The 72,089-nt window shown below is 37.6% G+C and overlaps 1 long non-coding RNA gene across 1 annotated transcript; it reads left to right on the forward strand.

The window, feature by feature from the left end:
* Nucleotides 1–9,693: 9,693 nt before the first annotated feature.
* On the forward strand, nt 9,694–39,990 carry LOC101689136. The gene is made up of 4 exons (XR_199645.3): nt 9,694–9,882; nt 10,818–10,915; nt 20,366–20,576; nt 39,665–39,990. It is a non-coding gene; the product is annotated as an uncharacterized LOC101689136 (long non-coding RNA).
* The last annotated feature ends 32,099 nt before the right edge of the window (nt 39,991–72,089 follow it).

A 72,089-nucleotide genomic window follows, 5' to 3' on the forward strand; every position in this document is an offset into this window, starting at 1 on the left:
TGTATACAAGCCTTACATCTCCCTTTAGTGAGGCTCCAATAAAGATAGAAAGAACAAGAAGAATTTGTCAGAGATATAACTTCAGTTTAAGTTCTGACTTTGTATGTCTTCCTGAACTGAAAACTACACCTCTCGGGCTTCCTTGAAACCAGGACTCTGGACACAAATTCTCTCCGATTAAATCACTCAGATGAGATCTGAAAGGAGACAAGCACGGGGTTTTTCTGCTTCATGTCCAGTACCAGTTCCCAGTTTTCCTGGATATTAAGAGGCAGCTGCATCAGTGGTAGGAACAGTCATATTCCGTGCTCCTGTCCCAATTAGCAGCAGCTTTGGTGTTGAGAGACAGGGGTGGTGCTAGCAGCTTTCAGATCCCAGCTCTCTGTTCCCTGGGTATACCATAGCAGTATACACCAGAACTACAGAGTTTTATCTGCAGCTTTCTGATTTCTTCCACTCCCAACTGCAGCAGCATTAAATGGAATCTCGGTTCTATAGCATTCTAAGAGTCAGGCCTCGCATTTGCTCCTGCAGTCTTCCAGCAATTTCTCTTAGCACCAAATTCCCTGTATTATATTCCTTTATGCCAAAATATCTAAAGGAGGTTATGTTTTACAAACTGAACAATGATGATGAAGGTTTTGACTCAAACACCTACTTCAGTTAATTGGTAATGACTGCCTAGGGCAATGTATTTAGAAGAATTTTGAGACTGAGGCCCAAAAAGACTGCTTTATTGGGTGTTATATGCAACTAATGAATCACTAAATTCTACCCCTAAAACGAATAATACCATATATATTAACTAAATTGAATTTTTTAAAAAAGAAAAAGATTGTTTTATACTTAGAATGAGAGCATTACACATTGGCCACATTATACACTTACTTAAATTGCTGTTTGTGTGGGTGTGGGGGGAGGATGTGTCTGTATGAATAAGTACAAAATTTGAGAATACAGGTAAAACTTAATAATTTCATTTGTATTCAAGTAGAGCTATAGTGAAAATGAACCAGGTATACCAAATTAAACAAAGATTACATAGAGAAAAATGTTTAGATTTATTCATAAGAATGCTAATTGTGCCATCTATGAGTTAAAATTTATTAGACTCAAAATAGCAGAAGTTACTTCAATACAATCCCTCTACTCTAAACCCAATCTTCAAGGATATAAAGTCTGGCAGTTTTGTTCTCTCAACTTGCTGAATTGCTCACTGCTGGAAATGATTTTAAAGGATTAATTTTAAAGAAACTTTAAACAGAAAATCAAACTATCAGACAAGAATATAACCACCACCATCACCACCACCACTACCACCACCTCTCCGTTCCTCTGACTTTATAAATGTTTATCTTGAGAAGATAAGTTAGTGAGGGATTTTCTCCCCATTCTGAAAGGCAATCATTTTTGTCCTGAGAGTGTTAATACTTCAGTCATTTAAGCTTCCTAATTTGATGCTTTTTGGTTAAGAAGGAAAGCTTAAGTGAGGAAAGGAAATGCTGAGAGGAAATTACTTGAACAGAACTTAATAGTTTTGTGATAGGAAGCTGTGATCACATTTTTTTCACAGTATGAGCCAGTCATATAAATGTTTGGTTTACTTAGTTTCTTAATTTGATACGAGACTAAACTGGGCAAAACTTGATAGTAAAATGTTATTTTTCATGAGTTAAACTATATTGATTTTATTATTAATATAGTACCTCATATTTACAAGTGAAACTGGTAAAAGTGGGCTTTTGGTCAGCATAAAGCTCACTTTTTAAAGTACGTTTTTAAATGAATTTCTGGCCTGTGCTGTAATTTCAATAACCCTGCCTCACACATAGGTAGTTGAAGATTGTGGTTATAGTTACTATTAGTGTCAATACAATGTAAGTAGGGTTCATTATGAAACTCTCTGGGGGTTCCTAAAGTGATTACATTCTCTTTGTAATCCACAAAAAGAAACTCTTCAAAGGATAACAATTCAATGAGATGAGATGAGAACCATCTGGTTCACTTGTAAACCCTACCCTTATATTTTGCGGTATGTCATTGCTGTTCTGTCCTATTAGCACCAGAGAATGAAACTCAGGAAGGTTGGTTTTTATCATTTTTTTCCTTATAAAAATAGAAAAGGGGTTGAATATCAACTATTAGAGTAGGCTTCTGCCTAATCTCTGACAAAGGCTTCCATCAAACCCAGTTCCCCAAACCACCTTTTGTATGTTCCCTAATGGTTCTATGTCATGAGCAAATATCCAATACTTTTTTTAAAAATTTATACCAATCTTTTTTTCATTTTTCTAATACTCACATATTATTCTCTTCAAGTATACTAATAGGCAATAATCAATTGGTACCTGGAAGATTCTCCTTCCTAAATATCTCTGACTCAGGTCCCATAGTGAGAGAAGGTCTACAATTACCAAAACAAACTAACTAATTTAGCTCATGATAACAAATGCCAACAACCTATATTGCCTTGATCAGCTTGAATTCAAAAAACTAAGAAATTCAGAGGTTCTATGTTTACCTTGGATAAATACCATCCTCTTTTGACATATAAATTTCTTGGGAGAGGTAGTACATTGAGTCCCTATAATTGAGAAGGGAGTGGTTTAGTAAATCTCTTTCCAAGTGGGTATAGGCAACATAGGGTATGGGATTTCTAGTGTACCCTAGGCCCTAGGAAAGAAGACAGTGCTTTATGTAAGGCACACACTTGATTTCCTGCCCCTAAACTAATTTCTCCCTCAGAGAGGTGAATTTATTTTTTTTTCAAATGCAAATCTGTTTCTTCTTTTAAGGGAGCATTTCCAATGGAATTCAATTGCATTTTTGTCCTGCCTCATGTGAGAATTCTCCTTCAAGTTTCTGTTCCAGCTCCAGCCCCACCAGATCATAAGCCCAATCCCATCCAGCAACATGTTCTTTTATGGCTTGAGACAAAAAAGCACAGTAGGAAATGCTTGGGCTTTGGAAACAGATAGACCAAGTTTGGATTCTAAACTCTGTCACATACTGTATGATCTTGAGCAAATTACTTCACTTTTCTGAGACTCAGCTTTCTCATCTCTGTAATGGGGTTAATAACACCTTCTGCAAAGAGGTTGTGGTAGATAGAAGAAGGACACCCAAAACTGTCCACATGCTAAGCCCCGGAATCTGTGAATGTTACTTTACAGGCAAAAGAGACTTCCACAGAGGAATACAGCCCTGCTGACACCTTGATCTATTTTTTTAAAAGATTTTATTTATTTATTTGACAGAGATCACAAGTAGGCAGAGAGGCAAGCAGAAAAAGAGAGCGGGAAGCAGGCTCCCTGCTGAGCAGAGAGTCCATTGCAGGGCTTGTTCCTAGGAGCCTGAGATCATGACCTGAGCCAAAGGCAGAGGCTTGAACCCACCAAGCCACCCACGTGCCCCAACAGTACACATTTTTAATTTTATAGTTTTAAAGGTCAAAAGTCTGACAGAGTTCTCATGGGGCTAAAATGAAGGTGTCAGGGGCGCCTGGGTGACGTTAAGCATCTGCCTTCAGCTCAGGTCATAATATTCAGGTCCTGGATCAAGCACCCCTTGGGCTCCTTGATCAGCAGGGAGTCTATTACTCTCTCTCCCTCTCCCTCTGCCTCTCCCCCTGGTCATGCTCTCTCTCACTCTCTCTCACATAAATAAATAATTTGTTTAAAAATGTGTATTTTTTAAGCTACTAAGTTGGTGGTAATTTGCTTCAGTTACAATAAAAAACTAATACAGAGGTGTCTGTAAGAAAGCATAAGCAGAGAGTTTACCACAGTTCCTGGCACAGAGTAAGCCCTAAATATTTGTTTCCTCCTACAATTTATCCAGGAAATTCTAAATATTTTATTCACGCACACACAAACACAAGACCACATTCTATGTGCCAGACACCATTCCAGAAACTCATAGAATCTACACCCTAATCAAAAGAACAAAATTGTTTTATATAATGGGGTTATTTTTCACTTTCTACACACCACAGCCTCAAGTAGGCATTTGTTTTCCTCAACTATTGTGCCACAGGCCCCCACACATTCATGCTCATATGCTTCAGCAAGACCTGCCCACAATTGTCCATCTCCCAGTCTTTGACCTGCTTGCATAGGGTGAGTTTATTTCTGTAGAATTCTAAATGAAGAATATTATTTAAGCTTTGTTTCACATTAAGGAAGTAGATGAAAAACTGAACATTACCTATAAGTTTGGTCTTAGTGTACCTGACTCTGGTCATATAATAATACAAAATCCCAAGGCCCAGCCCAAAATGCCACTATGATCTCACAATGGCCACAAAGCAGAGAGGTTCAAATCAACCTCGTCATAGGTTCTAATGATAGGAGATAGGGAGAGTAGGGGGGAAAGAATGGCATTGCTGCTATGCCCCTTAAAGGTTTCATGCATGGAAATACCGAATTAAACATGTATTTTGGTGAGTTCAGACTCACAGTATTGAATACAGGTGAGCCAGGGCATAAATTTAAACTGTGCTTCCAAAAGGGGAAGCACCACAGAAGAGTCTATTTAGATCAGCAGAGCTGCCTGGCCTTGCCTTCCACATTCCACCTATCCTAGAGTACGTCCTAATTTATATAATAAACGCAAGGTACCCTGATCCACAGTGGAAGTGACAAAATTCTCTAACCAGTGACTAGAACAAAATGCTTCCAAATGCAAGGGAGTAGGAAGTCATTCATTATCCTGCCCATGCTGGATGCTGTAGGGTCTTCTGTCCCAGACTGACTCCTCCTGGTAAGACTAAGGCAATTCTGCTTCTAGGAGTCCAAATTAAGCATCTGCCTTCCAGAGGTAAGAATTCCACCCCACATGTGAACAGCTGAGAGCTGGTACCCCCTGAAGAGCACTCAGAGAAACACATTCTCACTTTGTGATGACCTTTATAGCTTTACTCTGCTTCCAAGTATCCCTTTCTGCTATATTTGAATCCCAGTGAATGCAGGAAGACCTACTAGAGAGGTGCAGACTTTTATTAGAGCATGGTCCCTGGTTAGATAGGTTAGCGTTTTCAGCAGGGGATTTGCCAGCCTCACAAAGTGATGTTTGCCCTGTAATTGCAGAATCCCACTGTCCAGGAAAATCAAGCCTCACTGTCAGAGAAGGAATCCAATCACTTCCCTCTGGAATGATTCTGGGACTCTGTTAGATTGGTAGAGCTCTCCTTGTTGTTTCCCTTTCTTCTCTGTGTGTAAATGTCTGTGTGATTTTTTTTTTTTAATGTTTTTATTGATGTCAAGTCTTGTTTTGGTACAAAAACAAGACTAACAGTGTATGATTCGGGCTCTTGGTTTCCCACATCTCCCCTTCTCCTTGAGCAGATGGCATAGCTGGAGGACTGTTTACTCTATGGCTTATTTCCCCCTTATCTTGGATGTCCCCAGATGTCAAAGGTTGTAAATTTAATATTGATTTTATAAAGTAGTTTTACTCTAACATGTCAGTTATGATTAGCTTCAACCCGGAAGAAGCTCAGCCACTGATCTGGATTTGCACGCAACGGGGCTCCCCAGCTTTCAGACTCTCTTGAGTGAATGCTTTATTTATTAGAGCGGCAGTGGTTTTTAAAGGCGAGGACAGACCTCAGGCCCTCAGCTTCCTCTCTGCTCTGAGCCTCCAGCACCTGGGCCCTTTCATTAAGCTTAAAAATCTAAGTAGATCAGGGAGACATATCATTTGCTGGCATGTCACCAGACAGAAGAGTTTATAGATCACATTATACCCCAGTGGCTATAACTAGAGAGAAAGGAATGAGAAGTCTTACTTGGGTTTCCATCACTCCCTTTCTTCAGTCCCCCAGTGCCTTCATGCTCCACCAGGGTGGAGCAACCAGGGTGGGGGCAATTGCTATAATAACATTAATAAAAGCTGACATTTATTGAACACCTTTTACATGGTAATCACTTTAGCATCAGGCACTGTACTAAGGGTCTTCCATGCATCATCTCATTTAATCCTTATATCAGTCCTATGAAGTATTATTATTACTATTATTATTTAATACTAATATTACTCCCATTTTACAGATAAAAGAATCAAGGAACACACAGCATCACACACTACTACAACTCTTGAGGCTGGAATTCAACCCCAAGCAGTCTGAGCCGCCAGAGTCCACATTCTCATCCCCAACACTATAAGGTGTGTTTTATTAGGAAACAGGGAAGTGACATATTTGTACCAATTGTGCTAACACCATTGGCTTAACATTTTTTGTTCTTATATTCTGATACAAACTGATCTTAAAGCAAAATAATAGAATTCATCATCAAATTCCATTTTCTTTCTTAAAAAGAGGTAGGCAATTAGTGTGTTTATCCTGCTGCATTGATCCTCTCTCCCTCACACCTTGGCACATGGGAGATGAAGCTCAGGATGCTCACTGCTTTGTGGTGGGAAGTTCTTTCTGAAGCCATGTGTCCATGTTCCCACTCACCAGGTGCTACAGAGGGGCTACATGGCCTTCTAAGTTAAGGCAATGGATCACAGCCTTCTTACCTTGGGGAATCTCAACTCACTGTATTTTAACAGTGCCAGGGCTAATTCACCAGGAGGCTGACAGAGGATACTTAGGCACTGTAGCTCTCAAATTAAATATACGTCTTGAGCTTACCTGTGTGCTGAAGTCCTCCATTCCTCCTTCCAGGCTGAAACAGACCAGGTGAGGAATCTATCTAGAACTGCTTTTCCTGATACTTTCCTTCTTCTCTCTTCCTAGATATTGACAATGGGGAAAAGATAAATCAAGGCAAATTAAAGATAGTGCCAAATTCTTTGAATGCCTTCCATCAAGAGGGGAGATCTCTCTACCATCCCCTTGATTCTGGGTGGGCTCTGTGACTACTCTGACCAACAAAATACAGTGAAGATAATATCAAGCCCATTTCTGGGCCAGTCCTTAATAGACTCCAGCATCCAACCTGTAAAAGAAGTCCAACTACTCTGATGGAGAGACCATGCAGCGAGGCCCTGAGACTACAGGGAGAGGGGTCCAGCTGAGTCATCCAAGAGACCAGATATGTTAATAAATCTGTCTTGAACTCTCCAGATCAGCCCACATATGAGCTGAATGTCACCAAGTGATGCCACTCAAAGCACATGCAATAGAAGTGCCTAAATTCCTGACCCATGAAATTGTGAAATATATTAAAATGCTAGCTGTTTTACAGTTATGGGTTACATAGCAAAAGAGAACAGGTATAGATACATAGGTGCCTGACATGGATCACTTCAACTTTTAAGGCTCCCAGACTTTTGGCATGTACTCACAGATGGAAGGCTGCTCTATCTAGCCCAACTCAGTGCATTCAAGCATAGGGAAGAACACACTGCTTTCCCCAGATAACTCTTGATCTGTGACTTGATACCATTTCTGGAAGAAAAACACTGGTGTGCTATCCTCTGGGGAAAGTCTTCTCAACTGATTACACAATATTAATAAAGTATTAATCTTTTAGTAATTTACATCTCATAATTCACAGGCCACTTGGAACCCAGGCATAAGTTAATCACACTGAGCCTACGCTTTGTTTTTCCTTTTAATTTCCTCAGTTAGCACATTATTTTCAACAGCCAGAAGGTAAATCTTTTCACTTCAGAAGAAGTACATAGAAAGCCCTGCTCCTAGGTAGATAAAGAAATACATTCTTTGTTGTAAGGCCTAAGAATTATGGTGAAAGACATAAAGGTAGGCACTTTTAGTTAATGGCTTCCAAATATAATTTCATTCTTCTATTTAATTATATGTAATTTCAATGCATATTCTAAATGACTGTGAGAAGACAGTGTATTCTGGAAACATAATGCACTTTTTTGAGTATCCACAGTTTATTTGTCAAACCATAACATACTTTCATGGAGATGAAATAAATAAGAAACAACCCAAGAGAGAGAAGTAAAAGAACCTTGACAAGCAGCTTGGTTTTATCCTCAAACTACAATGGCCCAAAGTCTTTTTGAAGTGAAACAATTTACTACAGATGTGCTTATTTTCTGTACTAAAGTTTTTGTTGTTGGCTTGTTTGGTTTACTGTCCAACAGACGGAAACACAAAAGCATAAGAGAAAACTTTCTTCAAGAGAATCCCATCCTAGGATTCTAGAGACAGATGTGCCAACCCTTGACCTTCCAAATGCAGGTTAGCATCTCTAGAAGTTTAAAATAGAGACATTTATGAAACTTTGATTTCGGACTTACCCTGACAATCACAGATCACAGAATTCAGAGATCTTCACTGGCATGGAGAGATCAGTTTCTGCATCTATAAAATGAGATTGATTATATCCAACCCATAGGTTTTGTTTTAGGAATTAAATTATATTTTGGAAGGAAGAAAAGAAGTGAGCCAAAACACAAAGAAAGGAAGGGATGAATCACCAAAAGGCAATGTCCCATCGAAGTTAGGGAGGAGGATAACAATGTTTTATCTGGGTGGTGGGATTTAGGGTGCTTTCTGTATTCTTTGTATTTTGTATGGCTTAATTTTTGGTCGTTAACATGTGTCTTATATTTAAAAAAATAAAAACAAACTAGAAAGTCAGGAGAAGAAAATGTTTCAAGAAAGTCTGGTCAAGAGGATTTATTAAAGAGGCCAAGAAATCTAAGACAATGACTTCTCAAACGACAAATACGCCTCATTCATCCTAAACCTTTTTGTGGTACATTGCTAGATGCAGGAGAACCCTATTAGGAGCCAAACCAAAGAATGACTGCAAATACTGGTTTCTAGGAGTCCCCTTTAAAGATTAGTTGCTGTACCCTATACTCATGGGGCTCCCCAATTTTTTCCATTTTAAACAAATCTCTCTATGGAAGAAGCTTGGCCATTGTTGTAATATTCCAGATTCAAAACAACTGAAGTAGTTTAGGATAGTAATGCTATTTCCTTTTTACACAACTATAAAGTTTTCAAGATTTTCAAGACAGAGTGGATGAAAATCTAAAAATAAAAACTTCATGTAATGTTTTTCATGGTCTATAAATGCTATTCAATAAGTAGTTAAAACTCATATTATCATAACACAAACATAGCCTAAATGTATCAAATTCATCTTATTTTATTTTATAAAATGTTTTGTATTTTCCTCTTCCCATTAAAAAATAAGCTTTAAAAAACTTAGGATGAACAATTTTACATATTCTGCCTTAAAATGTACAAGAAGTTTCACAAAATTCTTTAGGCTTCATGGGTTTAATAAAAGACATACAGGTTTTGGACACAAAAAGTCCTGGGTTTAAAGGCCAATTTGCCACATAGTGGGTATGTAACTGAGCACAAGTTACTTCAGCGGCATTCCCTTAAAAGTGCAGACTGAATATTCTTTAAGCAACAGGCCTATGCTAGCCACTGAGAATACAAAGAGAACAGGGTACAAATGCTCCTCCCTCATAATCTCTTTGGGTCTTCCCTACATAAAACACCCACCTGATAAATGGCTGTTGTAAAGACGCAGATGTACTGTGTAGGGCATTCGATACAAAGTTGGGACGGAAGACAAGCTATATTACTATCATTGTGATTGCCAGGGCAAAGGGTAAAAGTTCGTCCCCTGCATAAAAACCATGGATGTCCAGGATGGGAAAATACAGAGGAAAGGAGGAAAGGCTTGCTGTCCCGGAAGCCTCAGCTCTTCTGAAACCACCTTTCCATTCCAGACACTGAAGCGGCAACCAGCGGGGCAGGAGGAGCAGAACCACGCATGCGGCCCACACGCATTTCCCATCTGCCCCCGGGGCCCGGGGCTTTACACCCGCGCAGGCGCAGCCTGCAAATGCCAAGCTGTTAGCCCCGGAGAAACGATTCCTGATTGTGGGGAATGTGGGCCGAAGCATAACCACCATGTTTTAAAGGCTCTGTCGGTAAGACCACTCAGACAGGGAGAATCCACCGGCCCACTGTGGGCACAAACCCCAGTTTCGTACCTTCTCTGTTTCACTGTCCCCGGTCGCACTCCTGACTCCGGCCTGGATCGCTTCCCTAATGAATAACAGGCATGCAAGTCCTTGTCTCCGGCTTTTCGTTGGAGAGAAAACAGCCAAAATTCTACCTATGGAAGGAATATATTAACAGCAGAATTTTGTTGTTGGAGGAATATATAAAAATGGCCATCCAATGAAATAATATGCAGCCATTAAAAAAGAGTGAGATTTGGGGTGCCTGGGTGACTCAGTCGGTTAAGCCTCCCACTCTTAATTTCGGCCCTGGTCATGATCTCAGGGTCCTGAGTGTGAAGGCTGATTAAGATTATCCCCTCCCTTGCCTTCTCTCCACTTCCCCAAAAAAGTGAGGTAAACTAATCAAGTTGACATTAGAAGCCTTTTTTTTTTCCCCTGAAAAAGAGAGAGAGCAAGTGGGAGGAGGGGCAGAAGGAGAGAGAGAATCTCAAGTGGACTCCACAGAGCTCAGTCTCAGGACCCTGAGATCATGACCTGAGCCAAAATCAACAGTGGACTTACCGACTGAGCCACCCCAGCGCTCCTTAATCAGAAATTTCTAAGACATACTGTTGCGTAAGATAAGGAAGATGCAGAGTAGTGTTACGATATGATGTCATTTTGTAATACAAAACAAAAATAGCCCCTCAGAAAGCTCCATATCTGTACATAAACATCCTTATTTGCAAATGTATACGTAAGCATTTATTTTTAAATTCTGTATGTATATATACTTTAAAAAGGATACATGCTAGCTTTTTAAATGTGTTTGTGTATATGGGAATAGAAGAGAGGAGGTTAGTGAAACAAAAAGAGGTCTTTATTTAAAAGCCATGTCTGTGACATATTATTCCATTCAGGTAAAACCATACAAATATGAGTACGTGCTTACAACAGATGAAAGAGAGAGAGTCACCAATATACTAACAATAATCACCTCTGAACCATGGGATTTCAGGTAGGCTTTTACTTTCTACCTCACACTTTTCCGGTTTTAAGTTTTTCAGTAGTTGTAGATTAAAAACAAAATATGGAGAGGCAGTTTGGGATAGTGGTATAGAGTACAAACTCTGGGACCTGACAACTATATTCAAATCTTGGCTCTGTCACTTATGGTTGTGTGACTTTGGACACGTTAGTTCATTTCTTTGGGCTTCAGTTTCCCCCTCTGTAAAATGGATATAATATATTACCTACTTCATTGGGCTGTTAAGAAAATTAAATAGGAAATATAGGTAAAGCTTTCAGAATGGTACCTGGCACATAGTAAATGATAAATAAAGACTAGCTATTATTATTTCTTTATAGTTGACTGAGAAGGAAAATAACTGGAGGGCTCAAGTACACCGTCAGTTAGGCAGGGAAAAAAGATAAGCTTCACTGTTATTCTGGCCTCGGTAACCACTCACATGCAGCCACTCTGCTCCGGTAAGTAAGCAGTCTCTACTTCCTGGATGGAAGAAAAAGAAAGAAAGAAAAGAAGAGAAGAGAAAAGAAAAGAAAAGAAAGAACAAAGAGAGCAAAGAAAGAAAGGAGTTAGAGAGAGGAAGGGAGGAACAAAAAGAAGGAAAAAGGAGGAGGATGACAAGGAAAGAAAGAAAAGGAAGGAAACGACCCCAAAGGTTCCACTTGGATACTGATGCGACAGGGCAAACACCCCTCCTCCCAGGTGTCTGGTCTGACCTGAAGGATTCTCTTTCCCGTTTCCTGGTAATCTCAGTTCTTCAAGAAGTGTGCAAGTCCACGTTGGTGGTCTATTTTTTCTTAATTGAGATATATAACTGTTAGTATATACGTTTTGCTGACATTCATGTCACTATCCTAGATATCAGATTTAAAAATACTTTTAATCAGTTATAAATGAGAATGTATACACAATAATTCTAAAACTGTGTCTTCATCAAAGTTTGCTTCCAAGTATGATACATGTGGCTTTAGTGCCAATTCTTATTAACTGTGCAGCGCAATGTGCTGACACCCATGACACATTTCCCCTTCTTCAGTCACAAAAATACTTCTAATTAGCCATAAATGAGAATGTATACACAACATTTCCAATAGCTACTCTGTTCCTATCAGAGTTCACATCAGAGAAAACTTAAACTGTTGCCACTGAGCTGCCTTGCTCTAATTCCAACAACTCTTATTTCAGAAATGCTTAGAAAATTGAATCTTTAGATCTTGCTGGGTAAACAGATCTGAGGTAGATTTATTTCAACCCAAGTCCTTTATTTGAGATATGTGTGATCCTGAACCCAACTAAAATGCATACCATAGCCATTTCAAAGGCAGTGATAAAATTACTTGGTTAAATATTTTGGCTAGATTTCCTGTTTCCAGAGGCCTGGGCTTTGTATTCTGTGGCTTCTGCATTTGCATGTGGTGATGGGGGTAGTATTAAATGGCACCACATCTGCCAACCTCCATAAATACCAAGCCACACAGGATAAGCCCCATGCATCCATCGCCACTGTGAGCCACACAGACAAGACAACGCCACATCTCAATTACCACCTTCAAAGTCTCAGATCATTTTGGCTTTCTTCGGGAATCTAGGCTGTAAGTTTATTAGGATATCACAAACCATAACATAATTCCCCAGTTAAGCGTGGAGTCTATAGTATCACCTTAGTTATAATTCAGATAATTCTCCAAACTTGAGGCTGGGAAGCATTCTGATCTGCTCTTAGATTTCTCTATAATCTCTCCTTCATTTTATAACAGGCTTAGTCTTCTGTTGCTGTGTGCAAATGGCAGTCCTTTACAAGTCATCAGGCCATGATTTGTGCATGGCCTGGTAAATTGAGGTGAAAGAGAAGCTTTTTGTGAGGGGAGGAAAAACGGTTCTGTTAAACTTTGCTTACTTTCACTACCTTTAAAAACTCATTAAATAGGTTTCTGCCTTCTACTTGCCGAAGTGTTTAAAACCCTTTTTAATGAAAAATTCTAATCCTATATAATCACACCATAAGTACTTTCTTTCTGTTCAAAGAGGAAACAGTGTTAAATTTTAATGCATACCTCTGGAAAGCTATAATAAAAGTGTTCAGTCAGTTTTAAATCCGATTAGTGTAACTGTTACAGATTAGAGAAAAATCCCAAGTGATTGAAGCAAGTCCCCAGCTCAAGGAACTAATTTAGGGTCCAGGCCTATCACACCAGAATCAAAGGGAACATGAAGGCTTTCGCATCCAGTTTGCCCAAATTTGTTCAGAAAAGAATAAAATAAAATCCTGTGCTAGATATTGCAGCAATATAAAGACAACTTTTCGAACAGGAGGCAGATAAGGCATAAGGCACCACTAGACAATGTGAAATGAGGGGAAGAGCAGAAGTGAGGAGTCCTCTAAGAGAATTCAGAAAGGACGGAATCACATGCCAGGGAGAGAAACCCTGAGACTTCTTAGAGGATGTAACTTCTAAAAGAGGATTTTTAGGACAGACAGACTCCACAGATGAGGAAACACGGTTATCGCTGCTAAGGTGGGAAAAGGTATAAAATTTTCCAAGAATTTGAGAAACTTTGTTTAGAACTTTGAGAAGGGCGGGGAATGCCACTTTGTTGAGCAGAATGTTGAGCAGGCACTATACCAGGAATCAAGATCTATTTTCTCATTTACTCCTCACAGCATCCCAGTGAGCTGGTTATTATTCCCATTTTATAGGTGAGAAAAATGAACCTCAGATTGTCAAACTTGCCTAATGTTGAACAGCTAGCAAGTGGTGGCACTCCGAAGAAAAATATGGTTGAGCTTCTCTCAGTATTTAGCCTCAGGAACTTCCTGAGTCATACATTCCTCTTATTCACCTTTAAGGCCTGATTTGTTCTAAAAGACTTTCCTGACCACCTGAGTTAGAAATTGTATTTCTGGTCTCTGAAATCACAACATTCTTATTGTCATTACCCAAGTGGCATTTACTGTACCCTGCCTTCTATTATTATTTCTTCTCATGCAGTTGTTGGTTGGGCAATTGTGTTGAGCAGGAATATCAAAAACATCTGAAAAGAAATGCATATATATATTTAAATATTTATATTTTTGAGGCTGTTCTTCCACCTCACTTTGCCTTCTTCAGTTGTCTAAGACCATCTAGAGGAGAGGGTAGTTATCTAAACCCAAAGAGTTTATGCCAGAACATGTAAAGGCACCAGCAATAAGCATTTTTAAATATTCCCTCGGTGTTTCAAATTCCCACCCCCTCCCCAGTGAGAACCAGTAAGCTAGGTGGATTGAAAATCAGGTGATTACACTTAAAAAAAAAAATTAAATTGAATTTTTTAAAAAATCAGGTGATTTGATATCAGGTCCCAGCTCTGCCACTTACTAGTTGTGTGATCCTTACCATTTCTGAGACCCACTCTTATCATGTATAAGTTGGAAATCATTTTATCTGCTTTTTAGGATTAATTTAAAAGTCAAATGACTAAGTCTGTAAAGTCTTATATAATGGGATGGTATTAACATGTCTGGATTAGAAACATCTTAAAATCTGGACCCTGCTTGCTCCTTGCTTTTATATATACAAACTAAGTGATTGCACTTAGTAGATACTTAATAGTAGGTGTTGATTCACAAATGTATGTCTCAGAACCTTAGGAAAATAACACATTCAACTAAGATGTCAAGGAAATATACTGAAATGTCCTCCACCTGGGATACCATTTATCTTACAACTTTTCCCCAGCCTGGATACATTTTAAGGACAATGCCTATTTAAAAGTCATGGCTGTCTCTGAAATGAGGAGCTTTGGGCTCCGGATTGTCATTATCTACCATCTTTCCTCTCTCACACTCTCCATTCTATACCTCCAAACCAAGATGCTCACTTACACCTCTTTACAGTCAAGATGGAACTCGGCCTTATTAAATTAATGATTACTGAAGAATAGAGGACACTTTTTACCTTTCAAAACAAATCTTCTAATGAATGATAAGAAAAATTAATTTCCTCATTAAAAGAGGACCAGGAAGGGGAAATGAAAGCCAAATACAAACCCCCTACAGTAAGAGAAAGGATGGCAAAAAAATAAAAACAAGGATTCATGAATGCAGGAAGAAATTAAAACAAACCTGCAGGCCCTCATAAATACAGCAATCAGGCAGCTCCATGCATGCATCCCATATTTGAATTTTTATTTTACATGAAGTATTTTTGTATCTGCTTTGCCTAAATTTGGCCTCTTACCAAAGCCTAATGACTCTACTTTATGTTAAGCTTTTCGAAGGATCTAAACTTAAAACTCGGGGGGAAAAAACCTGTTAATTTATCTTGTAGGAAAAGGTGTTATAATTTGAATGAAAAACAGCAAGCAGACAGATAAAAAGGAGCTGGCACAAAGCTCAGGCAATCAGTAACATTTTTTGTACCTGCAGGCTGAGAAATTGTCTCCAGTGTTGTATGATGTTATTACCATTGCCTATTTTCACTTGTACATTAGGTTCAAGCATAATTGTGTGAAGATTTGATGTTCTCCACAGATTTACTATTTTAATAAGCTCATAATGTTAAAACACTATATGTGTTTACAGAGGTACTTACACTGTATTAAGCAAACAAATCAAATCATTTTCTTTAAAATGCTAAGCAGCCTAACTTGACCTTTCTACAGGCCCTGGTCAGTTCGGAAGTGGATCCAGATAATAGTCTTCTCTGACTCTCTATCTTTATTCCTTTCATCAGCAAACATACTTGTCCTCACAGACCATATGCCATTATCACTCCAGAGACTGCCTTTACTCTATTGAAGTTTATGGGGCAGAATGGAGCCACTATGCTCGATACTCCTAAATATTCATGGTAACCAGAAGTAAGCTCAGGTACCAAAAAGCAAGTGTGTCATCTAGTTCATAAATCTATTTTTTGAAGTAAAATTTAGGACTTGGTAGGATGTGGCTGTATTAAAATAGGAGACATTAAATCCATGCAACAAGCAAAAGGGAGACTCATTGGCATAAGTAAATTCAAGGTCAGAGGCAGCTGGATTTTGACATTGAGTTCAATATTGAAACAAAGAAAAAGTAGCGTCCCCAGTTTTTGCAGATCATTTTGGTCTCTTCTTTATTTGAAGAAATAATTTAATAACTATTTAAAAATACATATCCTTTTCTTTAGATTAAAAAAACACATAAGCATGGAAGAAAGAAATCAGTGATTCTCTCTCTCAGAAATGATCCTTGCTGATTTTAGATCTTATTATTCCAGGCTTCTTCTGTGCATGTTTGAATAGGTTAATCTGACACAAACTGATTTTTAAGTTGGTGTTTTTCTTTCCACTTAATGTTTTGTTAATATCTTTCCATGTGGTTAAATACTCTCCAACTTCAATAACACATTAATAGCTGTGTAGTATTCCATTAAGGAATACTGTGTTGCCTATGGTGGGATATCTGGGTTGCCTCCACAACCCAATTAAGATGGTAATGAACTTATAGCAAGTTCTTTTTTAATATCAAAGCCTCCATCTGCACTCCTCATAAGACATTTTATAGCTCTAAAAGGCTTTAACTCTTGTGAATTTAGTGACTTAGACTTTTCTATTGACTTCCATTTAATCTTAAGGATATATTACACAAAACAACTCTTTTATCTGAAAACTTGTAAAAAATAATTACATCTGCATCAATTAACATTTTACTTCTATAATTCCATAATGTGTACTTCATATATATTTGTTTCTGCAACATCATCCTTAGAATAAATATATGAAATAATATACACACTTAAGAAACATTGCACAATTACTTCCACCTAATCCAAAGAGAATTCTCTTTTATCTACTGATTCATTCAACAAGTACTTATTAGGTACCTACTGTATAACATGTACTATGCTGCATGCCACTGGAGAAATATTTAAGCATCTACATTGGGTATGTCTTTACTTCAAAGTCAAAGCCACTAGGAAATGTTTATGTTTTTCTTATATTTTCCACAAATATCAGAGGCAATACTTAATTTATGTTATATAAAGATGTTGTTCTACTTTTGAGTGGCATGTGGACCTTTATCACTTGTTGACCAATTAACTAATAACAAGAAGGTCTAACAAATCTCTCTCTCTTTTTTTTTTAAAGATTTTATTTATTTGACAGAGAGAGTGAGCACAACCAGGCAGAGTGATAAGCAGAGGGGAGAAGCAGACATCTTGAGCAGGGAGCCTGATGTGGGACTCAATCTCAGGACCCTGGAATCATGATCTGAGCTGAAGGCAGATGCTTAACCAAGGGAGACCCCCCAGGCCTCCTATAACAAATCTCTCTTGACAGAAATATAATCTATACCAATCTGGGCCAAATTAACAGGGATTTTCAGCAGGTCTGTACTTTCTGTGGCCCTTAGATAACAGCCAATAGATAATCAATTATGTAAGAGGCTCATCTTGATAGGTGAGATGGGCAAATGAGCATTAACAAACTTTTAAGGGTCCCATCACCTCCACAGTAAGTTTTAGGGCCTGCCCATCAAGATCATCCAATATCTCTCTTGCATATCCTCAGGCTAAACAATGTTCCTTTATCCTATCATTTCACTTTTTAATATGTCTACCTTTACCTTCTCATTTTTTCAGTGATTCAGCTATAACCTAAAAATTCACCCATTCTATCTGCCATCCTTCTAACACCTTCCCAAACTTCCATCAGACTAAATAATGACCCTCTTCTAGTGAACACTTCAAAGAACACTCAAAGCTGGCCTCTTTCTCAAAATCTTTCCTGACTGATTGGAAGATAAAGCAGCTTTCCAAAGAGTTCCATCTCAACAGCATGCCATTCCCCATGGAATGTGTATTTGGATATAGATAGTGTTGTTACATATGTATGAGAATATGTTTTACTTATTCACCTGCCTTTTTTCAGCCTGATTGTGAGCCCCTAAAGACTAAGAACATGTTTTCTCTTTATTCTGTAATGATCCCACCCCCACAGAGTTACACTGCTAAATGTTGGTGCCACCTTTCTTGAAAGCAGCTATCAATAATTACAACATTTTAACTAGCTAGGTCTTAGAATACAGATTTTTAGAGGTAGAAGGCAATGTTAGAGGTTACCAAGTCCATCACCTTTCTCTTTTTAAAGCTCACATTTATTTAGTATTTATTACATTCCAGATACTATGCTAAGCTCTTTATGTGAATTATCTCATGTAGTCCACACAAAAATTGATGGAGTAGGAATTCTAAATATCCCCATTTTTGTGTGCCTACCAAAACTCTCCTTGCACCTTTCCATGAGAAAGTATACACAAATGAACGAACAATAATAGCTTAACCTAGGATGAGGACTAGAATAAGATGGAGGGGTGCAGGGCAAAATTTGAGGAGGCTTGCTCTTTCAGGGTTGTGCAAGCACTTCCTTAAATTTTGCCCTTTAGGTACCTCTCTTGCCTCACCCTAGTCTCAGTCCTTACTAGACCTTATTGTATGTCAGGTACTGCTATAAGTATATTATGTAGTTAATACAACAAACCTATGAGGTAGGTAGTGTTATCCTCATTTACAAATAAGGAAATGGAGATTAAATAATAATCTGCCTGAGATCCCACAGTAGTAAATGACAGGGATGGTATTCAAATTCAAACATCCTGGTTGTAGATAGATAATTAAATGAATACATGAAATAAGGAATGAATGACTATTAAGGCCACACTGAAAGTTAGGCAGAGCTGAGGGAGCCCCAAATCCTGATTTCTGGCTCTCAATCTAGTACAATTCCCCCATACCTTTCAATATCAAAGTTTCTTTGGTGACTTATCAAATTAAATGTAAGCAATTGTTGACTTTTCTCTAACTGAACAATTTTTTTAAAGCAGGTAATAAAGACGTTTGAATCAAGCGCATGTAAAAGGTAGCAGTCCATAATTTCTAACAATACTAGACTTCTTTTTCTCTGAATTATTTAATCTCATAGTTGGGTAAAGGTCAAATTTCTAAACTATTTAAACAATTACTGACTATAAGTATAACTGCATGCTACCAAGCTGCTCATTTTCTACTAAAAGTTGTAGATCCAAGTATTAAGATCAAGTTCTTTCCTGCCCCACTTTCTAGGTAATTTTTCTGGTTCTGGTAATATTTTCATGGATTCCATGATTCAGAGCAATAGAGATTATCTTCACTAAGGGATCTAATACTTCACAGAACATTGAGTTGTTGCTTTATCTTCCATGGAGTATTTTTGCTCTGCCTTAAAGCTTCCTTCTCTTAATAAGAACATCCCTACCCTGATTTTATGTTACTTTGGTAATTCTCACATTGCAGGAAGTTCCCAGATGATAAAGTTTATAATACTTGCTTGTCAAAAAAAATCAGGGAGTCAGAAAAATACTGCCACTTTTGTTACCATTGATACTAGGTTAGTTTTATCGCTTCTCAGCCTTTTGGCTAAGATCAAGTGTGATACTAGGTTAGTTTTTTAATTTCCTAATCTTCAGTTCTAGGAAATGAATCTGATTGACCAAGATCATCTTTCTAGGCATGCAAAATCACCTATGACTAGCTGCCTATGCACTAACTCCCCTTAAATTAAAGATCTTCCAGTAATCTAATCATTTGAGGCCAGGGACAGGGACCCATAGAGAACTTGGCAGTTTAGGGAAGCTTCATATAAAATGGTACAGATTGGAAATAAGTAAGCAGTGAAATAAATAAGCAGAGCAAGATTTTTTTTATACTTTGATGTGTATTTCAGAAACAAATTGGAATAGGGAAGTTTATGTGAATTAGTAAGAAACAAATTGGTTTTTAAAAACTCCTCAATGAGTGTTATACTCTAAAAACTGGAACAATGGGAAAATTTAGAAAATATCAGAAAATGTTGTCTTTAGGAAAATATTGAAGAGGCTTCAGTAGCAACAACTGTCATGAATGGGTTAGAACATGCGATATGCTATGTACTGTAATACCTAGATATAAACACATGAAACTGACAATCCTAAGAGTACATCCAAGAACTTCATGGACATACCTGATAAAATTTCACAGTTGTATTGAGTGTCTAAAACATCAGCCACTTTTTTTTTAGACTCCATTTATTTATTTTAGAGAAAGAGACAGAGACAGAGAGAGCATGAGCAGAGGGAAGACAAGCAGACTCCATGTTGGGCACAGAGCCCAACACAGGGCTCAATCCCAGAACCCTGACATTATGACCTAAGCTGAAATCACAAGTCAGATGCTTAACCAACTGAGCCACCCAAGTGCCCCAACAACAGGCATTTTATTTGAATGAATTTATATCTGTTTCATGTCCTTTTAGAATAATAGTTTCTGAAGATAGTGCTTTGCTATTTAAGATTTGCCTTATGGAGCACCTAACCCCATACATCAATACAGGCAATAAATAAAGAGAACACTGTAAGATGTTGGAAAATATAAATATCTTTATTTTTCTTTTTTTTTTTAATTTCAGGGAAAAAAATAACATGAGACCCTATAGTGAAATGGAACATCTATAGATTTTGAAGCTAGAGAGGACAGAATGAACAGTGCTTCTGTGAGGACTTGGGAAATCAATTATCTGCTTTAACCTGACTGATCTCATCTTGTAAATTTTTATGAGGATTACATAAGAGTATGTAAAGAACATGCCATGTCAGAACTTGTCAAGTCCTCAGGATAAGGTAACTTTTATTACTTTATCATATATATTTTTGGAACAGTAGAATCATAGTATAAAAACTATGACAGATGGATATAATATATCTAATGTAAAATGTGGCCAACATAGACAAATCAAATATTGAAGAATCATGTATCAGTCAGGGTAAGCTAAATAAACTAATTAATTTAGCAGAGGCTCAACTTCAGTTACTCAGGGAGTAAGGCTGACAAAGACACTACCTTCTAACAGCCACTTGTTCTGGAACATATAGACTCTTCAGTCACCAGCACGGTAAGAGGGCACTGGAGTGTCTCACACATTGCCAAGCACATATCAATATTAGAAATGACATGTATCACTTCCACCCACAACCAATTGCAAAAGCTAGTCAACATGGCCCCATCTAATTGCACAATGGTAGAGAAATGTAACCCTCTCATATACTTGGAAGGAAAGGAGAATGAGATACGGTGAACATTAGAAGGCCTTACCAAAAGATTTGTCCTTAGCTCAAAAGGCTTTCAGAAAAGAACCATATAATTGAGTTTTTAATAAGGTGGGTTGTTTTTTTTTTAAGAAATGAATTTTATCTTCTTGGTGATGTGGCATATTTGGTTGATTTGGGTGTGGGGCAAAACATTACAATTAATCATTGTTGGAGTTGTCCTGGGTATGGCAAAATAAAAGAAGTTGCCATCCAGAAAGGAACTTTGCACAACAAAGTGTTAAATGAAATACTACCAGGCAAAATAAGGCAATACTCTTTTGCTGTCTAGCACCACACAAGATGCTAACTAAAAGAGTAAATAAAAACATTCAACATGCATTTAGCTTTCATAATTTACCTTCTGCAAGGTTGATTTAGAGTATGCAGAATATGCCACATTATTTAAGCTGTAAAAAGGAGCTGCTTTACACTACCTGCCATGTACAATTATAATAATCTGTCAGACAAATATAATTACAGAGTGTGATGTCTGTTTGAGTGTGAAGGCTTTGATTGTGTGGTATTGTCTGCTCCACACTGTGGCACAGCATAAACAATTGTACTCTGTGGCAACTCTCAGCCAGAACTGATGCTCACATCAGGAACGCCCTATTAAATAGCACAAATGGGTGGGTTTGGGTTGAAGATTGTTGACTTTGTTTGATTTTTTTCCCCCGACACTTTTCCAAGGGCAAACTTGACCACAGTAAGTTTTCTGCAGTACAGTATGATAGGTCTCCAAGATATTGTTAATAAAAGTGAGTGGGAATGGGAGGCTAAGGCAAGGTATGGCCAATTAACAAGTTCCAACCATTTTAATGATGAAAAGTAGGTTGAGAAAGGAATGCATGGGTCACTTTAATGATTAAAAAAATAATTAGGTGACACTTCATGGATCTAAAAGATTAAGTTGTTATTTTATAGAGTAAGTTATTATTGTAATTTGTTACTGGACCTCACACCAGCTGACAAAATAGAAAAGGTAACCATCATTATAGCCTCATAATCGTATTAAAGAAATTAAAGATGTGTTTGCTTTAAATTAATCAATTGTTTCCTCGTTGTACCTTCTATACTAAGTTGGATCAAGCTATTTTTAATTTATTTTTCAACTGATGATCTCATCACTGTGACTGTGATCTTCATACCCAGATATTTTGCTGTGGGACTTCTCTGCAGGGTACACCTTTTGTTTTTTAAGATGAAACTTGCCTAGAAGGGATTTAAGAGTATTGGCTTACCAAATTCTGCTCTTTTATAGTTCATGTGGTAGAGAAGTTTTATATTATAATCCAAACTCTACGCCTGATCACATGGTCAGTCCAAAGTAAAAACCTGGATTTGGCTTCTGGTTTTCTTTTAACTTACAAATATATAATGTCATGATGATATCTGAAACAGCTTAGAAAGATTAAGCAACTTTTCACTAACAGCACAATTTGCTTTCATTGATAAATGAGCACTAATATCCTTTCCCTTCTGGCCATATGAGAAAAGAATTCCAGAGATTAGTTAATATAAACCTGATAACTTTGTGCTAGAGATGTGAGTTTTCTGGATGAATCCACCATTGAGAAGAAATAGCATTTTTATGATGTTTCAGTGTTTGAGTCTTCCAGTATAGGCTCCATGGACAATAACAAATCTATCATAAAATAACCACAGAATCTTGAAATCTTTGCACTGGAAAGACCTCGACCAAATAGAAATGATACTTCATTCCTTGGACCCTAATGTACCCTCTGTATCTTTCTCTCATAGTTATTGGAAGGATAAGATGCCTACTTATATTGGTCTACAAATCCCTTAAGACCAAGAATTATAATTTACTCCTCTTTGTCTCCTGAATGCTTACAATAGGACCTATGGTAGCATGAATAGCTGAAATGATAGATGAATAGAAAAAAGAAAAAAATACTATATTGCAATAATGGATATTTGTGGGACCTTCTCCAGTATCTACTCCCTCCCTTCCTTTCCAACAGTCCCAATTTCTGTTTGAAGATTCAAGTGGTTTCAGAGAAGCTCTTATTATCTCCAACTCCAGGAGTAGAATATGTAATCTAGGTTAAACCAATTAGCACATTCCATCTATCTAACAAGTTTTTGGCTCTGCCTTGAGCACATGACCTAACTAAAAATTTTCATTCAGAGAGAATCTCAGAATTATTTCTGGGAAGGAAGAAACAAAGATGCTTTTTGCTGGGTGTAAATGTGGAAGCATGCAATCCTAGAGTGGATGACAGCCACTCAGGACCATGAGGAGAGCAAGTCTTAGAATAGAACCAACGTTAAGAAAGGTATATAGCAGAGACAGAAAGAAACTGGAAGCCTCATTCGAACCTAATCTTATCTCTGGATTTTTCAGCTATAAAAAAAGAAACAAAGAAAATAAAATTCCTTTATTTTTCATGTTAGCTTGGGTCAGATTTTCCGTTTCTTACAACACAAAGCGTCCTGATTCAATTGTAAATAATGCCATTGAACAGATGTGAGCTGAACAAGCACCATGTACTTCAGAAATATTGGCAAGCCCTAATGCAAACCATTCCACAAACAAACTACAAACCAAAAGTGATGAACACTCCTAATTTCCATTTCCCACTAAAAGGAACCAAGGCTTCCTAAAGAAATGGTTGATTTTCCAGGTCTTGTGTAGGAAATGTACAAGTTGAGACAGGGACATCTAGTTATGTCAAAAGGCAAGATAGTTCTCACAAGCGACTATGCTAAAGAATGAAACCAATTTGAAACAACTCCAACCAGCTAAAAGTGGGACAGCTTGAGCATCTAATAATAATAATAATAATAGTAATAATAATAATTGCTAAGGATCAAAACTGATCAAATATGTTAAATATGATGCTTTCATAGTGGTACTAGAGTAAATAAATTTCATTGATCATAGAGAGTATTAGGAGACCACCTAAATAAAGAAAAACAAATATTTAATTTGCCTTTCTTGTATGAACTCTGCTCCAGGGAGTTGTTAAGTTGTTAATAGTTGTTAAGGAAAAGTTTCTCACTAAACTACATTTCCTAGCAAAGAAATGAAGAAAAGTCCTTGTTGCAAATACTTAATGCAATAATAGATCTGGGCAATAAACGTGAGTGGCTGCTTACATCCCCAAAAATAAAACCCACACATTATGTGCCTCTTGATGGAAGTGTACCATACCACCCATGAAGTATTCTTGTCAAATAATCAAACATGAATCAGATCAAGCCTCTTAGTCTAACTACTATTCCATAGGAAATAAAAGAGAGATGCAATCAACAAAATCCAAAGTGTGGGAAGCTCTACAGAGAAAATGACCCAATTTTTATGAATAAACTGCAAAGAAAAAATAGAGATATAACTTATAGATTAAAAGGTTCTTAAGAGATATAGCAATCATTTGGTAACATGAAGACCTTGTTGACATTCTGGTTTAAACAAACCAACTATAAAAAATATGAGACAATCAGAGAGATTGGAATCCTGATTGAATATTTGATGATAGAGGGAATTACTATTTTTATAGGTGTGATAATGTTACCATTGTGATTTTTTTAATTTCTTACCTTCTATAGATTCATACAGAAGGAATTATGGGTACAAAGATGTCTAGTACAACATTATTTGGGAGAGGGGAAATAAAGGTGAAATAAGATTGCCATGAATTCATTATTGAAGTTGAGTGGTAGGTATATGAGGGTTCATTAAACTATTCCTTCTGCTCTTGGATAATATTTAAGATTTTCCAAAATAAAAATTTTAAGTATATCATCCCATTATCATTCAAAATCATATATACATGCCAGCCTTTCTTGCTTTCACATGAACAGGCTGTCATCCTTCAATCATGTTTTAATTTCTCCACATGGTAGTTCACCCAGTCACTGATATCTGTATGCCTTCTTCCCAGAGAGTGGGCATTATCCCACACATGCACACTCATCCCCATGGAGGTGTTATAGGAAATCCATCACTCTCCCAGCTTAAAAGACTTCACTTTTTTTTTTGTCTTATTGTTATGTCCAGCTAGCTGACATATAATACATCATTAGTTTTTGATGTAGTGTTCAGAAGTTCATTAGTTGCGTATAATACCCAGTGATCATCACAACACATGCCCTCCTTAATAGCCATCAACCAGTTACCCCATCCACCCAGCCTCCCCTTCTGCAATCCTCACTTTGTTTCCCAGAGTCCAGAGTCTCATAGTTTGTCTCCTTCTCTGATTTCTTTCCATTCAGTTTTCCTTCCCATCCTCTATGGTCCTCCACTCTATTCCTAACTGGAGGGGATTGTGCTAAGTGAAATAAGTCAAGCAGAGGAAGACTTCATTTTCATAGACATGGTTTTCTTCCATTTATTTCCTTATACCTCTATTCTACTTTAATGGCATTATTTATTCCAATTCCTACATCCCTCTTTAGGAATGAACCATACTGACTAACTCATGCAGACAGACCTATAGCTAGCCAGTGCTATGTTGAAAAGTTTCAACATCTACATTTCTGTGGGCCTATATACATAATCTGGCTCAGTGTAAACCTCTTAAGTGAAATGCTCTCCTGGAAATAAAACCTGCTCTCTATGTTCTTCTATTTTATTTCAAACTCAATACAAAGCAATGGTCCCCAAAGAAAAGTTATGCTGGAGTTAGGTTCACACTATTTCCCTGAAATGTAATAGGAGATTTAAACACAGATGATATGACTGGTTAATAAATGTCACCATTGAGTAGCTTTGTTCACCTAATAATATCATTCCAATCATTATAAACAAATTGAAGGGGTTCTTATGTGAAACAAACACGGCAGGACTTATTCCTGCGTAACACAAGACCAAGCCAGGGCAGCCAATCCTAACGGCCTTCAAGAAGGGGCAAGACTGGCGTGCAGCTTTGTGGTATCCCGGGAGGATTTTATTTCCAAATATAAAATTCATGCCATGCTCACAGGCAGAACCTTAGAATAGTCATAATGATCTAATGGCAGCATTACTATGGAAGGCTGCTACTAATACTTTGAACTACTGCCGTTCTATACAGATCCAAGGATATGATTTCAAAGCTCATGTGGAATGAAGACTGCCCCAACTGAAAGCAATCCACCTGAGTAAAAAAGAGAGGAAAGAAAAGAACAGGGTAGAATGCAACCGAAGCCCACAATTTGGGATTTCTAGGATAGGGAGGTCGGAGCTGGTTCTCTGATTATGGGGTTTCTTTTATTATTGTTGTAGTTTGAAGGAGTGGCAAAGAAAGAGAAATTGTCTCTAAATTGCATGACTGACTTTTTGAATTACCTCTAACTTAAAGATTATAATGTGTTTATTTTCCTCTTCCAAGAAGAGAAGGATAGGAATTGCTCCATCACCCTCATGCTCTTTTCCTTCTGCTATCAAAGGAACAAGAATTCATTGATGACAACTCCCTTGTGCTCAATCTTGCTTCAATACTGACAGCAAAATGAAAAGAAATAGCATATTAACTGCAAAAGAGGTCCGAACCCCTGTAAGTCCAACCTTAAAAACATCCAAGGCCTGTTGGGCCTGTCACTTGACATTTAGACAAAAATGGCTGTTAGGCAGAAAACTGCCTAACAGTTAAATGCCTGTATTTATAGGTAATACTCACTGTTTCAAACCTAATCATGCAATTCTTGTGGGAAGAAGTTCTGACAGAGCTAACAAGCCTGTAAAAGATAGATAGATAGATAGATAGATAGATAGATGATAGATAGATATAGATATAGATATACACACACATATACATGTATGTGTGTATATATATCTATATATATATATATAATTTTTAAATGCTTTGGGAATTTCCTTTCATTCGTTCAATAATTTGCAGTTGGAATTCATAATTTTAGCAGAGTTTCTCACATACAATCCCAAATTTGGAAACACCTATTTTAGAGTATATTGTAACATGTGTTTAAGATACATTGAATCTTTGGAGAAAAGTGCTATAGAAATTTAATAAATGAAAGCTCATTTTTGAAACCTTGTAAAAATACACGCATTTGAATTAATTTTTAGCTAGACAATCTCCTTGGCAGGTAATGTGTAGTGATCCCATATGCCCCAGATTTTAAGGTTCTGGAGTATGGGAAGAAAAAGGTTATGGCCTAAAGAAGCTCATTCTGAGAGTGGAATAGTTCTCGACAAAAATCGGAGTGGGAATGCCAATTTTGGCCTTGAAAATGCATTCACTTATGCTATTTGGAATGTGAAAGAGATTTGAAATATATAAAAAGTAGAGTTATAAAGGGCAGCTGGATTCAACCACATGGTCAAATTTGAATCAGCAAACTGACATTCTCTGAGATAACACACATTATGTCCTTTAAAATTAAAAAGGAAAACAAGAGCCAAGTATCATTACTCATTTGTTATTTTGTGAGCTGGTTCAACTCAAGAATACATAATTTTCTGGTTATAATGCAAACTAAGGAAGGATGAGAGCCAGATATAAACAATCTCTTCCTTCTGGAGTAAAATATATAGCTATCTAGGGAATCAGTGTGATTATGAAGAGACCAGATGCTTTGATTCTTGGCTGCTATAGGACCTGGCCTAGCAACCTACAGCTTTATCATCAGAGAGGTAAAGATGAGTCCAAGAGATTAAAAAAAAGATAGAAATAAAATTCTTTGTAAGTAAGCAAAAGTGAGGACAACCTTTTCATAAGCAAAGTAAGCTGATGAAGGTGCAGAAAAAAGTTTCACCAGAAAAGCCACTGTGTTATTATCTTGCTTAAAGCATGACATTTGAACCTTCACATGGAAGCATCAGTTTCTAATGCATTAAACTTTAGGGTTATATATTGGACAAGTTCTGGTTCTTGTTTTTATTTCTCTTTAGTGATTTGTTGACTATTATGTATTACCAACATATTCACAGCATATATAGCATTTGATTAATATGTGTATTTTGTAGAGATGTTTTATTTAAGCCAACTAAATAATGTCCTTCATACATACTTCCAAATTTAGGACAAATATAGAAAAGTTATTTATGTTAATATCATGTATTATATTGAAGTTGCCAGATCATTTAATTTCCCTGTTTGCTAGAGTTAGAAATGTTTTACATACACCACAAATGACTTGATCTTCCAAGAAATCTTATTTTGTTATTCTAAAAGTATAATAAGGGATTGAGGGCAAGTCTGGGAATATGACAGAGTAACCAGAGCTTAAGCTCACCTTGTCCATGGCTACAACTAGATAACACATTAGTCTAAATAACCCAGAAAATGACCTGAAGACTAGCAGAACAAACTCCACAAGCAAAGATACAGAAGTCTCATTGAAGAAGGTAGGAAGGGCAGAGATGTGAGAGGTAGTGTAGAGCAAGGAGCATGGAAAGGGGAGAGAAACAGATTATCACACCAGGGGGTCCACATAGGGACTCTGAGTCCCTATAACATTTGGCTTTGAAAGTGGAAGGACTGAATTGTGTGAGTTCTTACAACCAGCAGAACTTAAAACCTGGAATTTTAAAAATCATTAACTCAGATATGGAAGAACCCAGAGGGTGATAGGAAGCCAGGTCCCTACTCCTAGAGAGATAACACAACAAACAGTCCAAAGAGATACAGTCTAGAAGCAGTAGTTTGAAAAACACCTAGTACATATAGGAGGAAGAGTAGTTTACTCATTTCAGAGCACATCATGGAGGGGCAGGGATTGTTAAGGGACTTCTCCAGGAACAAATTTACTGGCAGGCACAATCTCCCTTCTCTACCCCTCAGGATAAACACATGGCCACCTGCAGGAACCAGTGCTGAACTGGCATTCACTAACTTTCTTACACCAGGCCCCACCCCCTCACACTTTGGCAGATCCACCCTTTCTGGTCACTTTTGCCTCAATCCCAGTGTTGTGGGCCCAGAAGACCTGTGCAAAGCTTGCCAACACCTTGTCTCCTGACCTGCATGCTTTGTGAAGCCTCAGTCCCACTGGTGGTGGAGACAGCTGGCCCTATAGAAGCCTGAGGCACACCTTGTTAAAATTGCATGTCCTACCCCATCCAAGGACCAAACACTGCCCACAATTATCAAAGAGAACCTCTGCAAACAATTGGACCGAAGGAGAATGTGGCCAGGGCACAACAGCAGTGTGCACACAACACATGCAGGAGACATCCCCTGAAATGCCAGGTTCTCCTGAACAAGGGACACTACACTACAGGGCACAAAGGACCTCATCTTCATAAGGCCATTACTTTCAAGAGCAGGAGATACAGCTGACCTTTTTTTTTTATTATTAAGGTTTTATTTATTTATTTGACAGACAGAGATCACAAGTAGGCACAGAGGCAGGCAGAGAGAGAGGAAGGGAAGCAGGCTCCCCACTGAGCAGAGAGCCTGATGTGGAGCTCGATCCCAGGACCCTGAGATCATGACCTGAGCCAAAGGCAGAGGCTTTAACCCACTGAGAGACCCAGGCCCCCCTATAGCTGACCTTCTTAACAGATAGCAACAGATAGAGAGTTAAGCAAAATTAAGAGACAGAGGAACATGTCCCAAATGAAAGAACAAGACAAAACTACAGCAGGAGACCTATGCAAAAAAATGTATAAATAATATGCCTGATAGAGAATTTAAAGTAATGATCATAAAGATACTCACTGGACTTGAGAAAAGAGTAGTGGATATCAGTGAGATCCTTAACAGAGTGATTAAAAAAAAAAAAAAGAACCAGTCAGAGATGAAAAACACAATACATGAAATTAAAAATATACTAGAAGAAATAAGTAGAAGACTATAGGAAGCAAAGGAGCAAATGAGTGACCTGAAAGACAGGATAATGGAAAGTAATCAAGCCGAGCTAGTGAAGGGGAAAAAAAATTATGCAAAATGAGAATAGACTTCAGGAGCTCAGTGACTCCATTAAGCATATTATTTGCCTTAGAGGGATCCCAGAAGAAAAAGAGGGAGAAAAGAAGGCAGAAATTTTATCTGAAGAAATAATAGGTGAAAATTTCCCTAATCTGGGAAAGGAAACAGATATCCAGATCCAGGAGGTACCGAGATCCTCTGACAAAATCAACCCAGTGAGATCTGCACCAATACAAATAGTAATTAAAATGGCAAAAAGTGGTGGTAAAGAAAGAACTTTAAAAGCAGCATTAGAAAAGAAGATAGTTACATACAAGGGAAATCTCATAAGTCTATCTATGGATTCTTTCAGCAGAAATTTTGCAGGCCAGAGGGACTGGAGTGATATATTCAAAGTGCTGAAAGGAAAAAAATCTGCAGCCAAGAATACTCTATCCAGCAAGCCTATCATTCAGAATAGAAGGAGACATAAAGATTTTCTCAGACAAATAAAAGCTAAAGGGCTTTATGGCCACAAAACCAGACCTACAGAAATGTTAAAGGGGATTCTTTTAGTGGAAAGGGAAGACCATAAGTAAGAGTAAGAAAAGTAGGAAACCTGGCGAGGATGTGGAGAAAGAGGAACCCTCCTACACTGTTGGTGGGAATGCAAGCTGGTGCAGCCACTCTGGAAAACAGCATGGAGGTTCCTCAAAATGTTGAAAATAGAACTGCCCTATGACCCAGCAATTGCACTACTGGGTATTTACTCTAAAGATACAAACGTAGTGATCCAAAGGGGCACGTGCACCCGAATGTTTATAGCAACAATGTCCACAATAGCCAAACTATGGAAAGAACCTAGATGTCCATCAACAAATGAATGGATCAAGAAGATGTGGTATATATACACAATGGAATACTATGCAGCCATCAAAAGAAATGAAATCTTGCCATTTGTGACAACATGGATGGAACTAGAGCGTATCATGCTTAGCAAAATAAGTCAAGCAGAGAAAGATAACTATCATATGATCTCTCTGATATGAGGAAGTGGTGATGCAACATGGGGGCTTAAGTGGGTAGAAGAAGAATAAATGAAACAAGATGGAATTGGGAGGGAGACAAACCATAAGTGACTTAATCTCACAAAACAAACTGAGGGTTGCTGGGGGGAGGGTGTTTGGGAGAAGGGGGTGGGATTATGGACATTGGGGAGGGTATGTGCTTTGGTGAGTGCTTTGAAGTGTGTAAACCTGGTGATTCACAGACCTGTACCCCTGGGGATAAAAATATATGTTTATAAAAAATAAAATAAAATAAAATAAAGTAGGAAACATAAAAGCAGTAAAAATAAGTGTATCAGTCAAGGGATTCACAAAATAAAAGGATGTAAAATATAACACCATATATCTAAAATGTGGAGTGGGGAGAGAATAGTAAAGAACAGTTTCAAACTTAAGAGACCATAAACTTAATATAGACTGCTATATGCAGAAGATATTGTATATAAACCTAATAATGGTAACCATAAATCAAAAACCAAGGATAGATATGCAAAAAATAAAAAGGGATCAAAATATATCACTAAAGAATATCAGCAAACCACGAAAGAGCATAAAAGAATAAAGGAGCAGAGAAGAACTACAAAATCAACCACAAAACAAGAAACATAATATCGATGAATCCATATCTGTCAATAATTACTTTTGAATTTAAGCGGATTAAACACTCCATCCAAAAGACACAGGGTGACAGAATGGATTAAAAACAAGACCCACCTATATACTGTCTATAAGAGACTCATTTCAGACCTAGAGACACATGTAAATTGAAAGTAAGGGGATGGAGAAACATTTATCATGCAAATGGATATTAAAAAAAAAAAAAAGCTGGGTAGCAATACTCATTTTGGACAAAATAGACTTTAAAACAAAACTGTAACAAGACACAAAGGACACTATATAATAATAAAGGGGACAATCCAACAAGAATATATAACAATTCTCAGTATTTATACACCCAACATGGGAGCACCAAAATACATAAAAACAGTTAATAACAAACATCAAGAAACTAATCAGTAGTAATATAATAATAGTAGAGGACTCTAACACTCCACTTACACTAGTGCACAGATCATCCAAACAGAAAATCAGTAAGAAAATAGTGGCTTTGAACAACACACTGGAACAGATGGATATAGCACATATATTCAGAACATTCCATCCCAAAATAGAATACACATTTTTTTTCCAAGTACACACGGTACATTCTCCAGAATAGGTCACATATTAGGCTGCAAAAAAGGGCTCAACACATGCAAAAAGATCAAAATTATACCATGCATCTTTGTTGGCCACAATGTTATGAACCTAGAAATCACAAGAAAAAAATCTGGAAAGAGCACAAATATATGGAGATTAAATAATATGCGACTAAATAATGAATGGGTCAACAAGAAATGAAAGAAGAAATTAAAAATTACATGGAAATGAAAATATAATGGTCCAAAATCTTTGAGATGCATCAAAAGTGGTTCTACAAGAGATTTTATAGCAATACAGGTCTACCTCAAGAAGCAAGAAAAATCCCAAATAAAAAACTGAATCTTATACCTAAAAAGGCTAGAAAAATAAGAATGAACAAAACCCAAAACCAGCAGAAGGAAGGAAATAATAAATATTAGAGCAATAATAAATAATATGGAAACCAAAAAAGCAAAAATAATAGATCCATGAAACAAGGAGCTAGTTCTTTGAAAAGATCAACAAAATTGATAAACCTTTAGCCAGACTCATCCAAAAGAGAGGGAGAGGGAGGACTCAAAATCATAAATGAAAGAGGAGAAATAAAAAATGTCACCACAAAAATACAATGACTGTAAGAGAATATCATGAAAAATTATATGACAATAAATTGTACAACCTAAGAGAAATAGTTAAATTCCTAGAAACATATAACCTATCAACACTGAAGCAGGAAGAAATAGAAAATTTGAATAGACCAGTTACCAACACTGAAATTGAATCAATAATCAAAAAACTCCCAATAAGCAAAGGTCCAGACCAGACAACTTCACAGGGGAATTCTACCAAACATTTAAGGAAGAGTTAATACTGATTCTAAGAGCTTTTTCCCTGAAGATCAGGAATACTCTCACCACTTTCATTCACCATGGTGCTGGAAGTCCTAGCTACAATAATCAGACAACAAAAAGAAAAGACATCCATACTGGTAAGGAAGAAGTAAAACCTTCACTATTTGCAGAAGGCATGATATACTATATGGAAAATACAAAAGACTCCACCGGAAAACTACTAGAGCTGATAAATGAATTCAGTAAAGTCAAAGGATGCAAAATCAATGTAAAGAAGTCTGTTGAATTTCTATGCATTAATAATGAAGCAGCAGAAAGAGAAACAAAGAAAACAATCCCACTTATAATTGCACCAAAAATAAAATACTCCAGAAAATAAATCTCCCAGAAAATAAAATGACAAAGAAATGTATAGTGGGAAATAAATGAAAGAAAATTAAAGACTTGATCCAAGAGATCTGCATCTAAATTCAAAAAGAACAGAGAAAATGGTGTGCTAGAAATTACAAAAAAAAAAAAAAATTCCAAACTGAAGTAAGTCTAAAGATGGGAAATTGCCTCTGAGTGTCCAGCAAAATGAGTAACAACAAAAAGACTCAGATAAAAGCACATCATCCTGAAATTTCAGAACAATGTGAATATTAACACTATTATAAACAATAACAAACTTCATTAGAAAATAAATGTGGAGGCACATGGGTGGGCCAGTCAGTTAAGTATCTGCCTTTGGCTTAAGTCATGATCTCAAGATCATGGGATCAAGCCTGGGATCGAACTCCCAGGCTCCCTGCTCAGCAGGGAATTCTGCCTCTCCCTCTCCCTTTGCCCCACCCCCCTGCTCATTTTCTCTCTCTTCAAATAATAAAATCTTTTAAAAAACGTAATCGTGACTTTCTAGGTGAATATTTATGGTATCTGACTAGAAAAAACAATGAAAATCTGCCAGAAAGTTTGCTTTGCATCAGCTCAAGGATTAATACTACCACAGGTCCCCGTACATGCAACCTCCTGTTCTATCTTACTAGCTGGTAGTCAAGTGTCCCGATTAACTGGACAACATCGTTAGTCAGCTGACATTTGAAATTCAGTATTTTAGGAGTATCAATGTAGGATGTGTGAAAGCATGGGTCATATGTGAGATAATTATTTTACGGAAGTTAAGGATGGTCTGTAATAATAACACTAACAGTTACTGAATTACTGCATTCCAAGTGCTTTCCTTGATTTATTCCTAAAGATGAACCTTGTCTATCATCAGCTCCATTTTACAGATGAAGAAATTGAGGTTTAAAGAAGCCAGGCAACTTTCTCAGAGTGCTATGGCTCAGATTAGAATGCAGACAGTGTAGTTTTAGAGCCTGCGCTCTGGACTACTGTTCTCTTCTGCCTTAATACCTACTTAGAGAAATGTTGAAGGGGATAGAAATTTGGAAAATCAAGGAGGAAAGAAGTCTTCTCTGGTGGAGGTTGTGGTAGAATAAAGTGGAGTAATGCCAGACAGCAGGAGTCAGGAGGGAGAGGAGGCAATGCGTCAGAATTGAGAACTCAAAAGAATTGAGAACTGATGTGATTTCGTTAATGATCCATTTAACTTATGGAGATATGCTGATAAACTCCTTTACTGAATAGGGCAAGAATATTGGCATCAAAATGGATCTTTCTTCTGAGACTCTCCCTTCATCCCTTTCTTGTCTTTTTACTGCCATTTCTTTGACTTCTCATTCCCTTTAATCACCAGGCTTCACATTGCAAGCAGAGAAACCCAGGCTTGGCTTCTTCTGTTTTAACTTTCCTTCGTTTATATTTGCCCCCGGGAGTCTTGGCAACTAGGCACGGTGACAGTGACAGCAACCTGAAGGCAAAGAGGACCTGGTTCTCCCTCCCACCCCCGGCCTCATTAAATATGGTGCAGTTCCTACCAAGAGGGCTGGGGGTGGAGGCTGTGTGGGCAAAAGACACAGCTTCCAAATGTTCCTGTAAATATTCATAAAAACATGTCAGTGTTGCTAAACCCACAGCAAACGATAATCATCCATCCCCCTCCACCCTGCATCTTTTTGCTGTTAATCCTTTTGTCCATGTTGAAATCCTTCCCACAATTGCTTCTTCATCTAGCCCTGTGTTTTTGAATTGCTGCTAGCAACCCCAGCCTTTGCAGCCCTTCATGCAAGTCTGTGGCACCATTTTAAAAGCAGTGGTCCTCTGCTGCCAACAAGGGATGTAAATGACATAAGCCATCCTAGGGATGTTGCTTCTTCTCATCTTGATTCCTTACTCTTGGGGAACACAGCAAATATTCTGCCCAGGAACTGATGGGAATTTCTGAGCAACCTGGCACATCTGAAACATTTTTCTGACTCATTGAGCTGGCATATACTGCTAGATCAGCACTGGCCCTGCTCCACACAGCCTGTCACCAACAGTGGGTGTTGTTGTAAGCACTAGTTTTGATTGTGGCAAGATGGGCTCTCTGACTCTCCTCTTGTTCTGTTGAGTTCAGAAAAGGCATCTGGACTCCATTCACATTACATTTGACAGGAGTCCAAAACCTAAATGAATGTTGCTAATAAAGAACTGTAAGGAAAAAACATGTTGAGAACTACTGAGTGTATTCAACACATCAAGCTTGGAGCAGGGGGAAGGGGAGGAGAATGAATGCACTGGGTTAGGATCACCAACTGGAGGGCGAGAGCTCCGGGCTCTGTTCCTGGCTCTATCCAAGAATTGTGCCTCAGATTGCCTTCTTTAAATTGAGAATGCTTTATGGTACCATAGAGATTCCACATAACCTTGCATATGTTTAACTCTGCTGTTGGTCAACTAAGTCTCAAATGAACTAGTATTAATTGAACAACCACTCTGTGTCTAAGTCAATGGCTGCCAAGGGGTAGCTTTAGCTCCTGCATAATCTTTACTGGCTCCTTCTCTCCAAATTCTTTGATCTGGATAACTGGTATGTCCTCTTTCTTTTATATAGTACATTCAAACTTGGCCTATACCCAGGTCCCTTTTATCTTTCACAGGCATATCTTTTGTATTTCAAACTCTATCTTGGTCCCAGAAGACAAATGCACAGAAGAGGGTGGGGTTTTTGTTGTTGTTGTTGTTTTTAAGATTTTTTACTTATTTATTTGAGAAAGAGAGAGAGAGAACATGAGCAGGGGGAGGGGCAGTGGGAAAGAGAGAAGCAGACTCCCCACTGACCAGGGGGGCCCCATACAGGTATCAATCCCAGGACCCTGTGATCATGACCTGAGGTGAAGGCAGACATTTAACCACCTGAGCCACACAGGTGACACAAGAAGTCACCCAAATGTTGACTAAATGTCTAAATGGAGTTGGTCAGAGTTGGCTGAAAAATGTAAATACATGTAAACTTTAAGTATCAACAAAGACCCCCTGGACAGTGATTATTTTCTGTACTATCTTCTAAATATGATTTATCTGCAAAATATACATATACCACAGTAACTAAATGAGGAAGTTTTTAAAAGACTATCTTAAGTTTTAGGATAATTATATTATTATAGTTAAAATTCTCCATTCAAGTAACGTTTAGCTAAAATAGAATAAAATAAAATGATGGAATCTAGATCACCTTAAATTGATAAAAATCATATTATCTGTATGTGAAACATTGCCTGCCTTTATGTTATCTAATATAGAGGAAGTATGCCTTGGTCATTAAGAAGTGGTGTCACATGGGGTGCCTGGGTGGCTCAGCGGGTTAAGCCTCTGCCTTTGACTCAGGTCATGATCTCAGGGTCCTGGGATCGAGTCCCACATCGGGCTCTCTGCTCGGCAGGGGGCCTGCTTCCTCCTCTCTCTCTCTGCCTGCCTCTCTGCCTACTTGTGATCTCTCTCTGTCAAATAAATAAATAAAATCTTAAAAAAAAAAAAAAAGTGGTGTCACATGAATAAGAAACAAATATTCCTACTGAATATTTTTAACTGCTTTGTCCGGAGAAAATTTCAACCATCTAAGTTTTTGCAGAAATGTTATGATTAAAAAGTATGTTTTTAAATAGATTACCAGCTTGTGCTATAATGTTATGATTATACTTGTGTTAAGACTCTTTAGTTTTAGCCCATACCTCTGAGACCTTAAGCAATCTACTCTGAAGACCAGGAAAAGTAGAAAAACCAAAACCAAAACAAAAAAACTACAAATAATCTAATGCTGCTCTTGGTGGATTATTTTATGGTAGATAACCATGTCAACAGCTTTTCTGCCCAACAGGTGAAACACTGGGCCAGGAATTCAGAGTTGTGATGTGTCAAGCAAACATGTAATACACAGTGTTGATGGAACATATAATAAAGTATTAGCATATTATTTTGGGATAATAGAAGGTTGCCCTTTTTGAGGATGGAATTTCTATGCTTACATGTAACCATGTATAATTTACCCTATCTGAACAAGCAAGGACTGGAGCACAACATTCAACCTGCAAATATCTCTATAGGTAAAAAGTTTCAGTAAAGTTGGAAAAATATATTGGCTGACTTAAAGGGGAGAATAGTAATGAGTGCAATTGCACATGTGTTAAGTTCCAGATGTTGGTGAAGCAGTCAAACATCAAAGACCCTGCAGTCAGCTAGAAAGGTAAAATTACAGGTTGAGGGATAGATTTGGGATTCAGCTGCTGAAACTGTGTGAGCTGAGCTCTTAGAGAAGGAGCATATGCAGGACAGAGCAAGAGTCAAATGACCTGAAGCTTGTGAGATTCTTACGGCTATAAGTCAAGAAGGAAGTTGACAGAAATGTGGAGACAAGTCAAGGAAGAGGAGAATTGAAGAATGAATTTCATATTTGGATTAGAGCAGATCACTCATTTAATCATTCAGACATTAAACCAGTATGTAGAGTACTTATTTGTACCTGAACCTGTGTCAGAAGCTGGAGATATAAAGATGGAAGCTGTGTGTCTTGCCTTTTAGTACTGGCATAGAAAACCAAACAATATTACATGAGGTGACAATTGTTTTATTATAGAGATACTCATGGAGAAATTGCATGGAACTTTTGGGGGTAGTCTCCTTCAACCCTTGATTCCCTCCTAATTAACCAAATCCCCTCTCTCCATCCAGACAAATTTTGACATTTTCTATTTCCATTTCTTTTTTTTTTTTTTAAGATTTTATTCATTTATTTGAGAGAGAGAGAGAATGAGAGGGGAAAAGGTCAGAGGGAGAAGCAGACTCCCCATGGAACTGGGAGCCCAATGTGGGACTCTATCCCAGGAGTCCAGGATCATGACCTGAGCCAAAGGCAGTTGCTTAACCAACTGAGCCACCCAGATGGCTCCTACTACTTACATTTCTTTACCTCTTACTCCTCAGCTCACTCTATGGTAACTTTATGCAGCCACCACTCCACCAAAGTTGCTCTCAAGTTTCTCTGCTAAATTCCAGGATAATCTTCAGTCCTTATATGCTTGACCTCTTGGCAGGATTTGATACCTTTAATCATTCCTTCTTTTCAAAATCCTTGCTTTCTTTAGCTTTCCAAGATGACACAATTTCTCCCACTTTATTTATTGAAGACCCTTCTTCCTCTACCCACACCATAAATATCAGGGATCTCTGGAGCTCTCTCTCTTCTTATTATATGTACGCAAATTAGTTCTTCACCATATTCATTGTTATTGCTATCATTGTTATTTCATTGTCCTTCCTGCCACTCACTGTAAATTTGCAAGGCCAGGATTATATCACTCCTCTATTTCCAGTGCTAGCCCTAAGCATGACATGAAATTTGTGCTTAATAAATATTGAGTGTAGCTCCTGGGTGGCTCAGCCAACTCTTGATTTCGGCTCAGGTTACAATCTCAGGGTTGTGGGATCAAGCCCCAGGTCAGTTTCTGCACTCAGCACACAGTCTGCTTGAGATTCTCTCCTTCTGCCACTCCCCTCACTTGCTCTCCCTCTCTTTCTCTTTCAAAAATAAATAAATAAATCCTAAAAATAAATAAATATTAATTGAGTAAATGAATAGTTAATTGAGTCTAAGAATCCTTTACCGTAAGGTTGTACTTGAATTGGAGTTTAAAAGAAAAGTGGAAGTATCGAGAAAGAAATAAATGATAGATGATTGTAGAAATTTGTGGATTTTGAGCAGATGGGTGATATACCAAGATTTGAAAGTTGGGTAACTCCAGTGGCAGTGTTGGGGAAAGATAGGAGAAGGGGGTTCAGGGCAACTAATACTGCAATATTTTTAGCAAGAAGGCCGATGGTTATAGATAAAGTAAAAGGTAATGAATGGTTCGAGGCACAATTAAGAGGTTGAACCAATAAACATTAAAGATGGATTGGCTACAGGGAGTGACAGAGAGGAATTTTGGATGCCTCGGATTCCTTCACTAGCATAGGAAGCACAGGAGAAAAAGAAATTCGGGAGAAAAGATTAGGACCAAATGAGCCTTGAGTTTTTAAGTGTTCCATTATGGGTGCAGGAGTTAGAATTCATTATAAATTCTAGGAGTTCAGGAACCATGTCAGTTTAATCACATAGTTCATCCTAATGTTGGTGCTTGATAAATTCCTTTGATGGTATTGATGGAATACCACATTGCCAATACTGCATTACAGCTCCATCTAGGGGATCCCCTTTATACAAAGATGTGTGTTTATTTACTCATCCTTGTGGGGCTTTATGACTAGGTTGCCCTTTAGATGAACATTATCTATTTTTGCAGATGCTGTTTCAAAATTGATTAGTTCTCCGACCCGCCCACTGGAATCATCCAACCTATTGAAGAAGCAGAATGGGATGTGGATTATAGGGTTTCAGATAACACCAAGTCCCTTGTGAAAGGTATGTTATTTCATTGCTTTGTTCTGCTTTTGGAAGAGTGTAGCTGTGTTTTCTTTTCTCCAACTGTATAGGTCACAGCAATTTTTTTTTCCACCGGGAATTACAAGCTATACGGAAGATTTCCAGAGTAGAATCACAGTCTCACACAAATGCTAAATACAACTAATCAGGGCCTGGAAGGTACACAGAGGGTAATTAGTAGGTTATATTTGGGTCAGCACTAAGGTCATTTATGAGATACTACAAGAAAAAGACTGTTTGTCTTTCTGTAGGGAAAAATAGAAATATATTCATCTTGTACATTGTAATAGATGCATAAAAATGGGTTAAAGGCATTTTTGGTAATTTCACATGTATATGTATCTCTGTATGTAAGGTGGTTTTAAAGTACAAACTGAAACGTTTTACCATATTCTTAATGAGTATTAAAATTGGTAACAAGAAATTCTTATAATAATTTAGCTTATAAATATCTATGGAAACCATTCCTTTTATTCCTTCTGCCACTGTCTTAATTCAGGTCTTCATGATTTTTTTCCCCCTGAATGACTCCAATGATCTCTTAATGGGTATCTTAGCTTCAGTCTTTTCTGATCTCTCTTTAATTCATTCTTTGAATTTCTACCAGAGAGAGTATTTTAAAATACAAATCTGGCCATGTAACTCCCCTCCTTAAAATCCTGGTCTGTCTCTCTTACCCTTAAAAGATGAACCTGAACTTCTACTTCTCACATAAAGTAGAAGGCATCAAGCATGAGTGCTCTTAACTTTATTGAACTCTTCCCGTGTGTATACGTATTTTCAACTATTCCTATCTTTGCCTTCTCATCTTCCTTCTTTCTGGCCAAGGCAACGTTCTGGGCCCTTGATCTGTGTGCTTTTGCTCTCTGCTTCCTCAGCTCTCAGACCATCATTTGTAGCCATTCTCCTCATTCTCTACTTCTCTGCCACCTCATTCCTCTTAATATACAGACATGTCCAAGTTTCCTTGATTTTAAACAAACAAAAATCATTCCTCAGATGCAACAAGGCCAAAACAGAACTCATCATTTCCCCATACCATACCATCTATGGTTAACTGATTTTTGTCCTTCAAAACAGAGCTTATGTTGTACTCTCCATGCTCACTCTGTGTTATTATATCATTTTGAATATTTACCTATAAAACACTTCACATATTATAATTAACTATTTGTTTGCTTGTCTTTATTAAACTGTGAGCTTCTTGAGTGTGGAAACTGGTATAATTATTATCAGCAATTAATTAATTAATAGTACATATGTCAAAACATAATCTCGGGTCTGAACACTATTATTTTTCTAAAATTTCTATTTTTAGCTCTCATTTTGTCAGAAACTAAATTTAATCAGTCCGGTCTTTACCCACTTCCCTACTCCAGAGAAAACTGTGTGTAGATTCTAGGTAGGTATAAAGTACTGATGCTGGTGAAGGTGGGGCATGGGGTATGTCTGGGCCCAAGTTGGCCAGGCTGCATCCTCAAAACTTCCCATTCCTGGTTGGTCTTCATTTAATGTACATTCAAATGCCTATACCCTCCTGATCCAGACAACAAGCTGACTTGGCTTTCTCTCAGTTCTCTTCTCTTAAGAGACATGTAACTGGAATTTCTCCGGTTCTTCTCCCCTCCCCCAAACCCCCACTCCCAGAAATAAAGACGGTGGTTGAGCACTGAGTGGGACCTCATCTCAGGAAATAGCAGTGTCTTAGCTTTCTTAATTTCTGTCTCTCTCTCTCTCTCTCTTTCTCTGCCCTCTGGAATCAGCTTTTAAATCAAACTGGCTTTGAACTTTGCTTCCAAATCTGTTGGCATAAACTAATTGCCCTGAGTATTTCAGGGATTTGGGTTTTGAAATTCCAAATCCTAGTATATGACTTTGATCCTATCTACTGAAAAAAAAAAAGAATATCTAACTAAAACATAGCCTCACTAATGAAAAACTTTAACGATCAAATGTAAGAGGAGATTCAGCAGTAAGGGACAATTCTTGGGTTGGTTCACAGAGCAGCAATGTCAATGATTTTTCATATTCTTGCCTTCTCTCTTCTTCTCTATCTTCTGTAGTATTGGCTTTTTTCTCAAATTTGTTTCCTCATGATTTCAAGATGGTTGCCTTTCTCTCTTATTATTAGGGAACAATACTTACCATATATTTGGGGTTTTTTTTATTGTATTTATTTATTTAAATTAATTTTTTAAAATTTTAATTCCAGTATAGTTAATATACAGTGTTATACTAGTTTTGGTTGTACAATATAGTGATTCAACAGTCCCATGTATTACTCAGAGTTCATCAAGATAAGTATACTCTTAATCCCTTTCACCAGTTTCACCCATCCTTCCATCCACCTCAGTCACCATCACCTATCCAATGCATTCCCCCCACCCACCCACCTCCCCTCTGGCAGCCAGTTTGTTCTCTAAATTTAAGGTTTTCTGTTTTTTGGTTTCTCTCTTTTTTTGTCACTCATTTGTTTTGTTTCTTAAATTCCACATATGAGTGGAATCATATGGAATTTGTCTTTCTCTGACTGGCTTATTTCATGTATCATTACTCTCCAGGCCCATCCATGTCATTGCAAATGGCAAGATTTCATTCTTTTTTATGCCCAAATAATATTCCATTGTATATATTTATATTATCTCTTTTTTACCCATTCATCAATCAATGGACACTTGGGCTGCTTCCATATCTTGGCTATTTTAAATAATGGTTCTATAAACATAGGGGTACATGAATCCCTTTGAATTACTGTTTTTGTGTTCTTTAGGTAAATACCTAGTATTGCAATTACTGGATCATAAGAAAATTCTTTTTTTAACTTTTTGAGAAACTTCCATACTCTTTCCAGAGTGGCTGCACTAATTTGCATTCCCACCAACAGTGTGTGTTACTTTTTCTCCACATCCTCACCAATACCTGTTTTTTCTTGTGTTGTTAATTTTAGCCATTCTGACAGGTGTGAGGTGATACTTCGTTGTAGTTTTGATTTGTACTTCCTTGATGGTAAGTGATGACGAACATCTTTTCATATGTCTGTTGTCCATTTGTATGTCTTTTTTGGAGAAATGTCTTCATGTACAGAAATCTCTTGTATTTCTATACACCAATAATGAAGCAGCTCAAAGAGAAATCGAGGAATCAATCCCATTTACAGTTGTAATGAAAACGTAAGATACCTAGGATAAACCTGGCCAAAGAGGTAAAAGATGTCTGAAAACTGTAAAACTCTGATGAAAGTCGGGCGCCTGGGTGGCTCCGTGGGTTAAGCCACTGCCTTCGGCTCAGGTCATGATCTCAGGGTCCTGGGATCGAGTCCCGCATCGGGCTCTCTGCTCGGCAGGGAGCCTGCTTCCCTCTCTCTCTCTCTCTGCCTGCCTCTCCATCTACTTGTGATTTCTCTCTGTCAAATAAATAAATAAAATCTTTAAAAAAAAAAAAAAAACTCTGATGAAAGAAATTGAAGATGACACAAAGAAATGGATTAGAAGAAATGCTCATGGATTAGAAGGACAAATATTATTAAAATGTCTGTATTACCCAGGGCACTGAGTGGCTTATTCACTTGCGTATTCAAATAGTGGTTTCAGCTCAGGTCATGATCTCAGGGTTGTGAGACTGAACCCCACATCAGGCTCATTGCTCTCTACTTAAGATCCTCTCTCTCCCTCTGCCTCTCTCTCTCTCGCTCTCTCTCTCCCTATCTTAAAAAAAAAGTCTGTATTACCGAAAGCAATCTACACATTTTTTTTAAAGATTTTATTTATTCATTTGACAGAGAGAGAGAGAGAGCACCAGCAAGGGGAGCAGCAGGCAGAGGGAGAGGAAGAAGCAGCCTCCCCACTGAGCTGGAAGCCAATGCATGGCTTAGTCCCAGAACCCTGTGATCATGACCTGAGCTGAAGGCCAGCACTTATCCAACGAAGACAATCAGGTGCACTGCAATCTACACATTTAAAGAAATCCCTATCAAAATATGGACAGTATTTTGCACAAAACCAGAACAAACAATCCTAAAATTTGTATGGAACCGCAAAAGACCCCAAATAGCAAAAGCAACCTTGAAAAAGGAAAACAAAGCTGGAGACATCACAATTCCAGACTTCAACTTTATATTACAAAGGGGTAATGATCATGGGTGCTGGGGTGGCTCAGTTGTTAAGGGGCTGCCTTTGGCTCAGGTCATGATCCCAGGGTCGAGGCCCACATCAGGCTCCTTGCTCGGCAGGAAGCCTGCTTCTCTCTCTCCCACTCCCCCTGCTTGTGTTCCCTCTCTCTCTGTGTCTCTCTCTGTCAAATAAATAAATAAAATCTTTATTAAAAAAAAAAAGTCTTTTGGTACTGGCACAAAAATAGATTCCTAGATTGATAGAACAGAAAAGCCAGAAATAAACCAACAATTATATGGTCAACTAATCTTCGACGAAGCAGAAAAGAATATCCAATGGGGAAAGGACAGTCTTTTCAACAAATGGTGTGGGGAAAATTGGACAACAACATGTCTACAGATATTTTAGAATAAAATAATTAAAAAGCTGACTATAAGCCTTTATTGACCAATACAATTTTCTCCAGAGTTATTAATCAGAAAACCAGACTTTTCTTTAGGAGACCACCCAGATTTCAGTATTCATAGATCCTTTCTCAGGAACTGGTCTCTAATCTTCTGCCTGGCATATATACACTTGGCAGCCAGCATTACTACAGCTTAATAGCAGAGGAGGTTGAGAAGGTCTTCTCCCTTTCTACTATAAAAACTTTTTTTCAGTCTTCCTGTTTTTAGTGAGTATTTCACCCCAGCATTCCACCGTACCTAGTGTGCCAAAGTCCCAACCTTATCTGGTTCAATTTCTCTAATGAGTAAATAATGTAATATCTCCTTATATATACACAAGTATTATACTTTTCACATTACTCTTAATGTTGCTCCCTTCCTTTAAAAACTTGTCACAGATACTTTACTATGTCAGTACATGTAACTCTCTACCTGTTACCTAGAGGCATCATCCTTAAAATGAAAATTTTATCTGAAAATCATGTTACCTCTTTAAACAAAAATTCCCAATCAAATGGAAACTCATTTGCCTAAAAATTGGTGTGTGATATTCAACAGACCAATCATATCCAACATTATCTTAAACAAGCAGTAATAAATAAAAAATTTTCACAATTTATGTTGTGTTTTCATTGATAGAAGTTATATTTATGTTCCTCCAACCCTACCACCTTTCCACTACTCCCCATATTACTACACTCTGAGAACCCAAAATCTTTTCATGAAAAATCCAGTGGGTACCCCCATGCCCCATACCTCTATTTTAATCCAAATGAAAATTTCCACATAAAGCAATGAAAAAAAATTTTTAAGTAGGAGAGGGTACAGACTATATAAATGTCTTTTAGTCTTTCAATTAAATGTTTGGTTGAGTTGGTTAAGAATTCCTCTCTCCCCAAAACAAAAGAGAAAAAAACAAATTCCAATTTTTCTTTAAAAAACGTCTAATTTTTGCATTGTTTTTTCCTGAGGGGTTTTATTGGTCAAGATGATTGGAGGCAGTCAACAGAATCCACTCTCACTATGTTAAGCAAGTAATTAATATATTCAAGTACATTAGGTAACTTATAGGGAAGACTAAAGAAACATACTTGAAGGTAATAGTCTAAAATTAAATCATGCCAGAGAAGTGGCCTGAAGAAAAACATGCCATTGTAGGGGCACCTGGATGACTCATTCGGTTAAGCATCTGCCTTCAGTTCAGGTCATGATCCCAGGGTCCTAGGATGAAGCCTTGCATCATTGGACCCTCTGTTGGACTTCCTGCTCAGCAGGTAGTCTGCTTCTACCTCTGCCCCTCCTAATACCCCCCCACCACAGCTCATGCTTGCTTGCTCTGTCTCTCTCAAAATAAATAAATAATATCCACCACCAGGTGGTGGGTATTAAGGAGGGCACATATTGCATGGAGCACTGGGTATGGTGCAAAAACAATGAATCTTTGAACACTGAAAAAATAAAATTAAAAAATTTTTAAATTTTAAAAAATTAAAAAGGAAGGAAGGAAGGAAATCTTAAAAACAAACAACCAAAACAAAACAAAACAACACTGCCATTGTACCATTACCCTCCTTGATGCCACTTCTCTGTCAGGAGTTCATCCTTACAGCCACTGATATCCCCAAAGCAGGATACCTCTGACATAGGCCAACAAAATGGAAACTATTCTATTTTGTTGCTCATCTCTAAATTCAAGTCTCACTCAGATGATCTGTGACCTAGATCTAGAGTGGCTGAAGATTTTTTTTTAATAATAAGTATGTATATCAAATGTTTTCTAAGTTAGGCTGTTCTAAGTGCTTTACAAGTATGAAATCATGAATGCAAACATCACCTCTGCTCTCATCTTTAACAAAAAATTGAAATACTCTTCTTGTCCCTTTAAAATTTCTTTTTTTATTTTTTCTTTTGGTTTTGTAATTTTTTTCAGCTTTAGTAAGTTATAATTGATAATGCAGTAAACTGCACATGGTTGAGGTATATAATTTGTTTTTTTGACATATTTATGTACTTATGAAACCATTACCATAAAACATCATGATTCTATCCCTAGTCCCTAAAAGTTTCTCCTTACCATGTGTAAGCCATTCCACCTCCCTCATATTTCCCTGTCCCAGACAATTACAAAATTGTTTTCTCTTGCTTTAGTTTTCATTTTCCAGAACTTTATATAAATGGAATCATTATGTATTCTTTTTGTCTGGATTCTTTCACTCAGTATAATAATTTTGAGATTAATCCATGTGATTTTACGTATCAACAGTACATTCCTTTTCTTTTCTCAATAGTAGTATTCCATTGTATGGGTATAGCATATTACATTTATCCATTTATTATTGATGGATATTTGGGTTTGTTTCCAGTTTGGGACTATTACAAATAAAGCTTCTATGGATATTCATGTGCAAGTCATTGTAGAGATATATGGTTTCATTTCTCATGGGTAAGTACAAAGAAGTGGAATGGATGGGTAAATAGTAGCTGTATAGTCTACTTTTTAATAAGTTGCCAAATTGTTTGCCATAATTGCTATGTCGTTTTACATTAGCACAAGCAGTCCATGACACAGTTCCAGCAACTTCAGCTTCTCCTCAACAGCTAACATGGTCAGTCTTATTAATTTTAACCATTTACTGGGTGCCTATTATAGTTTTAATTTGCATTACCAAATTGATTAGTGATGTTGAGCAGATTTTGTGTTTAATTGCCTCCTCTATGTTCTTTGATGAAGTGTCTGTTCAAATCCTTTGCCATTTTTAATTGAGCTGTTTGTCCTAATATAATTGTGATAAGTTCTTTGTTATATAAATGTTTTGCTAATATTTTTTCCTATTCTGTGGCTTGGGTGTTCATTTTCCTAGCATTGTCTTTCAAAGAATAAAAGTTTTTAACTTTTTTGTTTGTAGTCCTATGTTTTTTGTGCAATATCTATAAAATCTTTGTCAAATTAACATATTTTCTATTGTTTTCATCTAGGAATTTTAGTTTTACCTAAAATAGTTTCACCTCTTATATTTAGATTTATGATCCATTTTGAATTAATTTTTACTTACAGTGTGAGATCAGGGTAGAGATTCATTCTTTTGCATGGATAATCCATTTATACTAGCGCTGTTTATTGAGAAAATAATCCTTTTCCCCACTGAAATTTCTTAGCATATTTGTCAAAAATTATTTGACCAAACCTAATTAGGTCTATCTGCAGAATCTCTGTTCTATTCCATTGAATTACATGTCTGTCTTCATACCAATACCACACTGTCTTGATTATTATAGCTTTATAATAATGCTCCTGGAATCAGATGGTGTTATACTCCAACATTCTTCTTTCTCAAGGTGTGTATGCATGTGTGTGTCTGTGTGTGTGTGTGACTATTCTAGGTTCTTTCCATTTCCATAAAATTTCAGAATCAGCTAGTCAATGTGCTGGGTTTTTAATTCTGATTCCACTGACTATATGTATCAACTTGGGTCAAATGTCAAATGACATTTCAAGATGTCATAAATACAGCACAGCTCTCTATTGATTAAGGCTTTCTTTAATTTCTCCCAACAATGTTTTGTAGTTTTCAGTGTACGTATCTTACACACATTTTGACAAATTTATCCCTAAGCATTCCATATCTTTAATGCTATGATAAATGGTATCATTCTTTTTTTCATTTCAATTTCTGATTATTTGCTGCTAGTATATAAAAATACAATTGGTTTTTGTATATTGGCATTGTATTCTGCAATGTTTCTAAATTTCCATATTAGTTCTAGTGGCTTTTTAGTCAATTCCATAGTATTTTCAGTATAAATAATCATGTTATCTGTGAATACAGATAGCTTTACTTTCCCCTTTCCAGCTTACATACCTATTTTTTTCCTTGCCTGGCTAGAATATCTGCTTTATTGTTGAAGAGAATTGGCAAGGGATCTAGGAATTCTAATTTAGGTAGGCAACAGGGTAAGAATTTCCCAAATATGAAAAAAACTAGATAAAAAGGGATGGAGAATCATAAATATGACAACCACTGGGAGAAAGGAGAGATGGGCAGGAAACAGAGAAGGGTGGCAGTTTCCCACGATGTGTTTGTTCCTTAATAAATGTATTTTGTGGGTGCCTGGGTGGCTCAGTGGGTTAAGCCGCTGCCTTCGGCTCGGGTCATGATCTCGGGGTCCTGGGATCGAGTCCCCCATCGGGCTCTCTGCTCAGCAGGGAGCCTGCTTCCTCCTCTCTCTCTCTCTCTCTGCCTGCCTCTCTGCCTGCCTGTGATCTCTCTCTGTCAAATGAATAAATAAAATCTTTAAAAAAATAATAATAAATAAATGTATTTTGTACCTGTTTGTGATATATGGGCATTCTCAGGTATAGGCTCCAGCATTGGTCTCTTTTGCAAATGTCAAAATCTGGTGCTCTTAAGTATTTAGTAAAGGTAAAAAGGCAGTAATTTATATCATATCATATCATATCACATCATAACATATTATATTAGGTATATAACTGGGCTCATTCTTCATCTGGTTTATCCTTAACTCAAGCCATTGTCCTAAGTCAGCAGCTTCATTGTTGTTACACATCTCTATTCTTACTTATTTACAAAAATTCAATGCTCAACTTTTACCTTTTAAATATGTTGATAACTGAGCAATTTCACACAGTTTTTTTGTGGAAGCCAGATGAGTCATTTGATTTATTCTAATTTTGTTTGCATGTTTATCAGCTAACACATAATGTATGGCTATTAATTACATATTTTGTCTAAAAAAAGTATTTTATCAATTGATTGAGTTGATCAATAAACACACTATGTCATCATATTTACTGAAGTTATTGATTAGAGTTAGCTAAATGAATGAAAAAGCCAGAACTGAGATATGTGTTGCATGAAAAAACAAAAAGGGAGGAAATCAGCATCTCTTTTATCTAATTTACGCAAAGCCAATATTTTCAAAGCCATACCTGATTACACAGAACTAAAACCTAGAAAGATGAATTCAAAGTGAGTTTAGAATCCAGGTTCCTGACACTCAAACAGGCCAAAGTATTTGAGAAAATTAGTGCTTCTCCAGAGATAAGCCATGACAGGTTGATCGTGACTGAACTTCTCAATGCACCAAATGTACATACAATGTCTCAATGAATTTTCACATTCTGAATTGAAATCTGGTTGTTAATGGCTTTGCTGCATAATATCCACAGAGAAGCCTTGATAGTGAGCAAATGATCAAAATCAACGTCAATGTGCAAAATAATTTAAGTCAAAATACACATGACCCAAACCTTTTAGCAGGTAATGAGTTGTTTTAATCATTTCAAATTATACTTCAGAAAGTTATTCAAAATTCTGAGTTAGTAAAATACCTTTTTTCTTTTAAAATCTTTCTTTTTTCATGTTAGCTTGTCAAGGCCAAAATGATATATCGTTATACACCTCAAATATGACTGCTTTTCAAACACAAAATGTCTACAATAAAAATCAGATTTACTTGATTAAATTAATACTAGGGCTTGTGAGGAAAAATTTTTCGATAAAAGACATATTTTAAAATATAGTCGATGCTTCACACCAGTCACTTTCTATAAAAATCAACACATTTCAAACAAAAGTATTCAAGTATTATGTTCTTAAACCTAACGGCAATGAATTTGGATGTTTTCTCTTATAGTTGTGCTCCCAAATTATGAATGCATGAACATTTGGCCAGTATGAATGGCAGTTCTAGACAAAACAAGCATTATAGTCATAACGGTTCTAAAAATAGGTAAGCAGTATTCCCACCAATGTGGACACTTTCTCTACTTATACAGTAGCCACAGCCACTCTGAGAACTGTATTTCCCCAGGTGTGGGGGTGACAGGAAGTGACCTGCCTGCCCTTCTCTTGACTATTTTTGACCAAAGCTGTTAGCTCTGCTGCTGCTCTGACAGTGTAGTACTTTATGCAGTCACAGATATTCATAAAGCAGAGAGTCCGATGAGGGTTTTTGTCATAAGTTTACTTAATAAATACACAAATAATGTAGGAAAAAGCAGAACAATACAGAAAATCAGAAGAGAGGAGTAATGGGGAGGGAGAGATTAATTGCTGAAGAACATTATAACAAATTAACTTAGAAAAATATAAGCATATGCTTCTTAATAACAAATTTTACATTTTAAATTGTTTTAACTATGATAGCTTGAGTAAGAAAACATAATATGTAAACTGCGTGGGTTTTGTTTCCAAACTCCTTCTGTGGGTAGGGGGTGTTCACACCAGGGTGAGGAAGTTTTATAAACTAGCAGATAAAATGAAAATAGTAAACACTCGCAGTCCTCCAACCAGAGACAATACTTGTGCTGGTTAATTTCTGCTTGCACCTCTAGATCCACTCTCCATAGTTTTTTGCCCTGCTCTATGTGCCGGAAGGCTGATCTCCAAGGAAACTTACTAGGTTTCACATATGCTGTGCCCAGTGGGATATCAGATCACAGAATAGGAATAAAACTAGTTTCGTATTTTCCCCAGCTTCAGCTCTGGTTACTGTTCTCTGCTTTTGCCCACCTGGGGACTAAGGCTGGCCACCCTACCCTATGTTGCTAAGTCCCTGGCTGGCTCCTAAATCCTGCCCACACTTCTATAAATCATCCCTTCTTTAGACTTTGTTCAGTTAAACCCTTTTGGGTGTACCATCAGTGTCCTACTAGGACCCTGATTAGTGGATTACTGTTAATATGTTTATTTTTTGCCATTTAGTCTTTTAGGTATGTGTTTTCATTTTGCTTTATGTATTATAAGAATTTCCGTTTATTATGGAAAACTCTTTGCAAACATCATGTGCAACCTAATTTACTTAACTTTTTGTTGAACTACTCAGATTTTCAATAACATAAACAATGCTACAACGAACATCTTTGAATACAAATAATTGTTTTGATTGTTTCCATAGGATGAATTCATAGGATTTAACTACTGGATCAAGAGTAAGAATACATTTTTTTAAAAAATTTTTTTAAAATATTTTTTCTATTTATTTGACAGGCAGAGATTACAAGTAGGCAGAGAGGCAGGCAGAAAGAGGTGGGGGAAGCGGGCCCTCTGCTGCGGGGCTCGATCCCAGGACCCTGGTATCATAACCTAAGCCAAAGGCAGAGGCTTTAACCCACTGAGCCACCCAGGTGCCCCACATTTACAGTTTTTGATATGTGCTTTCACATTGTACAAATTGTCACAGTTAGCAGCATAGCATTCATCATGCTACATCCCTGACAGCATTGAATATTATCATTTTACATCTTTACTAATTTCATAAGTGAAAAGACATCTTTTTTCCATTTGCATTTTTATATTACTTATAAGAGTAAATCTTTTTAATATTAGTTGTATTTTTCCTTTATTCTTTTGAGCAGTCGTGTTTGTATTTCTATGTTTTAATTGCTTAAAAAATGCTTTATTCTGGAAAATTTTAAATATAATTTTTTTAAAAAGAGAAGATGTTCTAATGACCTTTTTAAAAAGATTTTATTTATTTATTTATTTATTTATTTATTTGACAGATCATAAGTAGGCAGAGAGGCAGGTAGAGAGAAAGGGGAAGCAGGCTCCCTGCTGAGCAGAGAGCCCAATGTGGGGCTCAATCCCAGGACCCTGAGATCAAGACCTGAAGGCAGAGGCTTAATTCACTGAGCTATCCAGGTGATGAGGGAGCACGGGGCTGGCTGAAGACAAAGCAAAAGCTGGTGCCTTGCACCCCCCTCTCCATCCACTCCCCCTCTGTCAAATGTGTAGCATCCCTCAGGCAGCCCTGACTACCATGAACAATAAGCAAATAGTTAACTTGCAGAGCTCACTCACAATCCTGCTAGACAGGAGTCTCCCGGGGCTTACAAATGTCCTAAATCTCACTAACAAAGACGATTGATAGCAGGATTGTGACATCCCACCAAAAAGTCTCCCAACTATCTTAATGTTAATGGCTGGTCTAAAGACAACATTGATCCAGCCCCAGGGGCAAGGCCTCAGGTAGGCCTCTGACATCTTGGCACCTTGTAGGCCCTCTTTAGCATATGAAAACTCCGCTAAAACCTCCCTTCCCCTCACCTTCCCCCAACTGCAGGGTACATAACCTGCCATCCCTCACAACCCGGGGCAGCAGCTCTTCCTGCCCACGGGTCCTGTCCCTGTGTTTTAATAAACCACCATTTTGCACCAAAGATGTCTCAAGAATTCTTTCTTGGTCATCGGCTCCGGACCTCAGCCCACCGAACCTCATCTAGGTTCTAGAGCTTCATCACAGGCACCTCCTGTTCTAATGAACATTTATCTAGCACTAACATCATCAATATTTACACTGCCTTGGAAAAATTCTTAAACATTCCTAAAGATAAAGAGCACAAAGCAGGATTCTGTAAAAAGCTAGTGTTACACCATGGGCATTCTAAGGCCCAGGTGCTAGTGCCAGTCCCTCTCTACTAGATTAGCTGCTTTACATCCTGTTCCCACTTAAGCCTCTCATAGTTCTTCATGCCCAGCAGGATGTTCATTTACAGATTCATTCAGGGTTACCTGCTACCCATTCAAGAGCTAAACCTAGGCTCTGAGATGAGGCCAAAGTTTCCTGACTAAGGAGAACCAGCTTTAAAGGAACAGTTGGCTACTCTTCCATAAAGAAATGCAATGGCTTTAAAAACAGGCAAAGCCACTCATCCCCAAGAATGGCCACTCTCCTATTTTGGTCTTTTTTCTCCTCTTTTCATCTTAGAATGAAAAAAATTTGAGCCAAAATGAGACCCTGTGGCTACTCCAAACCCCTCGAGCCATCCCCTGCACTACCTTTATGGTGCTGATGATAAAGAAAGGAGGGGAGAGGAAGGTCAAAGGGATGAAAGCCACCCCAGTGGCTTCCTGGCCTTGCCTTGCCTCAGGGGGGGCCTGACATCTTCCCAACTGACTGTGGAAAATGCTAGCCATTTGAGATGGCAGGAGCCAAGAGGAAAGAGAAAACTCTGGTTGAAAAGCCTTTTTCCCAGTACCCTGGAGAGGTGAGGAAGGCCAGAGTACTAGGTGGGAAATCACAGGGCCCATTGTTTCCAGACAAGGGCCAGGCTGAATGGAGACTTTTTTTTTTTTTAGATTTTATTTATTCATCAGAGAGTGCGAGCACAGGCAGACAGAATGGCAGGCAGAGGCAGAGGGAGAAGCAGGCTCCCTGCTGAGCAAGGAGCCCGATGTGGGACTCGATCCCAGGATGCTGGGATCATGGCCCGAGCCGAAGGCAGCTGCTTAACCAACTGAGCCACCCAGGCGTCCCTGAATGGAGACCTTTCTGAGGCTAATTATTTTTTGCTCAGATTCTTCCTTCCTTGGAGGGGAGAATCCTGGCTACCAGGAGAGACAGAACCCTCCAGCTTTATTGGTCAGCTTTATTTACTGTTTGTCCTAAGGATATTTAATGAGGGTTTCAGATCTCTTGACCTGGAAGAGCCAGGATTCTGAGCAAATCCCAGCTGGAAACAGGCAAGAATGCCCAGTTTCTCATCTTAACTCTTTTAACTTGTGTGATCTTCAGCAGTCACACATCAAAGACTGATGGAGAGGGCTCAAGAAGGTAAGATAACACAGGTGAAGTGAATGGCACAGAATCTAGCACATCGGAAGCATTCCATAAATATTAGCAGCTGCTGCAAGACATTCTCTTCCATTTTCTGAAAAAGGAGTGGAAATAATTCCAACAAAAGCCTCCCTAGTCACCTCCTAACCCATTGCCTTACCTGACTGCACAGGCCACACTGCCCTGGCCACCTTCTTCCCCTAGACGGTGACCTTGAATTATAACCCTCTTGCTGGTGATTTCAAGGTTCACAGAGAGGCAAAGGGGACTGTGGAGTCCAAGGCCTTTCCCAGATGGGAACCAGAGTAGATGGATATTGACAATTTGATGGAGAAGCCAGAAAACTACTAGGAGGAGAGTAGCACCCCTCTGAAAGGCTGCTTTACTTCATGATGCAGCATGGTGAACGCACACCCTGAAGATGACCATCCTGGGTTCTGCAGGGGCTCTGCCACTTACCAGCTGTGTGCTCTGGGGCATATCTCTACTTCTCAGGCCTGTGCTTTCTCATCAGCTATTGCCCTGGACCAGGCCTCATGGGGCTGTCAGTTGCAGGAAGAGCAGAGTGAGTCTTTATGGCCTCTAGTACTAAAGGTGTGGACATCAGCAATCCTGGATCCTTTGCTGCAACCTTTGTGAGCAGGAGCAAGAGTGTGTGCTCCTTGGCGTGTATGCTGCTTGGAGGTAGTGATGCTATAGCGATCTAGGAATGGCCCAGCAGGTAGATAACCAGGTAGACTGCCAGGTGTCAGCACAGTCAAGATGCCTACAGAGAACTTATAGCTCTTTAGGAGTGGGAGTGGGCTTGAAGGGTGGGTAGTTTTAGCTCTGGTTGCAGTGGACATCTGAGGCAATGCAACCTTCTCCCCATAGCTCCTCTATCATCACATATAGAGTGCCACAATCCAAGGCTACCAGGTTGCAGGGCGTATTGCATCCCTCTCCCTGCACGCACCTGTATTCTTTATTTACCTAGTGCATTTTATATGAACTCCTTATATTTACAAATCCAATTGTATTTATGGTGGGGTGCCTGGCTGGCTCAGTTAGGTAAGCGTCGGACTCTTGACTTTGACTAGGGTCATTATCTCATGGTTGTGAGATCCAGCCTGGCACTGGGCTCAGCACTGGGCATGGAGCCTGCTTAAGATACTCTTCCTCTCCGTCTGTCCCACCCCCTCCCACCACACTCTCTCTCTCCCTCTCTCTCTTCCCCCAATATAAAAATATATAGAGAGAGAATTATTTTTATGTCCTTTCTCAAAGGACCTATGACATATGACAAATGACAAATATTTCCCTAGCCTATATTTTGTCATTTAATTTTGCTGATTTTATAGCTTTTTTAAAAAAATGTGGTCAAATCTATCAAGAATTTACTTTCTGATTTCTGCCTTTTATAAGGCTCAGAAAGTTCATCTTCACTTGGAAATGAAAAATATATTTACCTAAAATATATCTATGTATATTCACTTATATAACTTTTTTATAACTTTTGTTTTGAAATAACTTCAAATGCACAGGAAAGTTGCAAGAATAGCTTAAAGAATTCTCATATGCACTTTATCAAGATTCACACATTTTTAATATTTTGCCAGATTTTTTTTGGTTTATCATCTCTCTCTTGCATGCTCACTCCACTTGCTTATTGTCTGCCTGATGTATGTGTACGTGTGTAATTTATTTTTTCTAAACTATTTGAAAGTAGATTGCATTAATCATAACCATTAACTCTTTAATATTTTAATGTTCATTTCCTACAGCCAGAAATATTTCTACAGCCACAGTACAATAATGGAGTTCAGGGAATTTAACGTCAACAACACAAGACTTTCATCTAATCTGCAGTATATATTTCTAATTTTTTAAATGTCCCAATAATGTCCTGTATAGCATCTTCCCCTCAAGCACAGAATCCAGCCAAGAATCACGTATTGCATTTAGCTGTCTGGTTATGATGAAGTTCTAGAACCTAGGTGAGGTTTGGTGGGCTGAGGTCCGGAGCCGATGACCAAGAAAGAATTCTTGAGACATCTTTGGTGCAAAATGGTGGTTTATTAGAGCACGGGAACAGGACCCGTGGGCAGGAAGAGCTGCTGCCCCGGGTTGTGAGGGGTGGTTGGTTATATACGCAGGAGTTGGGTAGGTGAGGACAAAGGGGTATTCAGAAGGGCTATTGGGGCAAAGAATACTATCAGGATATTGAAGGCTTAGTTACTATCAAGTAAAGACAATTGAGAGTCTCCTGGTGGAATGTTACATTCCTGCCATCAAGCATCCTTGTTAATGAGATTTAGGTTTAGAAGAAATTTAACTTTATTTACTTTTCCTTCTACCTCCACCTCCTTCGGTTTTTATGGAGGGAAGGGTGACATTAGGCTTGAGAAACTGAGTTCTGTGTCTTTGGAATTTGGGCTATTGATAAGGTAACTTCTTTGTTTGTAAATCTCGAGGACATTTGCAAACCAAGGGAGACTCCAGTCTTGTAGGATTGTGATCTCAGCAAGTTAACTATTTATCATTTTATGGCAGTCAGGGGTGCCTGAGGAATGCTACACCTATGGAGGGGAGCGGATGGAAGGGGGGGGGGGTGCAAGGCGCCAGCTCTTGCTTTGTCCTCAGCCAGCCTCCTGCTCCCTCATCAGTATCAGTAGTCTCCTTTAATCTGGAACAATTTCTCAGTCTTTATGTCTTTCATGGTATTTTAATTTTTCAAGAACATAACCTTATTATTTTATAAATTATATCTCGATTTGAGTTTCTCTAATGTTTCCTCATGAGTAGAGATGTGTCCTTCTCATGGTACACAGTATCTATCTACTTTCAACTTTCTTTGGCAATTTTAATTTTAATTTTGATTACCAGTCATGGTTGTATGATTTTCCTAGTGTGTGATTAAGAATTTTTTCTTTTACAATGAATAACAATCTGCGAAGACATATTGAGACCAAGCTTCATCTTCATCAAACTTCCCCTCCAAGATTAGCATCCACTAATGACTCTTGCTCTAATCAGTCTCCACCATGTAGTTGGAAAATGCTGATTTTTTTTTTCCAACTTCACTACTCCCTCTACATTTATTGGTGGACAGAAAAAAATCCTCTTCTCTCCTACTCATTTGCCCATGTATCTATTTTTATTAGTATGTCTTCATTTTTATTCAGTGTTTATTCTCATTGCTTGATTTTAAATCTTTATCTGCTTTGTTAATTTTTAGTACAACTCATTTTATTATTTATTATGGAAAAGCTTTATTCTTAGAGAATTTGCAGAGGTATTACTGTAATTTCAAAATATTTTCCTAATCATTATCTATTTTATCCCCATTTGAGTTGTCTATTGCTGCATAACAAAGCACCTCAAACACAGCAACTTATCATTTCTTATAATCCTGTAGGTGGTTGGGGCAGTTCTTCTGCTAATCTCTCATGGGCTCACTTATGTGGCTTCATTTAGCTGACAGGACGATCCTGGATAGGGTCACTGAGATCTGGGTTATCACCAGGGTCCCGGTCACCACCAGTTTTAGACTGGGTGGCTTCAGGATTCCATGAAGGCAAGAGTAGAACTTGTAAGGCCACCTATGGTCATCTTTCTTGAAAGTCACATGTCACTTTTTTGTCTGAGTAAGTCGTCAAGCCAGCCCAGATGCAAGAGACAAGGAAATAGATTGTTTCTCTTTATGGGAGGACCCGCAAATGTTTGTAGCCAATTTTAATTCACCACAATCCTAGTAGTGATTCTGAGAAATAAAGAAAGCCAGTTATTGTCTTCCTTCTTTTGTAGATTAGGAAACTGAGGTACAAAGAGGTTCATTAGTATAGTATAAAGCAGTGCTACTTTTAAAAAGGCCCATAATCCAGCTCCATGAATATCATCTGGGGGTTGTTAGAATTGCAGATTCTCAGATCTCACTCCAGGCCTACCAAATTAGCACAGAGATACTATCTAAATAACAGAGATATTATAGTAATAGATACCATTAGTATTATCCTACAGTAATACACATGTCGTGCTTTGGAGTAGGTCCCAGGAATCTGTGTTCTGGTAGTGTCCAGGTGATATTTACGCACCCTAGAGTTGGAGAAGTAATGACATCAGAAAAAATGGATTGTAGTGAGTGGAACAAAACCACACTCATGTCCCAGTTTTGTCACCTGCTAGCTAGTTGATCCTAAGTAGACCACTTAACATTTTGGAACTTCAGTTTTTCTTGTCAGAAAAAAAAAAAGGTAATATTATCTGTTTTGCCTACTCCAGCAGCCTATTATGAATATCAAAAGAAAGAAGATGCTGCATGGAAAAACAGCCAGTAAAATAATGATGAATATGGTAATGTTGTCCAAGATCACAGAATTTATTAGTAATAGAATCAAGCCTATAACAGCTGGGTTCCTGGTCTTAAACCTCTTCAGGGATAAACACTAATTGGGCCAGCAGCTTTTCAGTCTTTTCCAGATCATCAGAGCTATGGCAAACTGCAATACTGATTACAAAGAGCAGGCAAACAGTGAGTGTGACACACTCTCAATGAAACAAAGAGCCCCTTCTCTCTCCTGTCTCCTTCCTTAGTAGCACAGACCCCTCCATGCCCTAAACAAGCTCACACAAGGCCATCACAGCAGGGCATGGCCATCTTTTTTTTCATCTTCATGGGTAAAGATTATTGAGTGGGAAGTGTTCGGGATGAGTGAGTGTTACTGGGGAGTGGGAGGTGGAGTGACAATCCTGGCCTAGATCCTGTTTTTCAAGTTTGATGCATGTCAGTGGAATGGCATCTACAGCCTGCTGGAGTTTTTGGAGAGTCAAAATTTGAGAGCTAGTGGGTGAGAAATTGCGATCTCTTGCTGATTATTCACCTCCTCCAACCTATATTTTTAATGCACCCACTCTTAATTCTGATCTTCCCTACAAGCAGTTTTCTAAAACTCAAGAAGCCAAGTGCTGTCTTATCAGCTTTCTCAGTCTTCCTCAAGCTCAAGGAAATAATGAACTTGGGAACCCCCTTACCCTACTTAACTGAAAACCCAATTTTGCAAATAAGTTGACAGGAAAAAAAGACGTGTCTAGGCATTAAAAAAAAAAAGTGCAACATATAAAAGAAGATAACACAGACTCCCTGGTTCAAAGCCCAGCTCCATTCCTTACTGGCCTTGGGTACTTACTCTGTTCTCCATTTCCTCTTCTGTGAAATGAGAATAATGATTATAACACATAGATGTTATGAGGGCTCCATGAGTTACTACATGTAAAGCCCTTAAGAACTGTCTGTCACATGCAACTACATGGAGCATGACAGATTTTGCCACACCATACTAGATTACCACAACTGCCTATCTAGTCTTCTGCCTTTAATCCCTCCTTGCACCTAACTTTTCCTCCCATGTTTAATATTTCTCAATCACCAGTAACACCCTTTTCTCCCACCTTAAAGAATGTATTGCCTATTGCACAAACTCTAAGCTTCTTGGCTTACATTTAAGACACTTCTCATCAGTTCCTTCCAACTCTATCCAACCACATTACCCAATAGCTTTAGAACAGGGATTTTTCCCTGGCACTACAGACATTCTGAACTGAATAATTCCTTGTTGTGGGAAATGTCCTGTACATGGCAGGATGTTTAGCACCATCCTTCCCTGTCCTCTTTCCACTAGATGGTAGTAGCAACATTTCCATTCTGACAACCAAATATGTCTCCAGATATTGCCAAATGTCCACTGGGGATAAAAGTCTCTCCCAGTTGAAAACCACTGCTCTACGAAGACACCTTCTCTTACTGTGCTTTCCTTGCCATTTCTCAAATATGCCTGGACTAATCTCACTTTGCTTCTTTTACTCAAAGTACATTAATTTTTTTCTTATGGTAAGATATATGTTAAACTTACCATTTTAAGTGTATAGTTCAGTGGCATTAAGTATATTCACATTGCTGTGAAACCATCACCATCAGCCATCTTCATAACTTTTTTTCGTCTTCCCAAACTGAAACTCTGTATTCATTAAACAGTAACTCCCCATTCTCTCCTCCTCCAACCCCTGACAACAACCATTCTACTTCCGACTCTGAATTTGACTACTCTACCTCATAGAATTAGAATCATGGAATCTTTGTCTTTTTATGTCTGGCTTATTTCCATTAGCATAATGTCCTCAGGTTCAATCATGTTGTATAGCACGTGTCAGAATTTCCTTCCTTTTTGAGGCTGAATATCATTCCACTGTTTGTATATACCACATGTTGTTTATTCACTCATCCATAGATGGACATTGGATTGTTTCTACCTTTTGGCTATTGTGAATAATTCTGCTATGAACATGGTTGTACAGATGTCTGTTCAAGTTATTGTTTTGATTTATTTGGGATATATACTCCAAAATGGAATTTCTGGAACATATGGTAATTCTGTGTTTAATGTTTTGAAGCATGATACTATTTTCCATAATTCCAAATGCCTACACCATTTAAATTTCCACCAGCTATATATGTGGGTTCAATTTCTCCATATCTATTCCTTACCAACATTTGCTGTTTTCTGGGTTTTTTATGATAGACATCCTGATGGTATCTCATTTTGATTTTTTTCTTGCATTTTCTTAATGATAAATAATGTTGGGCATCTTCCTCTGTGCTCACTGATCATGTATATATTCTCTTTGGAGAAATGTCTGTTCAAGTCCCTTTCCCATTTTTTTAATGGGGCCTTTTGTTTTTGTTGTTTTTGTCGAGTTGTAGGAATCCTTTATATAATCTGGATATTATTCCTTATCATATACATGATTTATAAATATTTTGTCCCATTCCATGAGCTGCTTTTTCACTCTGTTGGTAGTGCTCTTTGATGTACTGAAATTCAAAGAATCTTGAATTTTAGTGCCATAAAATCTTTGAAAGAGGTGTCTCAAAATAAACATAAATCTTCAACATGTAATTTAGTACTATGCACATAAAATGCATATTCATTTTCTATTGTTGCTGTAACACATTCCCATAAATTTAGGGGCTTAAAACAATGTACCTCTATCATCTTATACTTCTATAGATCAGAGTTCTGAAGCGGATCTTACAGGGCTAAAATCAAGATGTCAGCAAGACTGCGTCCCTTCTGAAGGACCTAGAGGAGAGTATGTTTCCTTGCTTTTTCTAACCGCTAGAGTCCAGCCATATTCCTTATCTCATTGTCCCTTCTTCTTCCATTTTCAAAGCTAGAAACATTGTTATTGCCCTCTGACCTTTCTTTCATAGCTATGTTTCCCTCTGAACCTCATTTCAGACAGGAAAGTTCTTTTAAGGATTCATTTAATTAGGTTGGGCCCACTCAGATAATCCAGGATAATCTCCCCCCCCAAACAAGGTCCTTAATCCCAATCACATCTGCAAAATTCCTTTTGCCATGAAAGTTAACACATTCACAGCTTCCAAAGATTAGAGATCTTTGGAGTCCTATCATTCTGCCCTTTACAAAGAGAAAAAAAAGAAAGTGAAACATAAGTAAACCTGAAATTGGTATTATTATATGACTTCTGAGCACATTTTCTCCCTCTTATCTTAGCCAAGCAGAATAATAAGTCTTCATCCTCTGGACTTTTGGATGCTAACTGAATTTCTATAGATTCTTACGACCATCTGCTTTACTGACCAAGATATTTCATGAATTCACACTCTCTTTTCTGGTTTAGAATAATCAATATTAGAAACAGATGGGGTGAAATTTTTCAAAGTTTTATCATAACTTTAGCAAAGTAAGAAAAATCAAGCAAATTGAAATGCTACCTCCATGTTAAGTATTAGTATGTGTATGTATGTATATTAAGTATACATATTAGTAAGTGTGCTAATTATTTATATACTTCTTTAAGTAATTGGTATTCAGCCAAAAGTGGGCAATGGGATTCTATCCTAAGTATTAGTGTCCTGGAGATACCTATCACTAGATAATGGAGGCAGGGTCATCATATTTAATCACGTGGTTAGTTTTCAGCACAAGGGACCTCAAATCCATCTTGTATTCCATCCCCAATCCATGCCCCCAAACTATGGTCATCTAGAAGAAGGAGCATTTTTTTCAAATATTACAAAGATGCCATATGAACTAATGGTAGCCTTACCTGGAGGGTAATCAGAAGGAGGGAGGTGCACATTTGACAGCTCCTTACTGGGTCAAAGTTATGCTAGGACACTGAAAGAAGTTACACTTACACTATCCAAAGTATTCTAGTTCATAGGATGCCTGGGTGGCTCAATTGGTTAAGCATCTGCCTTCAGCTAGGATCCTGGGATCCTGGGATGGAACCCCACATTGAACTCTGCTCAATGGGGAACCTGCTTCTCCCTCTCCCTCTGCCTCTTCCCTTTGCTCATGCACTCTCTCTTTCTCAAATAAATAAATCTTTTTAAAAAAGAAAGTATTCTAGTTCACTGCTGGAAGAGCATAAAGCAAACAATAGATACATACAGCACATACCCTTGCCAGGGTACCCTTACACATATAGCACATACAGCTTAGTATGACATACGGCTGAAATATTCTGTACAGAGAGAATGTGGCCAGGGCAAAGTCAAGCTCTGACACACTCTCCATACTTAGACATCAATTTATCATGGCCTCCACCCTAGCTTCTATCCACATCCACCTATTCTATATCCATTTTCATCCAGCTCTACCACTCTAACTCAGCGGTCCCCTTTCTAATTATTATACACAGAGCATTAGATACAACTGCTTTCAGACAGAGATATAAAAATATCAACTTATATCTAAAATACCTCCCCAGAGTGACAAGAAGCTCTACCATAGTAAACTCTACTTAAATTGAATCAATTATTTTTCTTATTTTATTTAATATCAAAATATTTTTTACTAATCTCAACATTAGCTAGTTTGGAACTGCACACTAGCATCAAGTCTGGAGACATGGATTAATAAAAGATCTTATTGATATTGTAATACATAATAAAATAATGTTATTATATTTTCAGACATTATGGCCACACTATAGACAAACAGAGAAGTGAGAGGAGGGTGCACAGAAACAAGTCAGAGAGAGAAAGATGCATTAGAAATCACCCAGTATAACCTCTTTGCAAAGATAAAATTCATCATCAAAAGAATGCTGCAAGATGCTCTTTGTTAAGAGCCCACAATTTGCTTGTTCCCATGCAAGAATGCACTATTCAAACACTGACAAACAATATCTAAGAATCCCTAGTACAGATAATAATACAGCATTGGCTTGTCATTCATTTTAAGGATTTTTTATTGTAAAATAGGAAAGATCTGATAGAAATGATTATGGTTCTGTAGAAATGTATATTATAGTAAAATCACACACATTTCTATAGATCCATACACTGAATGTTTCTTTTAGAAATCAAATACAAATAAATATTGGTGGAAAGAAATGTATTAAAATTCATTTTCAAAATCTTTCTCTCTCTTCTTTTTTTGTATACATCTTAAAAAAAAGGAAATAAAATCCTTTACAGAGGCAATGAAATGAGAGCTTATCCTACAACTCCAGGATTTTGACTAAGAGTACGCTCTACTCGATATTAAGTGGGCAAATAAACATGTAGATCAAAGCCTGCCCACAGCCTTGGGATTTCTAGACTCCTGCCCAGCCTCTCTCCATTCATGTCATTGTGTCTCTAAGCACACTAAATTTCTCACTGTTCCCTGAATTTTCTGACTTCCATCCCTTTGGACAGACTCCTCCCATTATCTGGAACCTCTTTGCCTCCTTATCTATGTGACAAACTCCTATTCATCAACAAGGCCCAGCTGAAAATGCCATCTCTTATTAGTTTCCCTGGCCTCTCTTATTCCATTCCCCCTATTGTGACTGCAGAATTACTAACATTTGTGTTTCCAAAGCATTAAATTACATGTGTGTCTATGATAACACTGCATAATGCATTATTACTTGTGTATGTGTATGCATATATGTGTATGTATGTATGTATCCAGCACAATCACTGGATTTGTTCATCATTTTTCCAGTACTCAGAGACTAGCATATTACATGGCATAGCCTGATGAGTAGAATTGAATAGAGGAAATACATAAGAGATGAACTTTCTTTTCCCTGAGATGATATCCGTTCCAGAGAATATAGAAATATCTTTACAAGACCAATAATGAGCTTAATGGCACTTAATATCAATTATGTTCAATCTTCAATTTTAGAAAGAGCTTTCAATGTAGGGTTTTTTTTACCAATGGCAGTTAAACAAAGATATTAAAGGAAATTTTATTGCAGCAATTGCTCAAGTTGAAACAGGTTTGAGAACAAATCCAATTTAAATACATACCATTTACTTCTATTTACCTATAAGATGTTTAAAATTGAACACGTTGGGGCAGAATTATAAAAGTCTTCATCTTCAGTTGTGAATTGTGAGGATGCTTTTCAAACATTGTACTGTGGTTGGTTACTCAGAAATTCAAATTATGTCAGATTATTCCACCACCATACATCACTAACTATAATGTTCATTCAAATGAACCTACCCTCTATGGAAAGCTCTTGTTCCAAAGGATTGGCTGTAGACTTCCCCAAGATGGCACAAATTAGGATAATTTCTCTAGATCATGTTCTGTATAATCCCATGCTCCCATGGTGATGGGCAGCAACAGAGGACATTCATTGGTTGATGAGAAAGGCTGTACCTCCTTCATCTGAGTTTTTGTTTAAAGGTCTGAGGCTGCCAGAGATCTTTAAACTGATAATTCCCAATTAGTGAAGTTTGGGGAAAACTAGCATTCCCATAATATTTTGATGAGCTTGGGTAGTATAAAGTAATAAAACTGGTCTGGTCTAGAGGAGCAGTCCTAGAATATGTATCAAGAACTTTTTCAATCTTTGTGCTCTTTCTATTTTGCCCCTAAAACTCTCCCATAAAGATCTGAATGATGATGTTTCTAGTTGATTTCTGAGTCTTTGCTGTGGTAATGCTTAAACTTCTTTGTGCTAGTCTCTCTCCAAAGAATAAGTTCATCCTCTATTTACCCAAAGGATCTTGAAGCAAGGCCTGTTATTTATGCTGGCACTGCAGCTTTTCCTCTGGAGTTAGCTTTTCTCTCACTTGAATGGTTATGTGAGAATATTCAGTCATTATTTGAATATCTTGATCATATTTTTTTCTTTCACTTTTAGAATAATGTATTTTGCATTGTATCATGTGTAACTTTAAACTTAAAACCAGGTTTGATTTCAGAGTAAACCAAATTAAGTTGTTCAGCTGATAGCATTGGGAGAAAAAGGGAAAAAGCAAAAGCACAGCATATCTGGGATGGGAGAAGAAGTGAAGAGTTCCTGAATATCTTATAGGTCCCACCTTATCCCTTCTTATACTCCTGGAACTTCCCTGAACACACTATGGAAAAACACTATCTGTAAGTTCTTTTATTTTTTTTTAATTTAAATTCAATTAGCCAACATATGTCTGTATTATGTATTATGTCTTACATTATGTCTGTAAGTTCTTAATGGAGAATTAAAATGACTTTTTTGGAGTTCTGTATATTTAAGTACCAAGAACTTCCATTCCAAAGCACTTCTTATATAGAGACCAAGAAAAATGCGTTAAGTACATAAGTGGACATATAGCATACAAGTACATACTGCTTGTATTTTTTCCATTATTTGAGTTCTTAAACAAAATACTGTTTTTCTTTATGTAGAGCTTCACTCTCCAGCAGTCTGGATCTTCTGGGATGTCCATTTCCCTTGTCAGGTCATGAGAGAAAGAGAATAGCAGAACAAAGACATATATGGTCAGAAGACTAGCATGGCTTCACCTTTATCACCATGTGACCATTACTAAGCATCCACCTCCTCTTGTGTTAATGAAACTAACAATATCCGTGTTACAGGGTTCATATTTGCATTTGATTGAATTAAATCACATAGAAAGTAAATAGAAGTGCATTTTTGCTGTCCACAGTGATCATGTAAAATCCACAGGATTTTACAGCAGTAAAAAGGATGCAAGACCATCTTTAACAACCATTGTTTTAACCGCCACAAACTGATTCTGTATCTTTTAAGAGACAATAGGCCTAGCATTATCCCTCTTCTTATTTCCTGGGGAGAATGTCATTCCTGAGAATCCAAGGCTACTTCAGGACCCCTAACTCTGTGAACCAAATATACCTCCCAAGATTCCAGAAGTCAAATTATGAATTCACATTAGTCACCCAAATACCCCATCATCATTAGGACAGTTGTCCACTTTCAAATCTCTCCTTCTTCTCCCACACATATAAACTCAGGTGAGCTTACCTATCTTTTATCTCATCTCTTCAGAGTACCCTATGTTGCTTAAATTAATACAGAATCCATCTATTTTTTTTAAGCTAAACAAGTCTTTTTTTTAATTTAATTTAATTTTTTCAGTATTCCAGGATTCAGTGTTTATGCACAACACCCATTACTCCATGCAATACGTGCCCTCCTTAATACCTACCACCAGGCTCACCTATTCCCCCACCCCTCCCCTCTAAAACCCTGTTTGTTTCTCAAAGTCCACAGTCTCTAATGCTCCATTTCCCCCTCCAATTTATCCCAATTCACTTTTCCTTTCCTCTCTTAATGTCTTTTTTTAAAAATGGTTCACTTCACATTTAACTGTTGTCCTTTTGCTATTTTCACCTTCAAATCAATCTTTCTCATCATCACTTCACTTACCTCCTCAAACCTTTAATTTCCTCTTACTTTAATTCTAATTCTAATGCCCTGAATCTCTTGACATTACTCCAACTATCCAAAAGTATTTTCCACTGTTCTTGTGGGTTCCTGCCATTCAGGTCACTACCCCCCAATATGGAAGACTCCTTGGATGACCTCTCTGCTTCTGTCCACTTCCTAAAATCATACCCTCTCTCAAGGACTACACCTCAGGCCCTGAAATCTTCCTGCTACTCTAGTCCTGCTAGACCTTTCCTCCTCAAACTTTCTATAGCTCCTGGAAATGATAACACATAGTTTAGTTCTTAATTAACCACTGTCTTGTCTTTAACTTTTGTTTTACTGTCTCATTTCTGCCTTATCTCTCTAGCTACACTATAAACTCTGAGATAAGAGTAATACATATCTGTGTCTCTTACCTACCTAACATGTGATAGGAAATGTTGACAGCCTGTGTGACTTGCTGTGCCTCAGCACTTTATGGTAAAAGTCATCATAACTATATAATAGAGGAAATTTCAGGCCAATAGGGAACGCTTAAGAGAAGGACAACTTGGCCCTCAGCAACCTCCATGCAGGCTATATCCTCTTCTTTCCAAATAGAGGTCAGTCATTACACAAAGTGACATTGCTATGGCTATCACTAGTAATTAACTAACTCATCCTTACACAAAGTGACATTGCTATGGCTATCACTATTAATTAATTAACTCAGTGCTATAGCTATATCTCACTGGAAGTTTCCTGGAAGAGGTGAGATTTGTTTGACTGCTTTATAATAATGTCTCAGCTATCTAGAAAACATGAGTAACAAATGAGACTCCATAGTTTCATTTCCAAGTGAACAAAAATTTACTCTTAAATTTGAAGCATTACATCTTTTACGTTTTAACCTTTTTTTTTTACTTTTTTTTACGTTTTAACCTTTAATGGAAATTTGTGATACAACCTAAAATGCTTTCTTAAAAAGGCTAACATGGACTTGATTTAACACTAACAGAGCAGTATCTCTCAAATTTTTCTATAAAATGTCTACCAGTAGAAGAGAGTAAACATCTGTCACCAAGAGAATAGACATGTAATGTCCTATTTTTATCTTAAGTTACTATCTAAATTTTGCTTTTCATAATATATCCTTGTTTAAGAATGAAGTTAATTATTTAAATTAATGGTTCCTGTCACTAGTACATAGATTTGACAGTGTTTGTTTTATTAATGACCTCTTTTTGAAAGGATTGTTAAATGTTTGTTAAATTTGGTTAATGTTAAAACACTCTTCCTTTATGAAATAATATTGATAAATAGCCTTAACAGATCAAAAAAAAAAAAAAATAACGACAACAAAAACCTTGAGCCCCTCTCCTTTTATTATATTCAAAAGTCTGGACTTACTATTTTAATTTACCATAAAGTTAGAAAAAAAATGTTTCAGGGGCTCTTGGGTAACACAGTTGGGTGACCAACTCTCGGTTTTGGCTCAATTCACGATTTCAGGGTCTTGAGATTGAGCCCCATGTCAGGCTCCCCATTCAACATGAAGTCTACTTGGAATTTCTCTCTCCCTTTCTTTCTGCCCTTCCCTACTACACTCTGTCTCTCTCTCTCTAAGATAAATAAATCAATCTTAAAAAAAAAAAAGTTCCCGAAAGATGTTGCACATGAGTCCCATGTTTCCTTTACCACTCAGCATACTACTCTATCCCCCCAAAGTACTCATTTTATGAACCTGAGTTTGGGAGCCAGCCTTGAAAGCAGTGAGGCTCTCAGGGCCTATGGAAGTAGGTGGGGTTTCTGATCCCTCACTGAAAATCCCAGACTGCTATACTTGTCGTCTTTCCCCACTTGCTATCAAGTCATAAGCTGTCTTTGTGTTTCCTTTCCTGTGCCTGATGTAACAGCCTTTGTCTCACTTTTACATTGCTTCTTATACACTGTCATGATTAGGATGCCAAATTATAAAGATTTTATATTGAATATAAAAATCAGGGGCGCCTGGGTGGCTCAGTGGGTTAAAGCCTCTGCCTTCTGCTCAGGTCATGATTCCAGGGTCCTGGGATCAAGCCCCACATCTGGCTCTCTGCTTAGCGGGGAGCCTGTTTCCCTTCCTCTCTCTCTGCCTGCCTCTCTGCCTACTTCTGATCTCTCTCTGTCCAATAAATAAATAAAATCTTTAAAAAAAAATCAGAATAAATATGCCTGAGTAAGTGTCTGAAGATTTCTCTAAATTAATAAATAAATGTTAGTGTCTGGACACTATATCTACTTTGGCCATTCAGAGATTCTTTTTCTCTCTTCTGGCTCTTGGCTGTATTACAGAAAAGTGAGAGTTCAGGCAGCTAAATTCTAACTAGATGAACTGTTAGAAAACTTAAATGATAGGGTAGACAATGAATATCCCACTTTAATTAAAATATAGTAATTTAGGGGCACCTGGGTGGCTCAGTCAGTTAAGACTTCAACTCTTAGTTTCCACTCAGTTCATGATCTCAGGGTAGTGAGATCTAGCCCTGTATTAGGCTCCATGCTCAGGGTGGAGCCTGCTTCAGATTCTTTCTTCCTTTCCCTCTCTTTCCTGCTCTGCTCCTCACCAATTGGTCACTCTTTCTCACTCCCTAAAATAAATAAATAAAATGTTTAAAAAGAAAAAATAGTACTTGATAGGAAAAGCTATGTTATTATCTGTTGCTGCATTTGTTTTAAAAACTCAGACCCAAAACTTATGCTTGCAACAATAAAAATTTATTCTCATGCTCATGGGTTCTCAGGTCACCCAGGATTCAGGTCATCTAAGCTGGGCTTGGCATGTGACTTTGCTTCCAGTTATGGGTCTGACTGGAATGAGTCTTTGCTGCAGGTTAGACTCAATTCTGTTCTACTACATTCATTCTAGGATCCAGGCTGAAAAGGCAGCAGCTACTGGGGCAAGCTCTTTTGGTGATGCACAAGAGGGCAAGCCCATCTACATAAGCACATTTAAAGCCTTTCCTTATGGCATAACTGCTAACACCCCATTGGTCAAAACAGTTCACATGACAAAGTTCCAGCATCAAAGGGCAGGAAGATAATCCTCACCTACCATGAGTCACGGCAAATACCTCTACAGGAAGTGAACTGTTGTGGGAAAATCAATCTACAAAAGGCTGGATAACCTCTAACCATAGCCACTAATCACATTCAGCTTCCTGGAAAAAAGAAAAAACAAACCTTAAGGCAATTTCTGAAAGAGGAGAAAAGGTCCTTGTGAGATATAGAGTGAGAGATTTCAAATATGATTCATTGAATAAAGGACATCATGAAAGTAGTGGAAAATAGTTCTTCCTAATGTCGCAGTTGCATTAGGATGCATGTAAAACTGAGTTTGCTATAGGCTGGTTTTATAAGTGATAATTGATTGCAAATTATATTGACAGTTATTGAACATAATTATTCACCACAGGAACCATCCTTAATCAATTAATCAGGGCACAATTCAACTTCACTTCTTGCACGTGGCAACAACCAATCTTTCTTTCTTTCTTTTTTTTTTTTATTTGCGTTTTTTCTTTACCTACTTTGTTTGCTGTTGTTGAAACGTTTTAACAAATTAATTAGATGTTAATTCTTAGCAATAAATGAAACCCTTAAGGTGCTTAAATTGTAAACTCCACAAGAAAACCTGTTTATTCCCGAAGTTTTCCTCAGACTCTGAATAAATACAATCTCCTCCAGAGATTACACCCAAAGAATCGTTCCAAGACCCTCCTCACTGATACCAGCTAGGAGAGACATCTCCAAGGATTTACTGTTATTCAAATTTTAATGAAATGCTTTAAAAATGACATAGAAATGATGCTTTTTGAAATTTTAGCTGAACCAACTGGTAACTTATAAGACTTACACTCAAACTTCTGAACAAACTAAACAATATAGAAGCTTACAAGACAAAACTTAGTAAGAATAAAATCATACCATGTTCTCAGTGGTGGTGTATAACCAAAGCCACCTAATAGGTTGTGGGACAGAAAGCAAAACCCACTCATATGAAAATAATCTAGCTGTTTTGATTAACATCAAATAACAGAAATCAACACTGAAATGTAACTCCAGAAACATTGGTGAATACGTGGGCTGCAAGCATACCCAAAGAGTTCAAAATAAGAAAGGTAATAGTTCCCTTACTCTGTTTTGGCCAGACCCCAGAAAAAGTATTGTATTTATTACCAGTGTTAGTTTCCAGAGGAAGTTGAAATATGGGAATATATATACAGAAGATTGTGATTAGGGGAGAGCTGTGTTTCAACACCAGATCACATGAAAAATGATGGAAGGAGAAAAGATACATTGAGGAAAGGAAAAGGTAGGAGAGACAATAGAGTGGACTTTAAGTATTATGGGAATGGCCTGAGGGAAAGGAATGAAGATGGATTTTGAGCAGCAACTACAAAAACCTGAAAAAATTAACTGACAAAAACTTCAGGAAGTGTCAGCTCCATAGAAATCTTAGATTTCCCCTTGCCAAACTTTCATCTCATGGAGGTGGTCCTTGGTCATGGTCAGTCTGTGACCTAAAGCGCATTCCAGCCCCCACAGTTCTAGGATTCTATACAGGAAGAACAGATGTGTCAAATTTGTTATTACACTGAATTTTTTAAGTTCTTTCTTCTATTGAAAAATCAAGTACATCTTTGCAAAATAAAAATAGAATTTTATTATAGCAGTACAAACATTTTATGCCATTCTTTATAGTTTCAAAACTATGAATATCCAATCAAACTTCATAATTGCTTTCATAAGTGCCTAATTAAACTATAAATATTATTAAATATATCTACGTACAATAAGAAATGGAAACATCTGGATGAAAAATGAGAAATTTAGACAAGCAGCTGGATATTTTACCTACACAATTGCTAGACACCATGATATTCAGAAGCATCAAATGGCTGATAGAATTTTGGCATGTCATCTGGATATTTGACTGTATCTTCTACTTTATTTCACATTGCTTCTTAGTTTCTCAGTTTCTCTACTTTTTAATGGGAATATTTTATGCACTCCTCCTACTAAATAACATTATCCAGTCACAGATTAAACACTGTTTCTCCTTTCCTGTAAGCTGAACCTCTATTCTGACCTCTCCCTCTTCACTTTACCATTTTACTGGAATATCAGAAACTCAAGAAAAATCAAGTTAAGGGCTTTTGGAATGCACCTCCCCCTCCATCCTCTCCTTTCCAGCCTGTAATGACTATCAGAAAATTCCACGAGGGGCACCTAGGTGGCTCAGTCAGTTATGCTTCTGACTCTTGGTTTTGGCTCAGGGCATGATCTCCTGGGTTATGGAATCAAGTCCCATGTTGGGCTCTGTACTCAGCAGAGAATCTGCTTGAAGATTCTCTTCCTCTGTCCCTCCTCCCCCAAAGAAAGAAAAAAAGAGAAAGAAAGAAAGAAGAAAAGAAAAGAATGAATTCAATGAATCTGA

The sequence above is a fragment of the Mustela putorius genome, unplaced genomic scaffold (genome assembly GCF_011764305.1).
Source record: "Mustela putorius furo isolate JIRA1106 unplaced genomic scaffold, ASM1176430v1.1 tig00003898_pilon_pilon_pilon, whole genome shotgun sequence".
In the NCBI taxonomy this organism is placed as follows: domain Eukaryota; kingdom Metazoa; phylum Chordata; class Mammalia; order Carnivora; family Mustelidae; genus Mustela; species Mustela putorius.